At 39.9% G+C, this 72,089-nt stretch overlaps 1 protein-coding gene across 1 annotated transcript; it reads left to right on the top strand.

The window, feature by feature from the left end:
* The first annotated feature begins 36,969 nt into the window (after positions 1-36,969).
* LOC115336694 lies at positions 36,970-62,106 on the top strand. The gene is made up of 5 exons (XM_030004096.1): positions 36,970-37,098; positions 39,159-39,313; positions 42,321-42,431; positions 42,518-42,618; positions 61,268-62,106. The coding sequence occupies exons 1-5, from the start codon at positions 36,970-36,972 to the stop codon at positions 62,104-62,106; spliced, it is 1,335 nt and encodes a 444-aa protein (XP_029859956.1).
* The last annotated feature ends 9,983 nt before the right edge of the window (positions 62,107-72,089 follow it).

The following is a 72,089-nucleotide window of genomic DNA, read 5'->3' as shown; positions in this document are numbered from 1 at the left end:
AAGTGATATAAATGAAGCTGAAACTTTTGTCCATTTGTAGTTGACATCATTCAGTGTGTTCTTCAGGATGGTCCAGAAGCCTCCACAGGCACTAAGGTGTCTGTCAGGGTGGGGAGCTGTCAGGGCTGAGTGTACGGAACCATCACCCTTAGATCAAGGACTACAGGGAGCTGTGTTTTAATTGTGATCATCACCTTCATCAAGAAATGATTATTTATAAGTTTTTGCAGAATAAACAAAACAAGCCACTTAGTTCCCTTGTTAAGACATCTTCGTAGTAATGTGGCAAAAGGAAAACAGTTAATTGTTTCAAATATCAAAGAAATCCAGAAAGAGACCTTTTTCTAGTTTCCAACATATTATTTAGTAACCTCTGTCCTACAAAACCAGTAAAGCAGATCTAAACTTTCATTACAGAAATGTATGCCCTTCAAAATATTAATGGCAAAATATATTGAGCAGACATACAAACATCCATCTTCTTTCTCGCATTTGCCTTCTGTGAGGAAATACATAATTGCCATTGTTTTCATTCTTGTCCCAGCTCAATCTTCTTATTTTCATCATGCATACATACATAGATGCATATATACGCTTTTGAATAAAAACCACTTTTCCTGAGCATCCTCCCTTTCTCCTTCCATAAGCATCCATCCATGGTTTTCTCTCAGCTAATGAACAGGTTGTCTCTAGTTTTTCACCACTTTTTCACAGGAAGATATCTCTGTCTCAGAGCTGCTTTTTTTCAGTGAAAAAGCCAAGTCCTTTGCAGGACTTCAGGTCTCTGTGGCTCACCTGGAAAGGCCAGGAAGGTGTTTGTGTTAGCCACTGGGCAGGCACCTCAAGACAGTTGCAGCTTTGGTTTGCACAGCTGTATTCACAGGGGACATGGGCCCATGGATTTTTAACCCTAAGCCTTCACACCTTTCTCTCTGTGGTTGCCCTTCTGCAAGGCTGTGATCTTGTTAGGACCCTGCTGTGTGCTCAGCATTATTCTGCTAATCCCATCAAGGTGTTCTCCTGGGATGAGAAGAAAACAGCATGGACATAGCTACTCCTATAGCAGGGCCTCAGTGCCAATTTGAAGATCATTATCTACATACAAATGCATACAAATAAATTCTAAAGCGCGATGTAAAAATTTCTAGTAGAAGTCCCTCTTAGTGCTTTTAAGCCAGTGTAATCAATTTTCCTGTGCCCATTGTCTGTATGTTCTTTAACTCCAGGATGTTACGTTCTCATTATTTTGCATTTGCAACTATTATTCGCCATATAATTCATTCAGACTGATCTCAGCTGCCTTTAGGAAATCAGTTATATGGTCCTTTTTATTTATTTATTTTCATGAAAACGCACTGAAGGTCAGCACTCTTCTTGCTTAGCTGCCTGAGAACACAGACATTTTCTTCTTTAGCTATGAACATGGTGTCTCTTAAAAATATACATAGACCTAATTAAATTATATTTCCCTTAGGCTATTCAGACAATGCAAAATGAATATTAATCCCCCTTCTCCCTCTTCACCCATCCCCACAGTCTAATCAAACAATTATTTTGTTGTAACACTGGGTTTGTATTCTCTCAACAAGATACGTGTTCTGTTCTAATGCCCTGGGAGTCATTAAAGCTTCTTGCAAAATGCAAAAATGCGAAGCCTTCCTTCTAATGTTTTTTAATTATCTCATGTGCCATCTGATCTTGCCCAGCATTTAGCTCTGTCAAAGCTCCAAACCCAGATTAACCTGGGTGATCCTGCACCCCCTCACAATCTAGTCACAGGACGATTCTTGTCTCCCATTGACTTTGTATTTTAATTGGTATCTTATTATTAACAACTGAGAGTGCAATATGCTGAGAGGAATATACTGGATGGCTAATATTTATTCATGTAAGAAGGGAAAGGAAAATAACTTAATCCCCAGACTTTGTCTGGCATCCCTGTTATCTCACTTCCTAATGTTTCTTACTGAAAGAATTTAGGAATTAGCCTTTAAAAGGAGAATAGCTTTGGCTATCCAAATCTGTAAACTTCCCTTTCTTTGTTTTTATTTAGAAGGCTCTTTCTGAAGTAAAACTAGTAAAATTACTTTGAAGAGATATTCCAAAGAGGCTTGGGTTTTTGCAGATTGCATTTTCTTTAAGTTAAATACTTATTAGTAATCTTGCGGAAAAGGAAACCAATTTCTTTGTCTTACAAACTACCAAATGTTCCTATGTGCAGAATATAACCACCTGATCTCACCTCTCAACCTTTCACATTGAAAAAAATCTCCAGATGAATTTAGATCACATGCAGGCTCTGTTTTGACTTAGGAAACTGAAGAACAGCTGGACAAGGAAGAAAACTAGTCTTCTCTGGACATGTCCAAATAACGCAAATTATTACCACATTTGCAATACATTTCTGCAGATGTGGTATTCTCCACAGAAATATCATCAGTAATCATCAGTAACATTATTAATTAAGAGTTTTATAAATAGATGTATGTGTAAGTTCTTGATCCTATCTAGGCCTGAGGATTTTGTCGTGAACTAGAGTTACCTGTCACATTGAATTTCTGGCTGATTAGGTGTAAGCCATGCTGTGGGTGAGGGCATCCTCCTCAGTATTACTCCAAGAAAATAGTTGCATGACAGTGCACTGATTCATTTTGAATAGTCGTAGTGTTGCAGTAGTTTACTCTCAGGCAGTTATTTTATTTTGACACTTACTGAGCACTACAAAATACATTCAATTTAAAGTTGTTTGTCTTTTGTCTTATGCAAATACGTATAATGAGCTGTTTGTCCATCCTTTCCCCAGTAACTTTAGACTCATTAAGGAACTTTGAGTTGACAGACAGATACTGGTAACAAAGCAAATAAATTCCTTAAGAAAAAGAAAATAAGAAAATAAACCTCTTTAAGTGGAGTTTGCACTTAACAGCCCAACAACAATACAGAAATCCGCAGGATACAAAGTTCAGTCTAACTCTCAACTCATTAAGCTATTAGTAGGTTTGTAGAGGACTGATTCAAATTCAGAAAAGGTCATGTTTTGGCCCTCTGCACGGATGGCAGTCCGCCCTGCAAGGCTGAACCTGCGTATCTGTGTCTCTCTGCCTTCAGTGTTTTTCTCACCTTAGATCTCCCATTCTGCTCTGCAAATAAGAGCATGCGGTGCTCTCTTCTGCTTCATGTGATGAATCCAGCATACAAACAGAAATCTTGAGCTTCACAGCTGCCTTTGTAAGACCATGCATTAAAGGGCACACAAGAGACAGCCATGAAGTTACACCCTGCCAGAGGGAAAAAGCAGCAGTGGGGCAGTAGGGAAAGTCAGTGGCAGTTTCTGGAAGCTGTCTATGTTTAAGCAGAAGTGGTACTGGGAATCTTAAACATGTGTTTGAGAACGAGCGCATCTGCTGTGGGAACTGGAATGGTTCTCCCTGACTGGCTGTCAGGACAGAGGTTACAGGTCATTGTCAGAAAATTTGAGCTAATAAAAAGACTAGTGATATTTGAGATTTTTCTTGCTCTTCTGTTTAAACTTTTTGTTTCTTAGAGGTGTGTCTAGGAATAGGAATGGAAGTGAGCTTTTCTCTGTGTTTGTTGTATCTGTCTCTCCTTGCCCTTTTTTCTTCACAGCTTTTTCCCCCCTCTCTCTCTTCTTTCCCCCTATCCTGGATCTGTCTCCAACGTTGATGCTGCTTTTGAGAGGGCTAGCCCAGATGCCCTCTAGAGGTCTCTTCCCAACCACCTTGTTTGATGGCTCTGTTATGCAGTGTCTTTACGGTTCTGAGATGAGAAATAGGCTGGGAACACTGGGAAGAAACCTGGGTGAGGTGGAGATGGCCACCAAGCACCAACCAAATGCTTTCATGCCTGTGCAGCTGCAGGGGTGGTAAGAGCTTTTCATTTAGGCATGATGTGTTGGAGAGGGCTGTTTCCTGGCAGTGATGGGAAAGGAACATCATACCTGAAATGACATTTTTTTTCAGGTAGGGAATGTGCCTAGGAACCGTGTGCGAAGAGAGACCCAAAACATGAGCTGTATGGTGGTTAAACTCATGTGCATCCTGTGAGCTCTCAACAGACTAAGAAGGCCAGGCTGCAGTTAAACACAGTGGGAAATGGCCACCACGTTATTAATCAGATACTGGTAAATTCCCCTCATCACCTGGGCTTGCAATGTCACTGAGCTGTTTGTGAAAACAGCAGAGAAGACGACTTCTCACTCTGCAGGGAGTGGGATGGCTTCTGTTTCCATAAAAGCAAATTGGGGTTAAAGCAACTGAGAACAAGAGAGCAGTATTAAAAGTTAGCAACAGGAGGGATTGTCTCTAATCTGTCATATGAAATGACAGTAATGTGGGGGCCAGTCATCAAGAAATGGCCATCTTCTTACATGTTATTGGAAATTTGTCATAGGGATATCAGGGACTTGTAAAACAGCAAGACCTCACCCTTGCTAACACTAAACATGCACTAAAATCTATATAGCATGGAGTCCCTAGGAAAGCTCTTAATAATGGATTGCAAAACAGATTACAATAAAATCCCTGCCATGGACAAGGACTGCTAGTTACATTTTCATATTGAATGCTACCTTTCAAACAGCAACTATATGGTTCGGAAAACACAGAAACCTCTTTCATTGTATTTCATGTTCATTAGTAGCGTATTAATCTCAAGTTGCTGACTACATTCACTTCAAAGAACAGCTATGGAGTATTTCAGTAGGAACAACCCTGACATCTGTGGAAATTTCCCTGCTCCCCAGCACAATGATTTTCCCACCTAGTGGTTAATTCAATAGAGAAGTGCTACTGCACAGAAGGCTAATACTTTCTTCCTGATGTCATTGATAGATATAGGAAGGCTTTCTGAGGCACCAACAAGAATTTTATTTCAAAAACAATAATAAAAAGTTCCATCCCTAGATCTTGAGAAACTGCTACACTCTGTGAAATTTCACAGTTATTGTCCAGAACATCACAGGCAAAATTTCCCCATTCATTCCAGGTGTGTAAAGGGCTGGAAGACAGGATTTAATTTCTCTGATCCATAAATAACCCCATCAAGCCCTTGCAGCCCCAGCAGGAAGTATGAGGATGTCTAAAGTGCAAATAGATAGATCACTGCTATATTCTGGAGTATGAACAGGGACTGAGAAAGTGGGCAGAAGGATTATGAAAGGGAGAAAGAGTTGGGTGATGTACACTGGATTAGCTACCAGACTAGCTGGCACACTCCTGCAACTGATGCTATCATCAGCTGTTCTGCATCTCCTTGGCTGTGCCCAGAGGACACCAGTCATAGCTGAGACTGGGCTGTGAAGGTTAGGCACCCAAAATCTGCATGCAAACCTGATGTCTTCCTATATTATATCCTGGCAGGTGGTACTCTATAGATGCCAACCTTTATGCTTTCCCTTCACATCTTCCCATGAAGCAGCTTTCAATTCATGTTGATATGCTAGTGGGAGAGTGGAAAAAAGAAAAATACATCAACTTACTTAAAAAACCCAAGCACTTAAAAAATTACTCTGCATCTTTAGTCTGCAGCAAACTCATGGCACTGTAGTTGCAAGCAGTTTTGCCTGCTCACCCTTGAGACTGCAGAGTACACTCTATATAAGTAGGTGAACCTTCTCACACCAGGGCTCCTGTGGTGGAAGGGAGGGAGAAAGGAGCAGCAGTGGGGCGGTATAGATCTTGAAATGCTTAGCCTCTTGTATTTGAGGGGGAAAATGCAGCAGAGTTTATTTGCCCCTCTCCCTTTTTTGAGCATAGTATCAGCAAGAGATGCTTTGGATTATGAATATGAATCTTGGCTTACATTTTATATTCAAGGATCCCTATGTGACGTGGCAGGATCCCTGTCTTGAACACTAGCCTGATGTTCCCTGAAGCATTGGAAACAGTCTTCACAAAAGTCAGAGCCCTTGGAGGTGGGTGCAAACCACCCTGAAGCACGCAGTAGAGTCTGAGAACGAGCAAGCTTCTCTGCTTAGCAGTAGCAATAGTTTGTTGTTGCAGTATAATTTATGACCAGGCTGGTGAAAGTGGTTTGGAAGAGGACTGCTACTAAGTACTTCTGCTAATGCTCAAACCTGGTTGAACTGAGATAGGGAGTGATCATATGTGATGTTATGCTGTAGCTGTGAGGGGGCAATAGTCTGTGATGTGTAGGAGGGACAAGCAGCTGGGGAGAAACTTCTTTACTTGGACAAGCTCTGTGGGGAACAGCACATCTGACTGTGCCTAGTAATTCTTCCAGGGGTGGCTGGGAACATCTTAGGGAAATCATGTTACTCTGACAGTGGCTTGTGGTACATAAAAAGCTAGGACCTTCCTTTTTACCTTATCTGTTTAAACCCCCACTTCTTTTCTTTCATCTGTGTGTTCTCACCCGCCCCCTTCCCTCCCTGGGAGTACGTTTCCGTAACTGGGTGGATATGAGGAGAAATCTTTCGTATGGGCAAGAATGGCAACTGCTGAAATAAAGTCTTTCTGGAGGGACAGAATCTTATTTGTTGATTCCAAGTTTGTCTTTTCCAGCTACAAAATAAATCAATCTCATGCTGTGTAGCTGTTGAGGTGAGACATTTCAGTGTAATACATGAATGCAACTTTATGTATGAAAATGGCATACCTTGAAAATCAATTTCATGCCAAAATGGGGTGTTGATCATTTTTACTCATTATATTTATACTTAAGGCACTAAAGGGCAAACCACAGTATGTAATTTGGCAGATATCGGTCTACTGCATGTGCATATAGCCAGTTAATTATATACTGTATTTTACAATGCTAAATGTACAGTTCAGGTCACGTAAGTGCTGATAGCTTGTGTTACAGGCTGCAGGATGGCATTTGTATTACAAGATTAAGATTAATCCACAAAATTAAGACAGGTTCACAACTGTGGCAATTGGTTTTGAAATGATTTATGGAGAATGTATTATGTCATTTTCCTCGGTAATGATATTGTACCTCCTTCCTTTATACCGCATAAAACATTTCAGGACATGGGTGTATGAAGGGGTTTATACCATTACTGTGTAGTATATTTTAAACAAGAGTGAGAAAAGTATGCTGAGACTGATATGCTTGTGGTGGTCAGGCTGGGAAACCATCTTGCACACAAGAAGAAAAGTAGCCACATTCTTGGTATTCTTGCATAAGAGGACAGAACTGTGCATTTAACTCTTCATAGCCTTACCCTTATCAAAAGCATAATGAATGATTGTTGTATTTCAGATATGAATGAGGAAAAAACTGCTGGAAAATATACATTTACCTCAGTGCAAGGCAAACTCATCTTTAACTGTGTTGTTTTGGTTTCACAGCTGCAGTGAATAATTTGTTATTTGGATGAAGGCTTTATCTAAATGTGACGTAAATGATACCTGTATCTTGTTATGAACCTCGATCGCTATTTATGTGTGTATTTCACCTAACAAAAATGCAGGTATTGGACACAGTAATTAGTCTGAGAGTCTGAGAACAAGGAAAGACACTGTTTGCATAGACATACCCCAGTCAGCAATACAGTTTGCTTCTAATCTGCCAGAAGGTAAATAATTCTTCATATTTACTAAAAAGCCTGGTTTGTTTTTTACCTTATGCGCCTTTAACATCTTTTCTTAAGGGACACACTTCTTCTTTATATCCTTTACAGACACATCAGACCTAATCCTCTTTCTCTGATGACTTGCAAGTACAGTGCAAGTATTAACTCATAGACTCTTTAAATAGAAACCGTGCAAACTGAAGGGCAGCGGTGGCTCTGGTGCAGTGGAGACAAGAACAGATTGTCTGTTAGATCCCTCTGTCTGCTGGAAGAGGAGTGTGACTCAGTCTTGTGTTGCACAGGGCATTCACGGAATATTTGTCTCCTGTGGCTGCAGCCCAGACAGCTTGGTAAGACCATGGCTGTGGTCACTGGATTCCTACCTCCATGAAAACCTTCTATCCCATATAGTAGCCTTAGGTTTTTAACTCATTTAGTGCACTTTGGATTACTGCAGGAAGCAAAACCCATTCATGGTGCAACTTTATGAAGTCCTGGCAGATGATACCTGTTCATTGTCTCTCCAGCCTTAACTCTCTGCTCCTCAAAAGGACGTCAAAGTATATAATTTAGAGGTATATACCGTCCATCACTGCAGTGTCTTCTCTGTCTTGCCTGCAGGTATTCATCATTTCACAAAGCTTGAAGCCTCAAACTAATGACTTTTGAATATTAATGTAGGAAAACTCTAGAGACCTCCTTGGAATTAACTGAGTTTTCCAGGATGATCAGTCTGTGGGTTTCTATTTCCATCTGTTCTTATTCTTTCCAGTGAATTTTATTTGGCCGTGGTGACTTACCTTTGTATGATTATTGTTTGTACTTTTCCGAGCATGAGGTTGTTTAGGAAACCTAGCTGGGCTGCTAATTCCTGAAGGCATGGTGGTGTGCGACAGCAGCATACCTGGTTGCGTCTCTCACTCTGTTCCTCACCACTCTGACCTCCTTCCTACAGTGACTTTGTTCCTTTTAAGATTCAGGAAGTTGTTTTTGTGTCTCTTCCCTATTAGTAGAAAACTTGATGTTGGCCTGAGAGAATTCATGTGCATTTTTTCTGTGTAAATCAAAGCCAATACTGACTATGAAAGCCAGAGATCCCACAGAGCATGAAATCCTCCTTGTCCGTTGCTTCTTGAATGTCATCTGCCAGCCTAGTGCTGCATTTCACACAAAGAGCACTGCACTGGGGGAAGTTTTTGCTGGTTTTTTCATGCATATTAGGACAGAATATGCTTTAAGTGTAGACAAAGTTTGGATATACTTCACGATGAGTTTTACTGTAAAGTCATATATGTCTTCTTTCATGCATGGGCAAGATTGTAGCAGGTCTTCTTTCAGCCCGTGCAAATTTAATAACTTTATTTTACAGTCAGTCATCCTTGTGCCCCTTCTGATCCCTCCGAGTAGTTCGATAAATTCTCAGCATCAGACTCTCTTGTCTTGGAATCGTTATATGGGAGCACAAAAGACACACAGCTGGTTCACTGTTGCTACTCTACTGGTCATCACAAAGTCGTGTGCAACTGTGCCCTTCTCCTCTAGCCAAAAAAACCCATGGGGAGGTGCTAGCTCTGTCAGCTCCTGTTGTCACTTCAAACCAAAGTGGTTGATGCCTCCTTAAATGCTGCTGTGCCTTTTGCTTCAGAGGGTTACTCCTTGAAGCAGACATTGAAAATAAAGACTTATTGCTACAGAGTAGGTGACCTTGACACACCTAGAGGTAACACTTTTAAGTCAGGACTGAGGCACACTGGCAAGACCTGTAGTAAAGACAGCGTGGGCCTTGTAGCTATCAGCTGTGGCTACAGACATTTGGACATACATCTCCAACCTGTGAATTGACTGACAGCCTTCAGGAATATGAAATTCTCTTTTTAAGTGTTGGGATGCTATTGGCGTAGAGTGGTTTGGAGGCACAACCCATGTTTTCTTTTTTCTTGTCATGCTCACATCAGTAAGTAAACCTCCCCACAGTAGCCTCCCGCCTGCCCCTTGCCCTTTCTCTCACTCACTCTCCTGTTCCTGGTGGGACTACAGACTCCTCCTGTGGGCCTCTCTGAGCTCCTCTGGGGAGAAGCTTGTTAAAGTCAATCACAAGTGACACTCGCTGCCTGATTCATTCTGCTTCCTTGCACAGTTACTTGAACTGCGCTGTGTTAAAAGCTGAAAGGGAGCTGGACAGAAGCAGAGGGAAGTTGGAATTAAGAGGATTATGAAGTTCACTGACTTTCTGAAATGAAATTGGCAGGTTGGTATGTTTTCTGACATTATCGCAATACCATACTTATAAATTACACTCACAGCAGAATCCTGAGGCTTTCAGATGTTCCATATTAACCATTTGCTTAGGTTTAATTTTAACTGTCCAATCTATCATGCTCTGCATGCCTTTGGAAAGTGCAGCCATTGTAACAGTGACTGTGGTACTAGCATGATCTTGAGCAGTGACCCTGTGTGGGGTGCATTAGTGCAGTTCAGATCCTTAAGGATGGGGTAAATCTTCTGGAAGGCAGAGTATACATACAATACATGGATTACAAAAGGCACTGGGAGTACTTCATATCACTTTACAGACTTGTAGCCCTGCTTACTCCCTTCCTGAGCAGAAGGATACTTAGAGAATTATTGTAGGTCTGAGACATGCTATGAGTTCCGTCACTCAATCCTTGTTTGGCCCTGGGCAGGTCACACAGCTCATCACTGAGTTATGGGACATTTGCCTGTCCACAATAATTTCCTGGCCATGAATGTGTGTCAGTCTTAATGACATTGATTCTTCGCTAAGGGCTAGTTGAACCTGAAAGTCCTCCTGGTTTCCACATGGTAAAAGCAAACACTTGACTTGTCAATACCACAGAATAGCAGAAGCATGTTCAGGCATTTGAGTCCTTAATCTGTTTGCTAACCCAACAGTAAGAAAAGGATAATAACAGTCCTGCACCTTAGAAATGTGTTGCTACGTTGATGGGGAAGAAGGCAGTTACAGTTAATTTCATGTGCATAAATATGTAAGAATGCCATATGCAACCCACATAATAATTTATCTCCTATGCCCCATTTCATGTACTGGCTGCTACCAGGAGCTTTGGATTAATTTACCTGGAGGGGAATTTGCTTCCTAAATTTACAATGGTTTATGCTATTACTGAGTGAAAGCATTTAAATAGCAAAGCGGCCAAACTTGCTGATGAAAAGACTACTGCAGGTAGCTTGAGACAGTTGGGCAACATGATGGTAAATTACATTCATTGTTGATGGCTGCAAGGGAATACAAATCGGATGGAACAAATTAATCTCCTTATATACATCGATGGCTTCTGAATTAGTTGTCACCTCTCAGGGAAAAAAATAAACTATATGTTGCATTGTGGAAGCTCAATGAAGACGTCTGCTCAATTTGCAGCATCAGTCAGAAATTAATAAGCTGCTCAACAGCTTTAAACTGAGGCTAGGGAATACCACAGCAGCAATGTTCTACACTACATATTTTCTGAATGGGGCCCTGCTGCTTTGGTTACAGGACTATTTTAGACCCCTCCCATTGACACCCTAAAACCCAGAAAAAGTCAAACTCCTGAGCAGAAATCAAAGACAGATCCCTGGACAAGAAACAAAAATTGGCAAGATTGTTAGTTGCCATACAAGGAGAAGTTGTTTGGGGGCCATTTTTTCACAACCAGTGTAGGAAGGACCCATATAGCTTCAGTCTGTAGCCAGCTTTGTAGTGACATGACTTACCCTGTGACCAAGAATGGAAAACCAAACTCATGGCTGAAGCGGACAGGCATGCCCAAATTCAGTGCCATCAGCTATGAGAGACAAACTTCGTCTGGGGCATAATATCTGAAAAAAGAGGTGCCAAAGACAACTTTTTTTTTCCCCCCAATTAAATCCCTTTCTACTATCTCTTTCTAAAAAGCTTTTTATAGTGCTTGCTTTTATCTGTTTGCATTTATTTGTTTTATTATTCTTGTTTTATGGAAATGTGTGTTGACCATCAGTTAGGTGAGGAACTGGCTTGTTCCTCATAATAGTACGTATAATCACATATTTTGTGTAGTGTAATGTTTCTTTTCCTCTGAAGCAGCATTCTTTGGTTCTTACAGAATTTAGGATGCCAGTGAGAGCCATTTTGACAGTTCTTACGTTCATATGGTTCTATAAACTGCAATTTAATTACAGTCTTTCTGGGAAACCTATGGGCTTTGATACAGAATGTTTTCTTCCTGCTCTCAGTCTTCAGTTATTTTTTGGCTGTCAATTGAAAAGAATAGATTAATTTGATTTTTCTTTTCAGCTTCATTTTGTTCAAGCACAGAGAACATAAAGTATCAGGTAAGAAATAATAAGAAACCTAAAGGTTAAAGGTTGAAGTATTCCCACATTGGATTAAAGATTACAACATAATGCCAGTACAATGGCAGGCTAAGAAGGGGAAAAATTAATGGACTGTGAAATTAAATTACGCATTTAGAGAGTACTCAATCTATTACTGACAGCTATTGATTGCAGAAATAATTGTCCATTTTTAAAGGTGTTCCTTTGCTTCATGCTGAACTGATCAGCTCCCTGGAAGTGGTCATTTAAGGGCATCAGCACACGAGTCACTTTTCTACCTATAGAAGATTAGTGGTATAACAAGTTAAAATAGTTGTTTTTCATGGATTTTTAATTAACACTAGTTGGGTGAGAATGGCAGCTTTACTAGCAGGCATAGTTTGAGAAGGTTATGCTAAATAAACATTGAATTTCAGGTCTGATATCAAGAGGGCTGAATACTCTCAAATCCATGCGATTTTAGGATGCTCATTCAGCCCTCTTCAGGGAGAAGCTTGCAGTGTTTTTCATAAAATCATAGAAAAGGTGGTGGAAAGAGACCTCTGAAGCTCCACAGTATAGCCTCCTGCTCAAAGCAGGACTGCTGCCAGCATGATGTCTGTGTCTTTGTCTAGCCGAAGCCTTCAAAACCTCCAAGGACGAGATGCCACAGCATCTCTGTGTAACTTATTCTAGAACTGTACTGCTTTCTACTTTCCTTTTTTTTTTTGGAAGGACTGGACAAAATCAGTATGACCCATTTAAAAAGAGTGGACTTTGTCTGCAATTGAACTCTTCTTTTGCTTGTTTTGTATATATAAATTCACTTTTTCACCTTATATATCTACCAGTCCAGTTCATTTGCTTCTGTTTAGAATTGATTCCTTTTGGCTGAGCCTGCATTATTCTTACATGAGGCACCAGTATCTTTTAGCCAGACATTCACATTCATGGATAACACAGAAATTGGGCACCCAGTACTGGTGGTAGCTGGATTATGACCCTGGCATCTGTGTCTGTGTTTTGTAGAAAACGCAGGAATAAAAAACACAAAAGGCCTGCCCCATATAAAAATCCACAGTGATGTTGACTCATACTTAGCAGGCAGAAAGACCTGCAGTAAACTCACCTTTTCCTTTCACTGAATTTTCAAGTTCCTCTTGAGCAAGCCACAAAGATTTGCCCTCATGCTGTGAATTGCTCTGACCATTGGGAGAGCCCATGAAGATACCTGTGGTACATGGTGGCTCCTCCAGGAGCATTCCCCTGAGCTGGTCTCATTGGATAGGGTTTGCCCCTTCCAAAGTAGATTGCATTTCAGCAGCTCACAGGTCCCCTGACATTCAGGGACTTGCTGGAAGTCAGGGCCACCTGCATGCACTTGCTGCAGACACCAGTGGCACCAGCCACAAGCCTCCAGCTGATGCTGTGTTACTGGGACCATGCAGGTGCATCTTCTGTTGGTGCATTCATCACCACTGGTTCCCACTTGCTTGGGACAGATGGGGTAGCTGCTCCCGCCTTTCTGATTTAGTGGCTCACTCTCTGTCACAGTACATAAAGCCACTGTCCCTCTTATTTTCCTATTCTCTTTGCCCTCCGTGGCTGTTGGCAGAGCTACATACAGGTAAATAATCCTCTTCCCCTGCATTGCTGCTGTTAGCATTGTGAGCCAGAGGGAAGAAGCAGACCCATGCTGTGCAGAGCTGCAATGCTGCACATTCCTCCCTGCTCCTGGGAGGATGCATCTGGGCAGTGATAGTGGCCCAACCATCTTCTTGCTTTGCTTGTCCTGGTTTTCACACCAGACCAGACCTCTTACAAAAGTGCTTATATAGCCCCTCCAGCCAACCTGATGGATTTTTTCCTCCCACCTCCTCCATTGTAATGTTCCTTCCCGAGCATACAAAGGCCCTTGCTGTGACTGCATCGTTTAATTGGGACATTACCAGGGCCTTTTCAATGTACAAAACCAGATAATCGACATGAGGTGGAAACCAGCAATGCAGGTAATACACCAGCTCTTCTGAACCCTCCTCATCCGTGCCTGAGGAAAATAATCCCACAGCTGTGTCAGGCAAGGTGGAGGCAGATGAAGTACATTTGGGTGAGCCCCTGAAGGGACTCACTCCAGAAAGGTGGAGGGGGGTATGGCTGGGGTGGGGGGAAAGTGTGGCAGCTGTATTTACTCTAGCTTGTGTTTGGTATTAGTTTTATGACTTGAAATTACACGGCAATACTGCTGTGAGGAAGAGCCGCCTAAAAAGCAAAGTGGGGCTCTTTTAAAAAACAGCTAACAGCAGGGGATGTTCATTGCTCTGTGCCTCTGTGTGTTTGCTCTGAAGAGAAATTAGATATGCTGAACCTCTCAGACTGCGGGATGTGGTTGCATTTTTTAATAATAATAATTTTACACAGTCACACACACACACACATATTTAAAAAGGTATATCTATGCATATATATATATATATTAAAAAATGCATTTAAAGCTTTGCTTCTTCTCTCAAGAACATCCCCACATCAGAGTGACAGTGATGCAGAAAAGCATGTGAGGGCTGGAGGGCAAAATTCCCTGCAATTAAGCTCTACTAACAGTGCTGTCACCTCTCCTTTCCTCCAGCTCCCCCATTAGGTTTTTATAGCTTTTCTGCTTGGGAAGTCAACCATGGTTGTACCTCCTGGTGGGGAAAAACTCTGGACAGATCTGACAAGTTCAGCTGTCAGGGAGGAGACTGCAGGGCATCTCACAGGACCGAGATTTCTCCCCTCTGCAGGAAACCATACCTGGTATATTGTTATATTGGTACATTCCTACCATATTCTGTGCCTGGAGTGGCTGTGCCCTTGTTCCCCCTGGAAGCAGCGGTGCCCAGCCTTGCCTGTGTGTACCTATTCTGCAGTCTGCAGAATGGCTCAGGGTGCCTCTGCAATGTTTCACTGCCTGGTAGAATGTGCCCTTCTAAGGTACTTAGACTGCAAAATTGCATGGATTCAGGTTGGCAGAGACCAACTGGAAGAGGACAGCATTGCATCCACCACAGCCAACAACAGCTTTACATTGACTTCTCTTTGGGAAGACTGGGAGTGAAATGTGTGCAATGCAGAAAACAGGTCAGCAGACAGACTTCTTAGTAGGTTTCTAAATTTCCATGTTTAAAAACATGTATTTCAGAAGTTAAAAATGCAAAGCCCTTTCAAATATTTAAGGGGACATGGTGTTCAAAAAACCTGCTACAGTTTTTGCTTCACGTGATAAAATATTGTCCTTCTTAGCATTTTTGAATCTGTATTTGTGGAACAAAATGATAATTTCTTGAATAAATTTTCTTTCTGCATTTTCTCAGATGTTGTATAAGAAGGTAAGCCCCCAAATAAACCAGTCAGTTATTTAAATATTTCTCCAACATACTTTCAAAGATCCTATGGAGAACCATGCAGATTCAACTGTATGCTGCCGCCCTTATTACAAGCATCATTTCAAGACATATTAATATTGAAAACTATGGCAGAATTGGTATTGACTTCAGTGGCAAAGACCTGGACGAATACTGTCTCAGCCAACCAGCTCTTTTTTGAGATTTACTATATGACATTCTTTTCCATCAGGCAAAGCATCTAGTGGTTTCTGAAAACCCCTCTTCACTGGTTTCTGTCCTTGAATATCTGATAAATGGCACAAGTTTCAGAAATCACTTTAAAAATCAGGATCTTGTGAGATTAGGGACATGTCTTCATTCTTATTTTACAGACAGAAAGCTGAGACAGACCAGACAGGTGAACTGACCTCCCTAAAGCTACCTGGTAGGCAGTGGCAGGTTTGGGACTTGTCTCTCCCTTGTTGCCATACAACCTTTTATATTTTCATTCAAGCTTCCACAAGGAGGGCTGATGAAATCATTACCTGTGTTACTAAATCTTGGCCTCCCTCTGTTGGACAGAATTGTTCTCTGGAAAATAGTACGGAAGATGAAAGCTCAGTATGGGAACAGAGGAGAGGCAGTTACAAGAAACAGAAGCAAAAGAAAATCAAGAGTGTAAATAATTCTGAGCCAATGCTTGGATTGCAGGGAAGGAAGAGCTTAATGCAAAATTTAAGGAGAATTTTTTGTTTTCCTTGTTAATTTACCAAAAGAGAGTGGTTGTTACACAAAGAACAAATTCAGTGAATTTCGGTGGTTTGTTTTGGTATGTGTTGATTTGTTTGCTTTTAATTTTCTTGCAATTCAAGTTTTTTTTTTTTTTTTTTTTTTCCCAACAATGACTTGTCTTATATTGAGAGTTGGTAGAGTTGGCTGCAAAACCAGAGTTTTACAGCAGGGCACTGTCTCAACATGAGCCATCTCCTCATAGCAAAGTGCAAACTTAGCTCCCTAGGAATCTGGGCAGGACTAGGTAGGATGGTGTGCCTAAGACAAATGTGAACTGGAACAGCTTGCAACTTTCCATGGATTCCTCTTCTTATGAGAAGCAATTTCGTTCCGGAACAAAGAATGTCAAGAGGAAACTGAACACAAAAAATAGAAACACCGTCTCAAAGTTAAGCACTCAGTAATGTCAGTACTCTCAAACTGCAATGATCCTGATACTCTTCTAACTTGTTTTATGTCACTGAATTTTTACTGATTTTCATGTCATTAACTGTGATTTATAGCACTAGGGTAGGGACAGGGAATGGCGTTATCAGTTTGTAATATCAGGCTGCTCACTGCATTCTCACCTGTAATTATGTTTTTAGAAGCAAGTTAAAGTTTCCTATTATATCCACAGCAAGATCTATTTAAGAGATAGCAATTGCACTTCCCAACACAATTTATACCACTGAGGAGTGAATCAGCTTAGGAAAAAAGTTAGAGAAGATCTATATCTCTTTTCATCCCTCTCAACTCCCAGAGAGACTATTTTTCAGGTTCCAGCAATGCAGAGCTTGATTGTTTTTTTTTTTTTTCTTTCAACATACCAAAATTCCTTGCTTTTGTTCAGCAGCACGATGCTGAAATATGGTGCCCTGGAGCCTGACGTTCCACCTGCCTTGCAGAAACGCAGTGGACCTAATCTTACCTTTTTTCCAGGCAAAATCCTACTGGTTCCAGTAGAATTCAGGGTCAGAGTAGAAGCAGATGAAGCAGAAAGAAATGTGAATTTGTGCATGTGTGGACTAGCTATCACACAGCATGGAAGTTTGTTCTGTGATAGTTCATGCTGATAGAGGAAAAGGTGGAGAGGGTGCCCCAATTTCCCTTACATCATCTGATAAATCTACCTTGGAAAGGCTGCTCCCAATGAACCTGAAACTAAGCTGAGTTCCCCAAACCTCAAACCACAAAGTTATTGCTAGAAAAAGAAGCTTTTACTGCTACTCTTATGATTTTCTTCAGGTTACATTTTGCTGGAGAAACAAATTCAGAAAATTAATGTTATATGCTATTTTTCTCCCATTTCTTCTGTCATACTTCTTTCCTAAAATTGCCCATCACCGGCACCTTTTATTATCTAGGAAAATGTAAATGCTTAAAACTTTTGGGGAGTCTAGTCTTTAATGACATTTTAGTTTGCAAATATTTTATTGAAACAATCAGTGTAATTTCTACTTTATCTTGTAGAAGAAATTATTTTCAGCTTGTTTAATCTGGAAAAGAGAGAGAGTTGCTGTGTGTATTATAGCCAGTTCTGCACTAAGTCCAAATGCTGCTGAGCTGCATCAGCAATAATCTCAAAAAAATCAGTTCAATTTATCCCTAAAGGCAAAGGCACATGACGCAAGACAGTTCATAGATGCAGTTAGCTTTTCCAAACATTACAGGTACTGAAATGTCATTTCATAATGTCTATAGCTTAAGAGTCTGGCATTTTCCAGAGGAGAATTTCTTGTTCAGGTTTTCTGTCTAGTAGTGCAGTAACATTCTGTGTGTGACTTATGAGTCAAGGACAATTTTTATCTTATGTAAATCTGCAGAGATTAGGAGGTCCTAGGTAGAGCAATGTCTGGCAAAGGGATGTTCCTGCTGCTAGGAAAATTCAGCTGATGTGTTCTTCTGGGTTTCTCCTGATTTCTGTCCACCTACCAGGAAGGACAGTCCCTGCTTTGGTGACAAGGGTTGTCTAAACAGCGGGGCCCATCTCTGACCACCCCAGAGCATGCAGGGCTGGAAAACATCTGCGTGCACAGCCTGACTGTAGCCCACAGTCATGTCGGTGGCTGGAGGTGTCAGCGTGTCGGCAGCCCTGCACAAGCCTCCTTGGCTCCTGCAGATGCGACGTGGGTTTCAGTGTTATGCTGTGTGAGAGTTGGGTATTTGGCCTATGGCTGGATTATACTGTTTGTTCAGTATAAGCATCACAGGATCAGATAAGGCAGGCAGGCTTTTTCTCTTTCGCTGTCCTTAATATTCAAAAGAAAATGATGATTAGCCAATCCTTTTTTTGATGTTCATTTGTGGGACACATATCAGCTCACAACAGGGACCTTCCGCATGTGCTTTTATCCCTTGGCTGATGCTCCAGGGATTCTGATCTGAATCTGTCTATGTATAAAAGCAGGAAGGGAAGAGAGAGAGACGGAGAGTCCCTAGCTCCCATCACAGATGGCTGATAATTAGTGTACTGCTTCCATCTTCTTCAAAACACAGCAAAGATAGTTTTCTAGTGACAATGTGGTGACTTCAAGCTGTTTTACACCTCAGTAATGCTCTTGGAAGAACACAGAAAGACTCTCTACCTCTGAACCTTTGGAAGTTTATTTTCACTTGTTTACACTGGATCAAATATTACATGTCCTTCAAATTTATTAAACGGGAAATTTTGTCTGAGTGGGAACTACAGGCTTATGGGAATGGAGAAATATCAGGAATAGCTGCCAAAACCTCTCAGACATGAAAATCATAACAGATCTTGAAAGGAAATATACATACAATTAAAAGGCATAGATGACTGAAGCATGATGCCATTTCAGTTTCTGGTTTAAACCCCTGGTCTTAGGACAGGTCTCTGCTCTCAGTAGGGAATCATGTTCTGCCATAGCGTCTCCTCGTTCAGCTGGTTCAGCCCAGTGGCTCCAGATATGCATCGTCTGTCCAAGCACAGTCATCCCAAGTATAGCAGTACTACTCACAGGCAATGCAGGGTGTGCCATCTCCTAATGAATGACCTGTGTGGTTGCCAGTTGTCAAATCTCTTTTTTCCTTCTCCACCAACTCAAAACTTCCCAGACGAATGAAAATCCCCAAACACTCTATGGTTTACAAAATTTTGTTGATAACACTCCAAATTTTCCAAGGAGGCACGATATAGGACCCCATTCCATGGAGCTCTGTTTTCCTTTGCAACACCAATCTCGATCACTTCCTTCACCTACCTCTTCTTTACATGTCCCCCCATGTTAGAAATGACATGTCTTAATTATTTTTCTGCCTTACATTCTTAATTATGTTTCTGCTCAAGGGATATGGGGAGCTTCTATCACCACCAGCTCTGATGGACGACGAGGCTAAGGCTAGATCTTGTAGGGTGTCTATAGCAGTCTAGGACTTTTACCATTTCTTAAGCCAGCATCTCACTATTGGGAAATACTCCTTTTCCTCACTGGTTGCTACAGTTCAGTTGGAGAAGTTAAACAAAATAGTGCAACTATTAAATGCTGTTAACATGGCCTTCAGTATGCTCAAGAATTATCCAGACGTTACGTCAACTCTAAATAAAATCTGAAGTTTGCTGTGATAACTTAATTTTAGTTAAGTGCCCATGGGACAGATTCTTAATTTCTATTGGGATATCAACTAATGTCAAGGGAGATTAAAAGTTGGCATCCTGTCTGCCCTGAGCCAAGATGAGATAAAAAATAGTCAGACTATGCTTTTTCTGGGACCTATGCATGAGTCTTGCAACTTCAGTAATGCAGGTATAGACAGGTGCTGTATGCTGCATAGACAACACAAAACAAAGTCTGACCTTGCCTGGAGCAGCCCTGGATCGGACCTTGCTTCTGAAAGATCATGTGTGCCTTTGTCTTGTGTCTCTGAGTTTAATGCATTTCCTCAACAATCGTATGCCAAATCTGAATGAAGGCTCATGTTGAGGATCAAGCAACATGCTTTGACCATGTACATTCACTGAGTGGGACCAGGATGTGATCAGCTTTTCCAGATGAAAGTACTACTGCTATACCAATTTTCTGCCATTTATTTATGCAGTTTTCTTCTTTTCACCTTTTTATTGTTTATGACAAGTGCAATTAATGTAAATTCAAAGCCTCTTTTTTACAGACTTAATATTGTCCTAAAGTCCCTCTAACTCATTCTTGTCCCATTTTTTAGGCCTTGCATGAATGCAACATGTTAGTAACTGAGGAGTACAGTCAGTGTCATCACTTTTTAGAACTGAAAGTCTCTGTACAGTTCAGAGAGAAGTCAGTAGTTCCCCAGCCTCTACACATATTACGCCATCTGCTTCCATGAACTTATGCCAATTTACATCAAGCTAGTGAGCAGAAACAAGGTACAAATCCTTACTACTCTGGAAAAAGGTAGGAATGGATGTGAATAACGAAAAAAGGTTTCTCCCCCTACACTTATATAACAGCTTGTTGACAGTCTCAAAGAGTTTTTTCTCCTTCATTTATGCATCTAAAATCATACTGTTCTTATTTTGGTTTGCTAATGTGTCTGCCCACTTTTTTGGTAAATCATCATGTGCTGAAAATATGTATGGGTGAGAAAAACTATTTGCTAAGTTGAGCTGAATTCATTGGATGTTGCTAAAACATGAACAAAACAATAAAAGTAGTGCTTGGAAAAATTTTTGGGGGACAAATTTCTGAAGTTCCCAGGTTTTTGGCAATTGTAATGAGGCAGTGGGCTGAACTGAGAGAACTACTGGAGAAAGTGCTTTGTCAATTTGGGTGTGCATGGTTGTTGCTTTTCCAGATCAGTCGGTGTTTAGAAATCCACCTCCAGCTGGTAAAATGATCATGTAGCTCCAAGGCGGCACTATTCTTCTGGAAGCTTGAATGTGCTGGTTCAGATCATGCTCCATGAGTGCAGCAAACACTGAGCTTGTTGGATCTAAGAAGACTCTTCACTGGCTTTGAGCTCCTTGGGCTTTTGATTTAAGCACATGAAAAAGAGTGTCAGCCTGAAAGTTTTCAGTTTCTTTTATTTATTGTTTCAGTTAGTAATTTTGAATGGTTCTGGCAAATAAATGAAAGAAAATAATGATTTAACAACATTTTGAGCAAGGGTGATTACCAGATGGCAAGAACGTGAGGTTTGTTCAGTCAGTGCATTTTGGACACAGAAAAAGGGAGTGTTCACAAACATAGCCATTAAATACCCCAACTGTTTGCCTATGAAATCACATAAGGCACCTTCTGAGCATTTTTAGCATTGGCAACTTACACTTACTGCATTGGACAGGAGCTGAAGAAGTTGAAGAAAATCATGACATTAGAGTAAAGATAAGAAGCTCTCACAATGTCCATTTCCATCTCTCCCAGCTTATGAACCTGTCTGTTTCTGAGGACATCACATATGCTTTCTGCTTGAGCATCCTGAAGCTCCTCTTCTCTATACAGACTAGTGCAGATCATTTCAAGCTGGTCCAAATGCTTTTTGTTGTGCAGCTTTTCTGCTTAGGTACAACTTATGCTCACTGGTTTAATGCAGCTCTTGGAAGACAGCTGGCTCACATCCTGCCACGTCAGAGCCTCTGCAGAGCGAGCTCTCCATCAGCTGCATCGGGTGGACTTGGCATTGACCTGAACTGTTTTTGAGGTGACAGTGTAGGTTTTTGTCTTGTAGTGCCTGATAGGAGGGCTGCAATGCCTTCCCATTTCCCTGACATACTTGCTTCTCAAGGTCTATTCAGCCTCTGTGCCACTAGCGCATGAAGCCTGCAACTGAAGTGCAGTTTTGCTGTCAGACGTCTCAGGGGCATTGGCCCACCATTAAGACCACTGCGGTGTATTTAAATTTTTCTTCTGTAATGGAAAGAAAGGTAAGAGTCACCTTTAGCTGACTTGAAAGCAGTAGATGAAAACTGGCTTAGTTTTTCAAAAACTATAGTTGTGACATTCTGCATGGAAAGCTCCACTTGCAAAGATGAATGTTTCATTAATTTTTAAGGATGTGAAACTGCACTGGAACATTAACTAGAGCATTTGCTATCTAGCCAATGCACTAATACCACGCAACAGTCATATTATTTTATTCTGTTATAATAGTCATCAAAAAGCTAGCTAAACTTAAAATAGTGAAACATCAAAGTGGGGCTTTTATTCTTATGAGTGATTACTTTGAAGAAATTACTAGTTTTCTTACTGAAAAATTACTATGAACTCTCCCTCAAAAAACCTTGAATAATGTAAATCTCAATCTAAAATGCTGCCTGGGAGAGATGGGGTAAATTCTATTATTCATAAAGAGTGTGCTATCCCTGGAAATTAATTATGTCTAAACCTAATTTTTCTCTATTGTTACTCAATACCCTGTTAGCAGACAAACAGTGCCTGGTGGCTTTATCTGACCATTATATTAATGCAGTGACGTTCCCTCTCCTTCCTTAAAACAAGTTTTGCAGATAATACTGGAAATAACGAGACGAAAGAGGACTGATTGTCTTCTCCCTTACTTGAGGTCTTCTGTAGTCATTCATGTTAGTCCAAAAAAGGTATTAAATTGTCTGACCCAAGGGAAATGATTATATAAAGCAGGAAGCAGTGAAAAATGAACAGTGTTTTGTAACGTTGGCTGGGAGCTGATTGTCTTTCAAAGTTTGCAAGAATTTATAGGGAAAAGGAAATATTAAAAAGTAACCTCCTAATATTTTTTTTTTAATTATTAAAAAAAGCATGGGATATTTTTTAGCTTGTTCTGAGCATATCTGATTCCAGTAACAAAAATTTTCTTAAATTTTGCCTGCAAATTTCAGATTTTCATTCAGTGTGTATCCTCTTCTGCCCCAAGATAACCAGCTTGGGTGCATGCATCCAAACAAAATGTCCAGGTAAAACAGCTCCTTGCAAATGTTAAAAGTGATAAAAGAGGTCATTGCATGAGTCATTTACCTACCTGCTCTAAGGAAGAGGCTTTTCATGAAGGGGCAAATGCATGCTGTAAGAGAACAAAGACTTGTGTTTGGTTTAAAGTACAGAGGGAAAGGCAAAGGCTCTTGGCAAACAGATTAACCCCCAAAGGGTCTGGAATGCAGTCTACTGGTGATATATTCAGGCAAAAAGGTCACTGAAAAATCTTACGTCAGGCTTTGTACTTTTCACTTGGGAAAATTCTCTTTTAAAAAAAGGTTTGCATTTTTTTGATTTTGGTGTTCAGTTCTCTAAAGTCCTAAAAGGGAAGAAGTACATAATTTCCATAAGGATACTTAGAGGAGGGGGAAAAGAGCATGTCTAAAACATATATTTTGTATGCTGAATGCCAGTGCATAAAGCACTTTGGGTTCATGTTATATGCTTACATCTTGGGTGCTGCTGAGACCCAGTCAAGTGTTAACTCATTCTGTTAAGTGTAAAGATCCCAAGAATATTAATGTAAGCATTAAAAAAACCAAAAGCAACACAAAACAACTCAAAAGATGCTCCCATTCATCTCCAGGTTTGAAGAATCCAGGTGGGACACACTGCATGTTGTAATCACAGTGAGAAAGTTAAAAATATGTCTGGAGAAAGACCAGAGGAGAGTGTGGTTTATATGTGCCGAAGTTCAGCAGTGTAAGTGTTGTGTTGAAACTTACATTTGAGAATGTTTTCGGGGAGGATCACGGAAGTGACACCATCTATTCTGCCATCTGAGGGAATTTGTTTTCGAGCGATCTACAGTATCCTTAGCGCTGCGTAAAATATTTTGTGACAGATGCCATATTTCCTGAATACATTTAATTTGTTTAATTGTGCCATTATATGTTAGCCTCCTTTGCAGTTATTAGATGGTAGGAAACAAATAATTTTTATTAGACCTTCACCTAAAGCTAGAGGTTTAATTCTGTTTATCCTTTCTTCAAATACAGGGGACCAGCCTGTGTAGCAGCAGAGAGCACAGTTGCAGTGCAGGAAGAAATTGAATATACTTAAGAAAGGTATAATATTACTGCATCCAAATCTACCCATATTTTCCTGCCTTGCTATTACTTTCTCCATTTTAACTATACGTTATCCCTTTGTCAGTAGAACTTTCTGGTGGCAATCTGCAATCCTCTCTGACTGAAATAGAAGCCCCGTAAGAAATCTTTGTTGTTGAAACACATTTTCTGGTTGGCTTACGATATTATACATTTTTCTGACCTCTAGTATGAGCGTTGCAAATTCTCCAAAATAGATTCTGCCACTGAAAAGTTGCTAAGCAACTAATCCCATCTGATCTATTGTAGTTCAAATAAATGAAACAGGCAGATAAAAGAGAGTTTATAAACCTAATAGGTTGTAAAAAACAAACAAACACAAACCCATAAACAAATAGACTTATAATGTATTTTATGTCAAAATAAATAATTCTGCAGAAAAAAAGCCCACAAGAATTATTTGAAGGGACTTTAAGCAAAACCAAAAAAGGTCAGTGTTGCCCCTTTACTGGTCCAGGCTGGCTGTCACCTCAGTCTACTCTTTGGCAAACTTAATGGTGATTTACATGTCCTTTTTGCTGGGTATTTTTCCTTGCATGATACAATATGTGATACTTACGTAGTCAAAAAGAAAGTACTACTCATCTTTCAGAAGAGCTGTCATGATTTTTTAATTTTTATTTTTTAAATTTAGCTCTGGATTCAGGGGAGAGCTGCTCTGTACTTCCACATACTGCTTCCCACTATAACTCACATTGTCCTGTTGTTGCAGTCTGGTCTTCAGAGGTGGCCAGTTAAAACCAGAAGAAGGAGGAGCTGGAGGCTCTTGTTGAGATTCAGAGGAGCTGAAGTGGCCTGGGCTGACCCTGCAGACAACCATCTTCTTTACAGCCAGATAGCTTTTTCTGTCCGAGGCAAAATATGCATGGCTCTTGTCCACATGTGTGACTGCGAGGGTTTATTTTTCCATCTTCTTTTGTCTCCCACAGGTTCATATTATCGGAAGGAAAAGGCTTTTGTCTTTTATTTCTAGGCCAGGGCCTTGACAGCTTCAGCTGCTGCCATGAGTTGCTCCCCTGATCGCCTGTACCTGGGATTTTGAGGCTTGAGTATCTGTGATTTATAGTAACCACTGTAAGGTTGTCCTTATCACAATAGTTCCTTGGATGCTTTCACCTCTACAAGATGCTGTGCATTCTTTCCTTCCATGATCAGGACTTCAGCGTAAAATTAGCGTAACAAAATTTAGTGCATGTTCTTAAGGAAGAGGAAGCTGATTTTGTTATACAAAATCTTTAAGCAGTTTGATTTTAGCCTTTCAGGCTTTCACACTCATGAGTGCCAAATTGTATGTTCAGATATGTTCTGTGTTCAGGTAATCTGGCTAGGGTACTTGTGTGAAGCAAGACGATGAGGGATGCTGCCTGTATCTTTTCAGTACCTTTTGGCTGGTAACCACAAAGCAGTTTTTGGACAGATCTTTTATATCCCATAGGAAATATCCACTGCAATGAGGTAATCCTTTGCCTCAGTTCGTGCTTACTTTGCCTTTCATAAATCTTGGGTCAGGTTGCTGTCCATTGGCTTTTCTCCCTTGTTTGAAATATATATGTAATTAAGACATGTCTGTAGCCTTTTCCTGTTAGTCTAACAGAAAAAAAAGAGGTATAAGTGGTATATCACAGCCTTCTAGCCATCCTGCTGGTGTGAGGGTTGCAGGGTCTTCTGCTGATGGACTGTCTGGCCTGTGGGGACATCAAGAGTGCCTGACTGGCAGAAACAGCATTCATAGCAACTCCAATACTACATATCGTTACTAATTTCTGCACTGATTTATGAGCAGAGTCACAGCTCTTTACTGACACCCTGTAAGCCTGAGAGGTGTCTTTGAGGTGAAATGCTGGTAATTTGAAAACAGAAAATAAATCTTCTCAGTTACACTGCCTGGTTGCAAATTTATATGCTGCAAATGCTATACTGAGGTCTTTAAAGTCATTACTAGAAGGACAGAAGAAAACTTTGAAGTGAAAATTGTGATTATAAGAGAGGTTAACGAGATGGAAAAATAGCAGCAGCCTCTTTTCACCATTTCCTATAAGAATATAGTCCTTTTAAGGCCTGAGTCAAAGCTAGAACTTTTCTACTGACTTGTTTGGGCCAAGCCTCTGTTTTATTATTACCAATTTTATTATTATTTATTATTTTTATTTAGTGTAAAAGCTACTTGATCTAAAGCAAAGGCCAATACATAGCTCAGAATTAAATAGGCACCTCAAATTACATTCTTTTCTCATTATTATTCACTTGAGGAACAAATTCTGGTCCAGTCTTGTTAAGCTGTTGACAGAGAAATCAGTCACTCCTCAGAAATAAAGGAATGGAAATGAGTTATTTCTATTTTCTCCTGGTGTTTATGCAAGCTTCCCCTTAAGCACTTACCAGAATGAAAGCTTTTCATCTAACACTTTAATTCTGTACACCTTTTCCCTGGGACTGAGAAAATAAAATAATAGTGACAGTTAATGAAAGGAAAAAAGGAATCACTGGAGAGGAAACACTCCAGGAGCAGGTAACACTCACAACTTATTGAATACAGTCAGCATAATGATTAGACCTTTTTAATGACTGTCATTGTATGTGAATGCTAGTCATGGAAAATTCCAGGTGCTCATCTGGAAAGAAGATTGTCTCATAAAATAGGGAGTAGAAATAGGGATTTGAAAAGCTAGCTCTTCCCCTGGTATTTTTGCAAACCGGTTTTCTCTCAGCATGCCAGATTTTGTCCCACTCTGTCATTTTAAGAAGTTGGGAGTGAAGAACTTGACTGAGACTCAGATTTGTATGAAATTCTTATGTTTTGCAGATATTCTGCAACATCTTAAAGAAACCTTTTAGTCTGTCTGCTATTCCACTTAGCAAATAGGTATCACATTCTGAGCTCTCCTCCGTTGCTGACCTCTCTGAGCTATTCAGTTTGCCCCCTCTTCGGGAAAGGACATGCCACTTCTCATTATCCCAGAAAAAATCCTTATCATGGCTGACACCTCCAGATTCGGTCTTATGTAGTGTCGTTCAAGGACCAGAGAGAGGAAACAGTCCCTGCTGGGGAGGCATCTGGGCAAGGCTCTGTAGGGAGCAGAAACACATGGTAGGGTTGGTATGGGGGATTCTCACAGCCTTCCTCATGCTATGTCTGCAAAACCGTGTCACCCTGCTCCTTACCAACAGTGCCTGTGAGGATTGTTCCTCCTGCACGGGAGAGATCATAGGCTATTTGAAAAGTGATCTGTGGAAAACAAATGAGCTGCAGAGGTACACTGACATCCCTTTGCTTTTTTCTCCCCTTGCCTAGCTCTTGCTTCCTCTCATTTCATGATATCCGATGCATAGGCATTAATTATTTTCTTGGTACCTTTTAGAGCTATTTACCTTCAACTAGTAGAAGGTGCTTGGTCTGCCCCTGCAGTAAACAAACACAATATACTTTCTGCCAACTTTCACATTAATAAACTTCCCCCTTTCAGAAATCAGTTGCCTTGTAGGTTTGTACTTCCTGAGGCCTTGCACGGCACATGACAAACTGGAAAGACTTGTTTGAAGAGGATTTAGGAAGACTATCAAATTTTTGCAGAGTCCTGATTCATGATCCTGTGGCAAATGGAAGATATGACTGATGAACTTTTGTACTGATAGTCCAGCACTACTGAGTAGCTATGGACTCTCACTTAGAGACCTTAGCTCTCACTAAGAGACCTGTACTGGGTTTCTCACCACTGGGCAGCAAAAGTGCTCAACACTCACCTTTTGCTTGGAAAGCTGAATATTAGAAATAACCCAAATAATGGGTAAAAAGCATCTTCTTTCTTTTGTTGCATGCACTGTATGTGGACTGTTACTGTGTGATGTTTTTTTGGCTTACAAAGCTGAATTTAGTCTGGAGGAAAAGTGTGTTTTGAATTTTCATTTCTCCTGTCAGGACAAAACTTCTCTTAGGAAATGTGAACGTCTTTCAATGCAAATAGTTTGAGCAATCTTGTCTTGGCAGTAGAGTGTACTCTTGCATACTCAGATGTGATTTTTTTCTTGTGCAAAAACCCATTCCTGCTTCCTATTAAGAGGACACGTGCAGTAGATGTTGTGAGACAGTGGAGCAGCAGTAGACTTTGGTTAAGCCTGCTACAGCAATTTCAGCATCAGTCCCTGTGTAAACCAGTTATTTCCTACCTGCCATTTCCCTCACATGACCTGTGTCTATGTCTGCCCAGAGCCCTTGCCATGGTGTGCTATAGGGGTGTAGCAGAACTTGTTTTATGCCTTTTACAACTTGACGGCCCACATGGGAAAGAGGGTAAAAAGGATGTAGCCCACAATAAGTAGCAGATTGGAGATAATCAGGAACTTCTCAAGGGCTCTGACTTGAATGTATGAAACGGACATTTTCTAAGTGATGCTGACATTCAGACCTTGAATTTTTCTGGAGATAAAACAAATCCATCCATCCATCTACCCATCTACCACAGTGCAGCTGGATGTCAGGACTGTGCCCGTGTGTGAACTCAGTGCTCCTGAGTCGTTAATTCGGGGATGACCCAGGAATTCCCCAGCTAGCTGTCATCAGAAGGGAGAAAGTGGACTGGCTGAAAATGATGGAGTCACTTGGAAACAGGTAATTGACTAAACTCCTGGCTGCCTTCACAATTAGGTATTTAACTGTATGGTACAGGAACCCTCCTGGTGGTAACTTTGGTGTTGTCCAGTTCATATGCTTAAAAGTACCACTCAATATCCTGGTTGGACAATCTGATCCTTCCTTCCAAAGACTACCCTAGGTGGTCCTGGCTGCAGAACTGATCAAATAGTACGTAGTTAAAACATTTGTAAATAGGCATTTTAAGCTATTCATGCAGAAGGGGTCATGCAATACAGTCTTTTGTACATTGGTAAGATATTTAAGTCATTTTGTATCTGGTTAATATAATACATAGACATGTATTATACATGTGCTTGAGTGGTCACATAGGACTATAGCCAGCTGGGCTATAAGGACTAAGAAGGGCAGAAGTACGAGGAGTCTCACCCCATCCAGCTCGAGATGCTACTGCAAAAACTCTTGCAGCAAAGACACCCGTCACCATCCAAATAGCAAGCTACCACCCTATTCGAAAGATTTGATTCCAGACATGAGCATCACCCCATGCCAAGATCCCAACAAATTTGTTTTCCTTCTCAGCAGACTGTCTGTGAGTATCTGTGCAACAGCCCTTAGGTCTGAGTCTGAGTCTTCCATTTTTTCACCTTAACCTAGTACTGATACTTTCAGACATCATGGCTCTCCTGACACAATGATGTGTACAAAGCTGATGTAGTTCATAAAAGAAATTACAAGGCTCTAGAAGGAGTGGCTTCCTCCACCCTCCCTGCTCCCGCTCCTTAACTTCATAACTAAGATCTTTCTGTAAATTGTGTGTTAGAGAAGGCAAAGCCAAAAGTTTTCCCAATGATGGTAATTTTATAAGAAATGAGGGAGAGAAAAAGAGTCATGTTAAATTCTGCAGCCCTTTTACTGTTGTTATAGTTAGCCACCCTCCAAGAAAATGAGCCACTACTCTTACAAGGACCCATGCTGTTGATAAAAACAGCCAGACAACAAAAAAACCCCCCATCCACTATCTCTCCAAACCAGCATCCCGCTCTGCAGAGGGGCTGAGCCCTCCCAGCTGAGATGGGCACCAACTTCTTTCAGCTGACAGTGGGAGCAATGGTGATGCAGGTGGCTGAAGGATAGTCTGTGCAGAGTTTGGTCATGCAGCCAGGACAACGATGGATGGTGACTGGGGGATGCATTGGTGTCAGCTGTCTCAGTAGCAATTCTGAAAGTTTCTGTAAAACCCTCTCTTATCCTGCCTGGGGGCAGGGACTGACCTGAGCTCAAGTGAAATATCAATAGCCTTGCCTTGCATGTAGCATCTTCAAAGGGTGTATTTCACTTCTGGATACTGAAAATGTTGCTTGGTGCTTCCAAAAAAGCTGAAAGAGGGAAAGGAGGACAGAGCTTTAAAAAGAGAGCTGAATGTCTTTCATCATATGCTAATATGTCTTAACCTAAACTGTATCTCAGAAACAGACAAGTTCAGCTTTTTACAGAGTATAGCCAGTTGCTTGCCAGTTTTCTAATATTTTGTTCAAAAATATGACGCTGCACATGAGACATAGTGGTTCTGAGAGAATCCTGGTGCAGGCAGAAATCTCCATTTATTCACAAAAGACACACAAACAGCTCAACAGAGCAGCAGAAACATTTATGTTTTCTTACCAAATCTCACCTGTTGAGCTGGGGTGAGGTGATTTTGTGTTTAAACAACCTGGTGTTATTATGAAGTGTTTTGAGATTATCTGTGAGGCACCTGAAGAACTTCATGAACATTTCCTGAGAGTAAAGTGGTTTTATATCTAATCAGTGACAAACAGTAGCCTTATTTTGAATAGTGACCTTCTGTTGATTTGAAAAATGAACTCATTCCACCCTTGGTGATAAAAGAACATGATTAGAGGGTTCCAAAGCCAAGCACTTAAACAGTACAGAGTGCTGGAATTATGTCTCCAATCTCATTTGAGCTGCCACTTTATATCTTCTGATACTGGAATTGCGTGCACACTTGTTTTTCTCTAAAGTGACCCATGCCTGTTTGGTGCTTGGTTATATGAGCAGTTATATGACATTTATTTTATCTTCCTTCTTTATCGTACACACTTCAAACCCTACTGTGAAGACAGAATAATTAATTTCTTCACAGGCTTTCTAAAGATGTTTGTCACTGTCCTGTCTGAGTGCCTTAAACACAAAACTTCATATATTTCTGTGAATTAAAAGGAGTATTTGTACCTGTTTCACTGATAGAAGGATGATTTTAAGAGCAACTGGAAAAATATATCTGTTAAAATGTTTGATGATACAAAGTGGTTCACTGTCATATGCCACATGAAGATGTCAAAGACCAGTTCTTGTTGCCTTCAGCTGCAGCTCTGAGGGCTCAGCTCTTCTACATTCCCCCTTGCCCAGTGGCATTTGAAACAATGTGTCATACACTTAGTGATCTGTAACTCCTGTCACGCACAAACTCTGACGTAGATACCAGAGCTGGAATCCAACTCTTCAGGGCAGTGTTTAACAGTATAAATGAAGAAACACCCCTGTTATACCTATGGTCATCTGTCTTGTTACACAGTCCTCGTCTGTCAGCCAAACAGCTTTACACACCGAGGGACCCAACTAAATCTTTGCAGCTGACCTGATTCTGACTCTGATTTCTGTACACCTGTTTTTTCAATCTTAAGTTGCCTTTCCTGTAGTTCTCTATTTCACCCCTTCTTCCCCATTCCCAGACACTGTCCAAATTATGTCCTGAAAGAAATAATTCAAATAGAAGTAAAAAATATGACTTGATTGTGACCAAATTCCTTGAGAAAAGTGGACTCCTTTACACCAGGTTGGTAACAGCAAAGCAGCCTACATAGCACTCACTTGTAAATGATACCAATTTATTTTCTGAATCACATTACATATTAACATTGCAGCAAACATATGAACACACGTTGAGTTAAAATAAATTAGTTTATATAGATTTAAAGTTCATCTTTCTTCAGCTGAACACAAGGTCTTGGTCTTAGTCTTCCTGGAATGAGTTCATTTCTCAAGACCACATGCTGAATATTTGTTGTGAGGTAATTTATATTTTTATGATGAGATGCATTTTCTTTCACTCCTTTTTTCCTTTTGTTTTGAGAACACTAATTTAACCATCTAGACATATTGTTGTTCGGGATTTTTTTCTTTAAAATAATAATAAATACATTAGGGAAATTGGTGTCACAGAAAACTGCTTTGTGTCGTAGCATTAATACATGTATAAACTTTTTCAGTTTGCTATTGGACCTGCTGTGCTGTGATCATGCTCTGCAGCATATTTCTGTCTTAACAAAGCATAAAATGCACCTGTTTAATTATATTTCAAAACATGTTTCTATCATGCTCCATCAACATTAGATACTTAAGAGGAAACTGGAAGCTGTTTGAGTTCTCAGAGCTGAGTGGCATTGGTAGATTATGCTGAATTTAACTCAAAGATGCGTCACTTGTAAGCAATATATTTTTAAATGGACTTCGTTAATCCCACTGAATGTGAGAGTTAATAGCATCAGGTAGGGCTCCTCAAGGACTAGCTCCAGCTAGGATTGCACATTTTGAGGCATCATGCCTCAGTATGACAGGGGAAAGGTGTATCTTACTCCTGGGTGATCCACCATTGTAAATAATAGAATCATAGAATTGTTTAGGTTGGAAAAGACCCTTAAGATCATTGAGTCCAACCGTTAACCTAACACTACCAAGTCCCCCACTAAACCATGTCCCTAAGCACCACGTCTACACGTCTTTTAAATACCTTCCAGGGGTACCTCAACTTTTTCCCTGGGCAGCCTCTTCCAGTGCTTGATAAGAACCCTTTTGGTGAAGAAATTTTTTCTAATATCTAATCTAAACCACATGCCTTGATTTTTTTACTCTTTACCTTGGGGGTCTGTTTCTGGCCTGTGTTGGACATGTGACACTGAACTAGATGGACGTTTGGTCTAGGCTAGTAAGGCAATCCTTGCATCTTAGGTTTACAGTCTTATACTGAAGTATTTACTATCTAGGCAAACAATTTGTGCTTCTCTCTTTGTTTCATCTGGTGCAAATAGAGATGCTGTTTAAATATGAAGTCTTCTTTCTATTAGCAAGACATCACTAGCTTCTAGTTAAATCTGGTGAACAAGTCCCATTTCTTATGATTCATTCTGCTAACTATGCCATATGGTTATTTATCTCTTGGTGAACTCTAACAGCTAAGAAATATTTCTCTTTCTTGACAAAAGAATTAATGCATGTGTCTAATTGCATTTCATAATGTATTTCCATGATACTTCTCTGATGCAGGAAGAAACTACTTGTCATGGCTGATAGATTAGATGTGTTCTTTGGTTAGTTATTAAAGTTACTGGTACTTACTCTGCTTCATTTGCACTATTTTCAGCATCTAACTCCTGACAAAAATTTATGTTGTTCCTGAATTTCTCATTAAATACAATGTTTGAAAAGAGCAGCAAAAGATGTACGTACATCTGGTCAGAAATATTACCATGTAAAAATACCAAAAGTTGTCCGGACAGAGTAGTAATCCTTTAGGAAGTCAATACTGGCAGTAATATTTATCAACAATTTTTATGGTGATAATAATAGTGAAAAGTAGTAATACTAGTGATAACAATAGTAACAGCCAGTATGACAGGTTTCGTTTTGCCTAGGACAGCAGACAGGCAGACTGGAGTCTCGGTTTTGGTTCTTTCCTCTGTTACGTGATCTATGGGATCTTCAACTTAGGGCTAAAGACTGATCTGATTGTGGTTAACAAGGATTTTGCCATTGTCTTAGGTGGAGGCAGAGATTCCCTCTTGATCTTTTTAGGCAAAATTTTCCAATGTGTTTATGTGCTATACAAGGCTGAGACCCTATGTCAAAGCTGGGATAGGAGCTCAGGTCCCCTTCAAAGCTTGAAAAGGTGTCAGAATTCCTAGGTTATTTCTGGGCTGGCTTAGGTTATGGATTATTCAGGGTAAAAATAAAATAAAGTAATTATTAATTCAGAGGGGTGTGTCAGTTATTTGTTCATGAGATATATGCGAAGGCACATTTTTCTTCCACTACTTACCAGAATGTTCATTTGTAGTTTGCAGCTATCTGTAAGACTGCTGTGATGAGAGCTAAGCTCTGTGCTCTCAGAAGCATTCAAAGCAATTGCTTCCCTACAGCATCAAAGCACTGGAAATCAACATGGTAGTAACTAATGTGTTGAGGAGTTGCACAGTTTCTAGTATCTTCAGTGTGGTTTTTTCATAGGGCCCCAGATACTAAGACAGTTGGATATAATTTTATCCTTGCCTTGCTTCAGCATAAGTTAATTAGGAAGCTCATTATTTATTTGGCACAAATTTAGCATAACAAATCAATTTAACAGGGCACAAGAGAGAAAGTAATTTAAAATGAAAGTCAGAATCAAGATGAAATGGCAAGATGGAATCTTTTAATTTGTAATAGCGTGCTTACATCCTAACGGCTCGGTGGGCCTCGGTGGCATTTCCAACAGAGACGGGTCAGCACAAACCTCCCAGGGAAGGGCACGGTTTGCCAATTAATGTCTTGTGTTTTCTTTTCCAGGTGGCACCACTATCCCTCCAGTCTTTCCCATGCAATACCAAAATACAAGGTCCACTACTGTAAACCAGATGGATAATCTGAAAGAGAAAACATGTCTGAAATGTGACAAAACTGTATCAAATAGCTAAAAATATGACTAATGAAAATTTTGGGGTCAGTTACCTGATGACAGGTGTTCCAGTGATCCCTATTCAAATTGGGTTGGGAACAGATTTGTTGGGCTGGTGTGGAGCCCTGGTAATCCAGAAAACGACTCTAGGATTAGTTTTTCCATGATCATGAACATTTTGGTTTAAACTTAGAAAGATTGTGATGAGATCTTGTTTTTTATTCTGTATTGATTTATATAACTTAAAAAAAAATATTACCAAGATTAGTGTAGGGCAAAATGCTTAGCTAGAGTAAATAACTTTAAAGTCAACATAATTATATAAATTTTCACTGGGGGGAACTAAGTTCCATCTGCCTATTTTGAAGTTTCACATAGATTCTGTCCACCATGAAACCTAACTGTTACCATGTGGTTTATGAGATCTGGGGACAACAGTAGCAAGTATTTTCCAACCAGCATGAAAACTGGAGGGTCTCCTTGTGTGTTAGTATGTAGGAGTTGTAAACATTTACAGTTTCCAGTATCGTCCTGCTCGCTTTTCCAACTGCTTTGATTTGTATTAGAAAAGAGTTACTGAGACTTGTTAAAATGACATTGCACTTGAAGGACGTGACAAATACTTAGTCTGTGCTGAAATCCTGCACAATTACAGATGTTTTCCTTGAAGCTGGCTGAACAGCTGAAGATTGTTGTGTTCTGTGAAGATAAAATTATCTGATGCTTTTTTCTCCCACTTCCCTGATCAAGTCCCAACACCGATCCCTGGGCCAGACACAGAGCTGGTGCAAAAGCAGAGCAGAAGATCTACATGGATTTACACCATGGTCACAGTGACAAACCTCAATCTGGGGAGAGGTAAAATAGTAGAAAGGGATATCACAAATGCTTTCTCCTCAGTGCTGTAGTGTGGTGGTGGTCTTTTTGCACTGTCCATCTCCATAGATGGAGACATATCCATTCCTGAGGATTTTATGTGCTTAAGCCAATGATGAAGTGTGCAGAGACATGCTCGCCTCCCTTAAAAAGTGAGAGAAGTGAGAGAAGGAAGTAAAAGTGGTGTTTCTTCAGGATTCATCCACCAAAAATATAAGTGGATTTGAATAAGCAAATAACCTTTTGGTGTATGAAGACCCTTCTCAGTGACTTAAATCAGAAACAAACATCATTGATCTAGATAATGTAAGGCCACACAGAAACATAAACCGCCAGAGACAATTTTCAGTTTTCTGCTGTTTGAATTTTGTGGCAAAATTGCCAGTGGCTTTTGTGGGAAGAGAGTTTTTTCTAAAACCCTTTACTAGCAGCTAAGCTTTTAACCATCAGTAAACTTTAGGAGATTCTCAGGGTCCCATTTAAGATATGTATGAGTTTGAACTGCCAAATCAGCACCTTATTTAGGCTATGTAGAAGTTTGTCTGAATTGCCAAATCAGCACCTAGATAATGATATACAAGAACCATAACCGAAACAACAAGAACTGACGCACTTTCATATACTTTTTGGGGCAGAGAAACAGACTGATCAAACTGCTAAATATTTCAGCTCCCTTCCAGTAAAAATTCTTGGCAAACCACGACATCAGATTTCTGTGCAGATGTTCATCGGGTAAACAAACACAGAGCTGTACTCCCTATCCAGTCTTTAGCAAACTGACTGGAATAGTAGCCCTCCTGCAATATAAGACCATCACTCTTAATTACACAGATGCCTTGATGTTCTTTCCTTTTCTGAATCCACTAGGATGCTGCCAGGCTATCCAAGTTAGTATCTATGCTAACAAATGAGGCAGTGGGTCCACCATTAAAAAGCTACCAGCAGTTATGACATTTATGAACAGAAGTGCTTCGAATATCATAGTGTTAATAATATTGAGCTGAGACAACTATCCATGAACAAAATGTCACTGTAATTTTAGGCTCAAGCTTTAAGTGCTTGAACACATGATCAAAACCTTCCAGGAAGATTTGTTCTTCCTTTGGCTCCCCAAGGAAAGAGAAAACTAAGCACTAGTCTTGTACGCATTACAATCCTTGGCAGGTATGAAATGTGTGTCCACCAGATTTGTCTACTGCATGTAGGCATAAAACAAGACACAGTCTTCCTCTCCATAAATAGATTTCTAGTTTTTGTTATTCTCTTGACAGGCAATGAATATATCCAAATTGATCTCTTGTCTAGCTGTCATTACTCCCAATTGTGATGTCTTAATTTTTCTTCCCCCTGTCTTATAATTCTCTGATAACCTAGACATAATTTGACGAACTTTTGACAGTACTGAATATTGGCATGTACTCTCTGGACTCAGCAATATATGACTGATTGTCTCACCAGGAACTGCTACTCACTGTGGACAGGAAGGAAGGCTGGTCCTTACATACCTTTTAGTGGAACACCGTACTTCACCAAATTCATTATCCAAACTTAAGTTTAACTCTCTTCTCTGTGGTAAGATAATAAAAGATAATATAAAGGTATATATATAAGGTAATATATAAAAATATATATATGGTAATATATAGGTAATGATATAAGGTAATATAACAACTAATAAAGCTCTCTCATTTAAAGATTTTTGTCAGTATAACCTTTATTTGCATGGCAAAACAACAGACCAACATAAAGACTCCCTGAAGGGTTGTGCATTTTTATCTGTACTATACAGACATGGATACAAATCTTAGCAATGGTGGCAGAGCTTCTATAATGGTGGTTTGGGCTTCTAGAAAGAAAAACTCACAATTTTTCATTGAAAAATCTTCTAAACTTGCAGTAACCTCACCAAAATGTGCCCAGGTAACAACCTGCAAAACATTTCATTCAAAACCAAACAAAAAATAAAAGCCTTCAATCAGGTGATACTAGTATTACCGAACAGTTGCAGAGCTGGATTTTTCTGGGAGATTGTCTTCTATATGTCCTATGACTTGTCTACACAAGGTGGTGCACAGTACCATCTCCATAGCACACTGATGGTCTCTGTAGCAGAAATTGGAATAAGAGATAATTTGCAATACCCCCAAAGAAAAAGAGTCTGCATTTTCTTCCTTCTTGCCTTGACCTGCCTTTCTAAAACAGTGTTAATGAAGTGGAAAACAAGCTTTCTTGCAAACTTCTGTTGAATTTCAGACAATCAAATTCCTACCCCTGATGTTGATGTCAGGGGAGCATGAAAGAATTCAGCACCTTGAGTTCATGAAGCTTAAGGGTCAGTTATGCAAAAAGGGTGGGACACATTTCACAACTCAATGAGACGCTGACAGGCTGTAGCTCAAAATTTAGGACATCAGTACCTTATTCTTCTGCTTCCTGAAGTCCTAAGATCTTTATGTTAAATTCCTCCAGAACTTAAATTATTGTTTCTGGGAATGTCTTGGTGAGCTGAAGTCTTGTCAGTGCCAAAACCCCAGATGGTGTCTCTATTGGGATACCCACACAAGTGTTCCTCTAACCAGCTTGACTGATAAAGATTAAAGAAAACAACCACCCTCCCCAAACCCCAATCATTATAAGAATGTATGGAAATAATTCCCAGGAGAAAAGGCTGCAGAGGGAAAAGTGTTAAGTGTGGGTTTGGAGGGCTGGAACAATGTAAGAGTTGAGTAGGTGTTGCGGATGGAGTGACGCACTTCACTTGTAAGAGAGAAGTAGCAATATGTTTATTGACATAAAACAGTGATTTAACAAAGCTTGATAGTAAATGCAACAAAATTTGATGGCAAGGTTCACTTGATATTTGCTGCATAGAGGACAGCGTCAGACAAAACTGTCAGGGAGACCCTCCCGTTGAGTCAGGGGGTTCAAAATGGACAGCCTTGTGTTCTAAACTCCTTCTTGGAGAGGAGTCTAAGTGCAGCTGGATCCACTCCTTGTCCCACATTTGGTCAAAGATTTATGTCTAAATGATTATATATGCACAATCAATCCTTTATATCACTTAGCTAAGACTTCAAAGTTTAACATGCTGTTAATGACTTACCAAGAATCTGTTGTGGCAAGGACTCTCTCAACCTCAAGGAGTAACCTTGAGGGGGAGATCCTGGCATGCAGCCCGCTGCCGGCGGGAGAACTCAATGGGCCCTGGGCTGTCCACTATTGAGTAAGAGAATTAACTCATAGTCATATTTACATGCCGACTACAGGTGTTAGCTTCTTCCAGATTTGGCTTGAGTTGGACATTGACCAGGACTGTGGTTAGGTGGGCGCATTGTTCAAATTAGCCTTTGGCTATTGTGTTGTTATCTGTCTCCCCCAAATCCACTTTGAACCAGATGCAGCCATCACAACCGGAACACCACCAGTGATCACTTGAGCAGGATTACAGGAAATACAGGTCGGGGAGCCAGGAGGTGGGGGGGAGGGTGCAGGAAAGCACACTGCCTCAGTAGGGAAGGCCACTGGGGAGCATGGCAGAGGGCACCCAGGACCAGGGAGGTGGTGGTGCCTCAGTGGCCCTGGTGGTCTGCTGCAAGGCTGGCCTCCCAGTTATTGCAAAGGCTTGGTAGCTGTGAATGATTTACATGAGAATGGTTACCTATCTCTATGTGGGTGATTGCATATGTAGGCAACTTGTTAGAAAAGGTGGGTTTGGTTTTTGTTTTAAAAACCTTAGAAAGAATGAATGGAGGTGTGAATGGAGAAACACTTAGCAGAAGGAAATAGGAAAGGGTGAATTTGTGTTTGTTTTTTATGCACTGATAGACCAAATAGAAGAGTGTTCTTTAACTCTTGGCCCTGGCTCATGTCTCCCTATAAGGTACGACAATATTTTAATTTTTATAAAATTCTACTGGAGACCAGAGGGCAGGGGGGTATAAAACAGACTAGGTTTTTTTTTTTTTTTCCCTTCTGTGAAGGAATCTTTTGGAATTTTGGAAGTCCTGTCAGACTTGCAAAAAGACTCTGTAATTTATGTAATTGGTTGTGAATATTATTACGCACAATGTTTAAGAGTAGAACAAAGTGAAACAGGCTGGATAAAGGGAAGAAAGAAAATGGGAATGTTAAAAAGGTAAGTGGTTATGCTGTAGGAAACAAATTCGGTTTTAGGCACTTCCCTGTGGAAGAAAAGTGTTCCTCCAGTTCATAGATGTTCTCAGATTGTTGTAGGCGTTATGAAGTGAAACCTAAGGATGGATGTCCCTTATTATTGGGATTATTGTGGGAGGCTGCTAAAATATTTTGTGCTGATTGTGCTGAACATGAGAAAAATCAGTGGCTGAAATCAGAAAATAATGGATTAAGGAAGGACCTTAAAACTGGTCTAGTTATGAGAAAAGCAAAGTCACTTAGAAGCCCAGAAAGAAATTTCAGAGAAGCAGCATGACACTGAAAAAGGTGGCAACTAGAAAGGAAAAGGACATATTATGAGAACAAGTGAAGGAATTTAAATGTAAAATTCAGCAGGAATTCAAAGGAACAATGGCAGACCTAAACAGATCAGTAGCAAATATGAAGTAAAGATGAAGCTCCTGAATAAGCTGATCATTATGCAAAAATTAAAAGTAGGTACTCTATCTGCAGGAATAAATGAAGTGTTACATTGGGAACCATTGGAGGAAGCTGCCTTTTTGGATGATACATATGAACAAAGAAAGAGACAGGAGTGGGAACTTGAACGGCTACCCCAGGGGAAGGCAGTGCTGAAAACTACCTTTGCCACTCAGTAAAAGAAACATCCCCAGCGGATGTGAAACAAACCGCTGCAAATCTCTGGCATTTAAAAGAGAGCATATCTGGGGATTAGAGTGTTGTGCTGCACAATGAAAGCACCAGCCAGTAGGCTCTGAAAGTGCAGCTGGGCTTGACCCTTGGTGCTCTGCTCAAAAGACAAGATCAGCAACCATCCTTCAAGCCATGTGGTGTGGTGATGGCAGCATCAGACATGGGTTTCTTCCCTGGGCTTCTCATCTGGGCTAAGCAAGAGCTGGGTAAATTTTCTTCACTACTGGACAAGATTCAGGCTTGTCTCCTTCCTTCTGGAGCATGCCCTCATGCCCAGGTTTGATGAGAGAGAGAAGACTTGCAGGACTGAGATAGCTCTTTCCTCCAGCTTGTTCAAGTTGTTCAGTCAGGTTTGAAATAAACAGTGGTTCATTGAATCAGAAGAAAAGTGTGTGACTTTTTTATTTGTGTTGTGAGTGTTCATCTGAAGGCAATCATAGCCACTTTTACCATCAAGGACTGGTTGGTGTGCGGTGGGAGCCTATAGTCCTACAGCTTTCTTGTCCCCCTGTACAATAAAACGTGCAGTGAAACCAGTGCTGAACCACAATGAAACTGAAAGAGCTTTATGGAAAAAACTGTGTTTCCTAGGGACAAGAACCAGAAGTTCTGGCAACTGACACTGGCTTCAAAGTTAGAAAATATTAGCAGCCATTATGTAATTAGTGCTACCACATGTCTGGGTGAGATTTCTGGTGGTCCAAAACCCCACAGAAACCCCTGTGTAGTACTTCTTTGCCTTGCCTCTCACTGTGTGACTGTCCGTCTGGAAGCTTAACATGTCTCTACAGCGTGTGCTTAGATCAGCCATCTCCTTCACACATGGTACGTCTGGTACTTCTTGGAAGAGTTAGACTTACTGAATGGGTGCACTTCAGCTGAAATGCACCTGCAAAGCAAATCTGTTATGGTCCAGAAGCATCCTATACTTCAGATTTGCTGAGTGTTTATATATGAGGGAAACCTTGGACAGAAGTGGGACTTAATTACACTGTTAGTGTTACAATGGTGAAGAACCCTGATATAAAATTTTTTGATGTGGAACCCTTTTGCTAGTGTTGTCTGTGTAAGTTCTCCAAATAAAATCAGTCATCCAGGCCTTTCTGCTTGCTACAGATCAATCTATATATATTTTTCTTCTCTTACTGTCTTGTTTACATCTGTCAGAGTAAGATTTCCTAATTTAGGTTTTAACTGAGTTAGTATAAATGCAATATTTTATAATTATCTCCATGCAAAATATTATAAAGTTAATATATATCAGCATTTCCTGTTGATTAGCTGATTTTTTAAAAAGTTTTTAATGTTGGGATTCTGTGAGGAAAGTTGCCTTGACAAGCAGGTTTTGACTGAGGCTGATTCATAGAAGAAATTTCATTTAGCTAAATACGGGAATTCAAATTGCAAAAACCCCAAAGAATTGGAGGTAATAATGCAACTTCCCCCTTAGACTAGTTATTTCTCTTGAGAAAGTCTGTGCATCATAACCCAGACTCTTGAGCTGGGGGAGTGAATGAGTCCATAAATGAACTGAGCTTTTCAGTATCAGCTGCAGCTGTGATCGGCAGTTTTCATGGCAGGAGGCTATTGAGTTCAACTGCAACAACCCATCACAGATTATCACTAAATAATTAGAGAAAGACATTTCCTTTGCCTTTTATTATCCTAATCTCCAGAGATGACATCAGAATAGTTCACATTTTCTACAAGCTAATCATATCTGCTTCAGATGCCATTGGTCTCAAAGCAGAAATGCCCCCCCCTCTGTTGCTGCATTTCCTTCCTGGTTTCTCTACTGTGATCCCACTGAAGCCAGTGAGGGCCCAGTGAAAGCCAGGCTGGTGTAAAAGTGATGAAGAGGAGGTCAGAAACTAGTCAAAAGGCTTTGGATAAGTTGATTTTATTTCCTTTATGATGGTGAGCTTTACAAGTGCTCAGAAGAATATAATAATTTTTTTCATAGAAAGTGGATATGGCATACACCACGTGGCAACTTCCAAAAGCTGCTGGTTGAAAACAAAATCAGGAAGGATTGTAACACAGCTATCCCTCTGCTTTTTCTGCTACTCACTCTGCCTATTTGATGAAACACCAGTAGGTTTAGAAATCAGCAGTCAGAGGGATGGTCTTGACAATTAGCAGGTTTTAACATCTTCCTCAAAGACACTACCTACCTTGCAGGAACTTCGAAGAAGGATTTTCTTACTGTGGGCAAATGCTGAAACAAAACAGACTTGGAGAAAGTCCACCAAATTTTCATAGCTCTTCTTTATGTGTTTCTGTATTACTTTCAGGTTTACTTGTTTAAATGTTACTTCTGGTCCAACTGCTGCTTTGCCATACAGTAAATCACAGGCTGATGTACCAGTTGAAATTGTCCCACTGCCCATGGGCTCCGGATTCAGGTGACAATCCTGTCTTTATGACCTCACTTGCATCTCCTTCTTGGCTTTCTGAAACTCCTTTCACTTTTTCTTTCACTCTTTTTAAGTCTTTCCTTCATGGGCTTTTGTGAGATTTTATACATGTCTAGAGAGGTGCAAGTTGAGACCAACTGTGCAAGCCCCAGCAGCGGAAGAACTGGAACTAGCGGTAAAGAAAGAAGTTTGCTAGATATAAGGCACTAGTGAATGTCTGGAACTGGAGCTCAAAAATGGTAGTTCCAGAATGAATATAAGCTCCTAAACATTGATGAAAAGAGAAACTGTAATGATGTGTACTGAAATCACATGGGAGCAGCTGTTTTTCTTTTCTGTGAGTTCATGTGACACTGTGCCTTATCAGAAATGCTTTTGTTCAAGCTAGGTCAGAGAGATCAGTCATGCCTGTGAAACACAGCAAGCTTTGTTTGTTGATGTGTGACCAACAGAGGAGCCTTGGAACAGTGGCTTTGTCTGTGATCGTGTTTTTCACCTGAGAAACAGAGAATTACTGGAGTGAATTGTTTAAAACCAATTTTTAGGTAATAGGCAATCTTTAGGGTCTCTACTGTGTTAAATACTATATGCACATGTAGCAAGAAGTGATCACAGGTTCCAAAACCATAACAATTTAAGCACAGGAGGCCACTGAAAAGACCCTTCTTTTTAATAACAGAGTTGCAATAACAGACAACAGGGTTGAAGTATCTTGCTTAAGTACTTGCCACTCTAGGGATAAACTTGTCTATCTCGCATGCGGGAACCTTATCAACACACAAACCACCGTGAAAAGGGTGTTGTCTCTGTGAAGAAATCCAGGGAAGAGAATTACAGCACTGCTATCCTTGCCTGATTTGGAGGAGGAGGACTTTCTTTTCCTGAAAAACTAATCCATAAAAATCCATAAGAATGATACAGCATTTTTTTTTGCTCATTTTTCTGTAATGAATATTCAACAATATTAGTCGGGGAAAAAAACCTCAAACCCTAGACCTCTCATCTATCAATACACAAGCTGGCTTGAGAACTAGTGAGAGCAGATTTGCAATGAGCTGGTCTTTGATCTGTTCAGATTAACATCCCTCTGCTAATGACTGGGGGTTTATTTGCATGAATAACATCCAGAAACGTTATTTGTAAATGAGCGTATAAAGACTTTTGGTTTTTATTTTAGTTATTTTTTATACACGGAAGATGGCAAAGGCACAGATATCAGAAATTGTCTGTGTCCATACTGGCAAATAATGAGACCTTCCCGTGTGATAAAAGAACATAATGACACTGGAGTATCACAGGGAAAGAAATGCTCAGTTCAAAACACTAACTCAGGATTGCAGTGATTTATTGACATATTAATGGGACATAATTAACCAGCAACTCAGTGAACTATACATTCAGAAGCAATATCAGAAATGCAACAAACTACAATAATAAACACTTATAAAACATTAGGAAACACCTACAAACTTGTAAAGGCCCTTCTATAGCAAAACCCAAGGAGGTCTAATCCCACCCCCACCCCTACACGTATGCACGCACAGTTGCACGCACATACAGATGCAAGCATACCCCCTCCCTGCACAGACTGTGGGTGTCACAAACTGCTCCCAAGTTGTGTGGGTCCCCTGAGGTGCTCACCAAGGGTGGCCTGTGGGAGGACCCCTACCCTGGGTGTATGCAAGTTTGGTCTATAACTTCAATGTAGACCTCCAGGAATACTTTTTGGAGGGATCGACTCCGGGTACATAGGATTAAAACAACAATTAAGGTGCTCCCACTCCCATTGTATGCAATACTGAGCATGTGAGACTTTGTTTTTAAAAACTAGAGACCTTGTTTTTAAAAGCTGGACTGTCACAAGTCTTTTACTTGTGGATGGCCCCTTCAGGTGTTTCTGCTCTGTGTATTGTACAGTGGGGACAGATTAGATTAGATCCTTGAAGCTGTGCAGTTTGGTACCAATATCACCGAGGCAAGCAAGGCTGGGAGGTCTCTACATTTGCTGTCCCCTTTCTTTGCAAAGATGTATCTCCCGCTGCAAAGTCTGGGGTGAGATTACTTAACATCAGTGCTCACTTCAGGTTTTGCAACCCATGAATTCCTGCTCTATGCTTTTACTGAACTTTGCAAGAATGAAAAATAGAGAAACAAACACAAACAAACAAACAAACGAAAAAGGACTTTGGTTTTCTCAATTTTCCTCATTGCTTTTTCATTTCAGGAGTAGAATTGCTTTGTCAAGGAATTACTGGAGTATAATCATCCTAATTCTTCCTCTTTATTTAGTAAAGCAGAATGGCAGTGTGATTAGAGTGAGGAATGAGACTGTAACCTACCTGGGTTAATAACAAGTGATTCCTCTCCAATCTCTTGGTCTCCTTTCTGCTCTTTCCATGGAGTCCGGTCCTTTACCTGTTTCACTTCTTCACCCGCTTTGATTAGCTGCCAAGAAAATCCTAAGCGTCAACTCGGCTGTCAGGCCAGCAACTTTAAGAGGGTGCTTGAGGCTGTCTTTTTAACATACTGTGCAAGTATCATGTATTATATTTCTAAGGCACCATTCTACGTTGTTAATGTGAACTGAACCTTGATTTGTGGAATACACCTCCGGCCCACTACTTGCTTCAATTGTGAGGAATTATTTCTTGGTTTAGTGTAAAATTTCATTGTACAATTTATATGGTTAATCTGCACAGTAAATTCACACACTGAATCCCCTTTCGTGAAAGGGTAAAAGGATCTTAAGAAAATAAAACTAGAAAACAAAATGGGAGAAAAAAACACACTTCACAGAAGAATATTATTTTTCCTCCAAAAGAAGTTTTCGAAAACCTATACACAATTTCTGGAAAGGAGTGATAGCATATTTTTATATTAATACTGCATTAATATTATATAAGTACATTTTAGTGTATGTAAGTAGAGTTAAATATGAAATACAGTACATCTGCTTTTGTCCTGCCTGTGAATCACTATTCTGTTTTGCAAGGTGACATCAATAACAAATGATGTACAAACAATAACACATTAATTTGAAAATGCGAATTCAGGCAGATGCTCCCAGCATAAGGCAAATGAATGTGAAGCGCTCCACCATTTGTGGTACAGGCTTTATTCATCATTTGATACTGACATCAGTGAACAGTGTAGTGAGCAGACCACCATCAGGTTTGCTTCAGAGAGAAAATCTGGGGTGTCTTTTGGTACAAAATATAATGTTTCACCAAAGCTTTCAATTGAAAAAATTCAGACAGTTAAAGGGAGAAAATATCACGGCTTGACAGAAGTAAAAGATACTCACAAATCAATGTACTCTAAGTATCAATCAGATTAAATTATGACTAAGCAAAATCTGCTTAAGGTCTGTGTTTGTACCTCTTTTGTCATTTTGTGAGTGAAAGAAGCTGTGTTTCCATTGAGCATTGTAGACAGATGAAATCAGAGAACTTCGTTCTGTGGTTCATCTGTCACATAGCATATAAGCAGACGTAGCAATGCCTAGATAAAGTGCAGGTCACAATCATGTTGAAAACTATTCAATTTTAATGTTTTCCCCAAGGAATCTGAGACACACGTCATGATTTAAGCAAAAATCTCCAGAAGACTTGCAAAGGTGCAAAACCACTTTGATACATCACAGTTGAATCTGAAAGTCTAACAAATATTGCTTAAATAGGAAATTTTTGACATTTCTACATAGCATTTATCCAGTTTGCTGAGGTCTAGTGACCACAGTTTAATTTTGGAAGCAGCAGATCAAATTTTGAGGAGACTATTAAATTCTTTGTAAGACTCAAAATGATACTGTCCTTGACCGAAATTATGACAGTATTTTGAACAGAAATGCATGAAGCACTTGATAGTAACAATTCATTCTGCATTGGTTGTACACAAAATGCACCAGCATGTGCCTCTGGTGTTATGAGATATTCTAGTGTGACACACTGTCAGACACCAGTCTGATAGAAGTAGGGAAATGGATTTAAACTCTGTTTTTCATTGCCAAACTCCTCCAGTAATGACAACCGACTGCCTCTTGGCTGCAGATTCACTCTCTGAGCTGCATGCACTGCTCCCTGCTTAGCTCACATTAAGAATTTGTGGCCTCGTTTGCATTAAAGATCCATTCTTTAATAGCTTTTTGAGGAGGCAATGAATGAGTAAAAAGTGTTGTAAATAAAGTTGGTCAATTTATTGTGCTGTGGTTGAAATATTTTTCCAGGTCCACTTGTAAATGCTGCAGCTTCAGAGGTCCCTACTGCAGCTCCTGGGCAAATATATGTCCATTAATTAATATTTGCATGCTGTATCTCAGGTTACCTGTGAGGACTGAACAATAGGAAGAAAACAAAGTCATGTCTGATCGGACTTAATGGCTAGTACAGCCTAGTTACATGGCAGTTACATCATACAAAGCATTATTCTGTTTTATGTTATGTGAAATTGCCATTAATTTATATATATTCATTATAAATCTGAGAATAACAGCACAGCTCAGCTGTTCTCTAATACTGTATGTCTTCAGACCACAGACAAATTCTGTAAGTTAATCAGTTTTGGTATGTGGTTCCTGATATTTTGTGTGTTCTGAACTCAGAGAGATAAGGTATTGACACTGGTCAGTACATTGTCATTAGAGGGGTTTTGGTACAGTGCCTAGCTAATTATTCTTCAGAATATTTCTGGGGATGTTCCCATGCACAGCCTGCAGGACTGAGGGGTGGTTGTGGGTGAAAGCTGGAGATGTGAAGTTGGGAATGATCTCAGATACACTGACTGGGTCAGTCTCAAGTTTCTCCCTTCACAAGATAAAGTTGGAGATATCTCTTCCCTCTCTAGTGGGAAATTTAACTTCACTTACATAATTAAATAAGGCTAAGCTTGCCAGGTCTGGGGTTGGAAGCACTGGTGGTTTCATTTTTTCCTGTACTGGGGCAGCACCCAGACAGGCGGGTGGTCTGAGGGGGGCACAGAGCTCAGGTTATTGCTCCTAGAGCTGTGCTCCAGTGCCCTAATTTGACCAGCCTGTCAAGTGTGCAGGAGGCTGGTAAGAGGCAGCGAAGACAAAGTATTGTTGCTCAAATGGCTTGAGGAAAAGGTGGATGACTTAGAAGCAGTAACTGAGCACAGTCATGCAGAAGAGAAGAGTTAAACCATTCCCTATTTTAGCACTGTGATTTCTGTTTGCATCTCTGAAATGTCCCTGCTGGTCTCAGTGATATACCTGATTTTTCATTATATTTTATCCTTGTGCTTTCTCAATTTGCTTTTCATTAAAGTCCCTAACCTGAAAGGTAAAAATAATCTCAGATTTATAGGTAGTTGAGCATCGTCTTTAAAATGCTTTCATTACTCAAAGTGACCTGAATTTATAGCTTGCTCAAACCCTAATGCCACTTTTCCTGAGATTTTCTGTTTTTTAAGTCCTTCATCTTGGATTTAATTTGGAGAGGCAATCTGTATGACAGAAGAATATTGGCTGTTCCTCCTCATGAAGGAGTGTGGTGGGAGGTGTGTGACTGGCCCAATTCTCCCAGAGGGAACTGGAGGGAGTCTGTGGGATCTGTGGACAGGGTAAATGTGGTGGTGGTAATTCAGAGAGATTTAGTGTTAGACTCTTGAAGTAAAATTTGCCTCTTGCTTGCAGGGTACCAATGCTTTCCTACAGCAGTTATGGCTAATGATAATGCCTGCAAAGCTCCTGCTCATGACACAGTTAGAAGAGCGAAGGACATACTCCACAGAAAATAACACTTCTCCCTTCTGCCTTCAAAAGCCAGATGTGGCTGGTGAAGGCAATGCAGAGTTCCTAGTGAGAATGAATTGAGGGTCCCAAAAAACTATATAGGAAACATACAAAAGAGCATGAGAACAAGGATCTCTGGCTCTCCATTGGTGCGGGCTATGAAACTAACAGATGTGAAGATGTAGGTAGCTGTCTTTCATCTTAGACATATGAGTGGCTTTTCTAAAAAAAAGGCCATTAGATGTTGCGATATCCAGAAAGACATAAATCAAATCAGGAAAAAATACCATGGCATAATTTAAAGAAAATCTAGTTCATAAAATATGAAACTACCACATACTCTTGCAAGTGATGGCCAAGTGTAATTTGGGATAAAATCTCTTCTGAAAGTGGCCTGTTCTTATGACTGGCTTTAGCTACAAATATTCAACAACTATGGGTTTCTTTTATTACTTGTGCAGCCATTTCCCAGACAAATGTCTATGGGTTTACAAAAAGCTACCTCTGGACAAAGAGGATGTGACTCAGCCTAAATCCTGCACACAATCACAACCCTCTTGGTGTGAGGCCTGGCATGTAAAGGATGTAAGCTCCTTGAAAAAAACTCTGGTTATTTGTATTTAGTTACATAGCAATATTTGTTCACTTGTGTCTCAGCAGGACCAAAATCCCAAGGGATTGTGCCTTTGCTGATGCTCTTTGTAGCCATTACATTTGTTATCCAAACTAAGCTTACTGGTGAGGACAGCAGAGCCACTGTTACTCCTGTATTTACGCTTCCTTTGAAGGGGAATCAGAGCATTTGTGCAGACACATACCTGATGTCCAGGACTCTGATGTTGACCTGAGAAGTCAAGTGAGAGAAAACCCCATTGAGCACTGTGCCATGCAACTGGAGAAGAAATACCTGGCATGAAAATATACAGTTAAAAGGCATACAAATAAAGTTTGGAAGGGGAATATTGCCAAAGATGGTAAGAGACCAGCCTTTTTTTGTTTGCCTGCCTTCATCTACATGACATCATCAACAGAGTGACCTAGTTCTTACCATTAGTGTTTATGAAAATCTCAGAGCAGCTCAAATGACACCAAGGGGTCTTGCTTGTAGTTTGTCATTCCTGAAGTTTTGTGCTTACACTCAAGTTTTGCAGATAATCTTCCCTTAATATGTACTTGCATTTCTTCAGCATCCATTCTCTTATTTGGGTTACGGAGCTCCAATCCACTTTCCCATTTCATATTACCCTGCAAGACATTACAAGGAGTGACATATTTGACTCTCATTTACACATTCTGCTTGATCAACAGATCGCCTTGTGCCAGTACTTTCCTGGGATTAGTTATCGAAAGAATTAGGTACATGTTTAAAAAAATATCTTTAACTTAATACCAGTCACTCTCTGTTTAAAAGTATTTGATTTATTATGTGACAGGTCCTGATGTATTTAGTAAATATTTAAAAGGTCAGAGAACAACAAAACTTCCTTTCTTTTTCTTTTTCTCTCACTTTGATAACACTGTGCTTGGAGTAGACTGTGTGGTATCATTTCCTGTTTCCTTTATATGCATCTTTTCCTTTTTCTGTCATCCAAAAATAATTTCAAAAAATTCTAGAGAAGGTGACCACAAATTTAGGAAGACTGCTAAGGCTGGATACTCTGGATTGCCTATTGTTACTTGATTCCATATTGTTATTTTTATTGGTAATACTGATATTATACTGGTTTTAGTGTATGCTTGGTGATCTACAGATAATGGAAAAGAAAATAGAAAAAAAACCCCAAAAGATGATTCCTAGCCAAAGACCATGCAATCTAAGCTAATGTACTGGCCAGAATTATTTTTAATTTATGTATTTTTAAAATGGTTAAATTTCAAGTTAATGGTTCCTTTAATTTACAACCACCCATATTACAAAGCAAATCTTACTAAAGATGTCAATATTTGCAGCTATTCAAATTCAAGTAAAATCCAGTCTAAGTAGTCTGCATAGATATGAGTTTATTCTTTCATTTGAGAAAGAGTGAAAATTAAATACAAAAGCAGGACCTATCTACACCTGTTAATCTAGTCACAAAAATATTATCCACTACATGAATATTCATTTCTTACATCCCTGCTGATAAATTAATGTTCAGGCTTTTAGCCTCTTTCATGCATTTTCCAGCTCTGTCAGTGTGGGTCATTTAGTAGGTTAATATCTAAAATGGCAATACATATATATTAAAATTACAGATTTTAAATTTACCTGATGTGAGGTGATTTAAATAAACATGTGCAAGGCAGGTCTTGTTTTGATCTCATAGGATTTTATCCAACTCCAGCAATTAAATGGTGTTTCTTGTTACTTCACTTTTTATTTATAACCAAGATCAGAACCAGCTCTTTTGTATTATATAGCAAGGCTCTGGAAAGCTCCTTCCCCTTTCCTTCAGGCTTTATGGTGGAGTTATGCAGTCAACTGCATTGATAAATGAGATTTAGGATTTTCTCTTTCTTGCATAGAAGACCACTGGGAAGAGACCTCCTTTAATACTGGTTCGCACTGCAGGATTATTGGGCATGAAAAGTAAATTCTAACTCATTAATGTGGGTAACAGCTAGTTCTTTCATGCACATAGTTTGCAAGGAATGTTTATGAATTTGTTTGTACACATCTGTTTAATATACATGTTTCTGTCTACAGAGAGATCAGAGAGCATTCAAAACTTTCAGATGCACTTCCCTTAAAAATAAGGGCAATTCAGTCAAGTGCTGGAACCAGCATTCCATTCTTAAAGCATGTAGGAAGTTTTGCAGAAGTTGAGGCAGGATGTGATCTGTGTCAGAAGAGGGAAACTTGCATAGAAATCTCAATTTTCCCCTTAAAATTATGGAGATTTTACTGTCTTTTTTTCAGTAACAGTGTACTCTCTGTTCTGATTTTTGGAAAATCTGATTTCATTTTGGTTCAGTAAAAAAAAAATTAATCAAGATACCTTGAAATTCTCCATGGAGACACTGTTGCAGAAAAGTGTTCAGGTCCTTTAAACATGTTATTCTGAATTATATCATGATACATAAAGCACTTTAAAAATATCCTTGAAATCAAAGGCCATTCCTAAATGAAAGTCTGTCAGTAAAATAAGTTCAAAATAAACTTTTTAGATATCTCTGGAGTTTCCCTGAAATGTTTAAAAAATTCTGGCGAAAAAAAGATATGATAAAACATTTTGATTTTTTTCTGAAATCTGACAATTCCAGATTTTGATTTCTAGTCATAGTTTAAACTCACGAAAATATTTACTTGCTAGGATAGGAAAATTCTTTATATTCATTATGTTTATTAAGTGATGGTTTTCAAATCTTATTTTTCAAACAGAAGTTCTTCTATAGGGCTAGGGATCTTAACATGGACCCTTCTCTGCTGAATCTGAAATATCTGGTAGGATTCCAGTTTACTTTGACTTTTCACCTTCATGTTTTTCTGCAATCTGCTTTCCCCGAAGCACTTGTCAGTATGAGGACACGACTGAAAAAAAGAGTAAGTCTGCTTTAATGCGCTGGTTTTGGCTGCTTGTTTATCTCCGTGTTGTGAGGTGCTTGTTCGTGTTTCTCTCTGGGTGCAGGTTTTTTCATTTATCAAAGCTCATTTTATTGCCTTCTGTTCCTGCTGCTTTCATCACTATGGCAGCTGAATGTTTTGTTCAATTGAGTTCTACTCTTTACTGCTACCTGCAAATTTGTCCGGAGGAGCACCGTGAAACAAAGGCATGGATTACAATATCTGGGATCTACTTGTTTGTAAGAACAGTATATTTTTATAAACAGTTTAACTACTAGCCACTAGCAAACATTTCAGCGTTACTTCATTAAAGAAGAATATTGAAACACAATGACTCTAAACCCACAATTGCTACGGTTGTGGAAGATGACTTGTACAATATTGAAAATATTTTTAATTAAACAGAATGCACTGCTGCCTGGGAAATTGTGTAAGTATTTATTACAAATACAGCAAGTTAATTAGCTGAAGGGAACCAATGCAAACATAGACAGTGTGTGTGTTTAGTAGGATTTACATTTATTCCAGGGTTTATAAATGTAAGGAAACACTGTGGCTTTCAGCAGCGTTTGTTACTGTGCCAGTCAGGGCGATGGGCTGTCATCATTCTAGCGTGATTTTTCAGTATTTTTAAGTCTTTTCAAAAGCATTTGTCAAAGTAGCATTTATTGATACAGACAAGTTGAGCAATGCTACATTTTTATGTTAAAATGAATGGGGCTGCCACTTGGCAAAACCCATGCAAACAGCCAGAGCAGAGAAAGCCTTGAATATTTGAATGGGAGGAGCTTTGTTCCTATTAGGGCTGCAATGGACACAAAGGACTTCAGTTCCCATTTCCCTCACAGTATGTCCTGTTTTCCTCCTGGCATTTTGCACAACCTTTGTCTGTGCACAGGGAAAGGGAAGATGCTGAGAGTGCAGTCTGTGCCAAAGTAAATCCAGGAAGGTCTGCGGTCTAAGCTGTCGCCCCTTCCCTCCTCCACGTTGCAGAAATTCCTTGGCTGCAGAAGCTGCTTGTCAGTCAGCTCCACTCCCTTTGAATCCCATTTTTTCTGGAAACTGGAGCTTTTATCAGGTGTCTGCAATAGCTTTCTTCTGTATTCCATTCGGTGACAGGCCTGTAAACATAAATTTGTTTCTAAAGTGAACATAGTGCTGGAGAAATATGTCAGCATGACACGTGAAGAAACTGAAGCTGCCCTGGTCACCTCCACTGTCGGTGTAGCCCTGATGGCATGGTTGGGGCATTTGTCTTGCTCCAGATGTCCTGCCTCTCTCCACGCCTCTGTGGACTGCTGTTAAATGGGGAGCAACTTCTTGACTGTTTGCATTTGTGTGTGGCGAGGCCCACCTGGCTTCCAGCAATGTAAAATTGCAGTGGCCACATCATTTTGAATGCCCTGACCCACGCATTCGGGATTTCAGACCAGAGCAGACACCTGGGGAAGGTTCTCTGCCTCAAATTTCACATTAATGCTGAAATTCACACAATGGGAATACATGGGAAAGATTTTTTTGCCTAACTATCTATTTTGCCTGACCAACTATCTAAAATGGCTATTCAATTCCCCAAAGTAATGGATTTCTGCTTCTATTGCTTCTTATGCCTGTGCCACTCCAAGATTTCTCCAATGCCCCATCTGTGAATGTATATTGGGGGAGAAGTGTGTACAGGCAGTTGCAAGGTTACCCCACTATCGGCATGAAATATGGGTCCCCCTCCTTGTCTGATTCACATGGGCACTGCATCACACTGAGTTCAGTGAGTGGGTGGTGGCGGGGAATGAGAGTTTAGGTAAAACCTAATTGCTTTATTTGTGATGAAAGCTCATGGTAGCCCTGAATAATCTGGCATTTTGTTCTCTGCAAAAGCAAGACCAAAATTACCTCTGAGATTATGGAGCTATTTTCTGTTCAGTCCTGAGTGGTTGTTCTCACAGTGTTAATGAGGAAAACAGAAATTATTCTTTTGCTACAGACAGCCATCAAACAAATTTTGGAAGTAGATTAAAGAAGAAAATGTTGGATAATGCTTTTTTTTTTTTTTTTGAGTATTTTTGGTAGGGTTTATCCTGATTCAGCAACTATGCTCTTCATCCCTGTCAGTTTCAGTGGTAGCAAAATTTGATGGAATTTGTGTAAACCTACTCGCTTTGGTTTTCCTCCAAATCCTTTTCTCCCTGTTGATCCCTCAGCTCCACACTGAGTCTCCAATTTTTATCTGACTGCTGAAAATGGGAATGCTCATGTTCCTCTATATATTGGCATAGATCCTCATGCTGGAGCCTGCAGTCGGTCAGGACCATAATCTGTACTGAGCAAAAGGTGCCCCAAATTGTGCTGTGGGCAAGAAAGCAGCATCTCCCAGCTCATCTACTTCTAACAGTGCCTCTTGGGCTTTCTCATGCTGTGCATATCACAGAGCCCAGTTCTGCTGGAAGGTGCTGAACAAGGCACTTACTTACTTAGGTTACAATAACCACACATGTCAAGGTGCTGTGGGAGAAAGTAAAATGCTTCTGGAGTGCTGGGATATTTTTGGTAGTCCTAGCTAGACTTCAACATTATGGGAACCTCACTGCGGCTTCTGAAAAGGCCTCTGATGCCCAGCAGCTGGGCTTGAAAATTGAGTTTTGGTGAGTACACTAAACTGAAATAAAAGAAAGCGACTCCTACCAAGGCAAAGCCAGGTTGTGTTACTTGTCATTGAGTCTGGAAGCTAGCAGAGACACCTTTCCTGGTAGTGGAATGCATTCACGTTTTCTCCCTTAAATGTGTTGTTACATTCCATGTTACGATACATTTTCATTTGTTTGCTTTTGTTTTACATTTAGATGCTTCTATGAGTTTAAACCTAATAGACTCTTTCCATGTCAGTGACCGTATCTATATTTAAAAGCAAAATACCTCTTGAAAGCAATTGTTTGATGAAGAGACTGTAGATAGAAATAGAGTACAGAAATAAATTGCAAATATCTTTTTTTTACTCTTTTTTTTCCCCTTTTTTCTCTAAAAAGCTGCATTTCATCTGAATGGAAATGCATAAAAATCCTATTAAAATTGGTTCCACTTTTTTGAAATGTGCTGTAAGACTAATTCTGACAAAGTTGATATTTTATATGCTCCTATCATGACTTAAGAAAGATAATAAAAATATATTTTCTACTATAGTTGCTATAAAACCTCGTATGAGATGAACATTACATTTGATATACATATACTTAGTACTATGCCAGTAAAAAGAGAAAAGGACTCTGTCAAATACTCCTTTTACTTCCACTTGGCTAAATTTTCAGCTGCCTTGTAGGCTGACAACATTCTTTGCTAATATCTTTCCTGGTGGAAAAGCTGAACTTTTAATCATTTGTCAGATTAACCCAAAATGAATGTTTTCATTGATTTTTTTTCCCAGTCAATGAGCTGAAAAAGGAATCAGTTATTCACCAGAAGAACCTACACCCTGCCAGCCGTCATCTTTGCAGATGAGTTCATGAAGCACGAGCTGTACAAACCTCATTCTTTCAGGTGAGCTCGCACTACAGGTCTGAAGATGTCTCTGGTCAGACCAAATATTTCACTCATCACATCATTACTGCTACAATGTCTTTTTTTTTTTTACCTCCTAAATCGGTGCTCAAGTGAACCTTTAATGAAGAATTTTTTGCTTGCGATCATGCTGGATATCTCCCCTTCAGCTTAGTTTTGAGTAGCTAGTTACAGGAAACCATAACACTCGGAACAAATACATCTCTGCTGCAGTGGCCTCAAGAGCAAACTGACATTGATTTACATTGTAAGATCAACAGTGGGATGCAGGTTTCCATATTGTAATAAATCCTGATGACTTAAGGCTGAAGTTTATGGAGCTCGAAGACCATTAAAAGGCCTACATCCTCTGGGAAACAAAGTAGCCAAAGGCAGCACTTGCAAAAGCACCTCAGTTATTTAGGACCCTGAGATTGACTGATTTTAGGATTTATCACAAAATTAATTTGAAAGATTTGTCCTGGATGCTATATATAGATTTTATATTCTCAATATGAAACAAAGATTTCAAAATTTTTATTCACAAATGGCTGCTTTATGGCTGTACAACTAGATTCACTTATATTGTTGGGCAAAAGGATCACAAGTAGAAAGCTCATGCATATCACCTACTGCATTGCTGTGGCGTGCCTGAGGTTTCACAGGTGATGCTGTGCAGAATGCTGGCCCAGCAGGGGTCCAGCCCAATTTTGCATAAAAGGCTTTTCTTGAGGAAAAAGCATCCTACAAGGATTCCTTTTTCTGAGGAGATGCAGCAGAAAAGAAACTTTATTCATGGGAAGTTCTGACAAGTGTAAGCTTCCGGTCAGGTCTTTACACAGTTTACTAACTTCCAGGTAATGTATTCAGACACTTCTGACTTCCTCCCTAAAGAGAAATCTGTTAGTTATTTTCATTTGTTAATGATTAAAGGGCCTCTATTTCATATTAAAAGTCTTTCTATAACTTCACAAAGTGCCCAATAGTCTTGCATATGGTTTGAAACACAAATGAGAACACTGCATTCACATGAAAAATACTGCAGCTAGTGATGGTTGAAAACAATGAAAAAGAAAGTCACAAAATACTTTAAATGTCAAGGTGACTTGAATTTCACAGTGTTCTGTCCTTTCTTCATTTTTTGAAGTTTTTACAAAGCACCTTTTCCTCCAACCTGTTTTTATTACCAACTGCAATAAAACGAAGGCTATCAAAAGAACAGAAGTTTCCTTTTCATTTTAATTTCTTTTTTCTTTTGCCATTCTGTGTCTTCTAAAATCTTCTCCAACTTCTGAAATTCCAAAGTGATGGAAATACAGGAAGTGCTTTTTTTTTTTTTTTTTTTTTTTCCTCTGATAGTCTGTATTCAACTCAGTCCCAAAATATTTTAGATCAATTCCAGACTGGCAAATAAAAATAGGAGGCAAAAAATAAAATTTAACAACAACAGAAGTTTTGGTCTTTTTCTTGTGTTCAATTCATAAAAGGAAAGAAAGAGGGAAATACATGAAAACACCAAACTTTTGACATTTATTTTTCAATATGTTCAATACCAATGAAAACCTAGAACATTAAAACCAAAACTGAATGAAAGATTTGGTGTGGTTCTTCAATTACACAAAAGGCCACTTTTGGTCAGGTAAACAGAGCCAGGGCTAAACATCTGACTGGCTTTAGTTGAAACACCTGCACAATGGTAAATCAGTTCCTGTGGAGAGTACACTTTCTCCATGAATAGGAGGTGGCAATCATATCTCTGCTGCTTGCTTCAAGCTTTCCATGAGAGGTATTAGTCTCATCCAAGGCAACAGCATCTGACCTTGGTTACTACAGCAACCAGTTGTGCATGGCAGCAACTGTAGGATCTGGGTCCAACCAGGCTTGTTCATCCTTTTTGCATTTGGGCTGTCAGAGTGCTCTTCCAATATGACATGTCTCGTAAGACAATGTTTTCCATTCCAAAAGAGCCAATATACTTAGCAGCTTTCAGTTTTTTTAAAAATAGCTTTCCGCTTGGTACCCAGTCCTTCTGCTGTGTGGTGTTTTGACTACCCATCATAGCTTGAATGATCCGATTGAGAAGAATAAAAATTCTCCCCCCCCCCCCCCCCCCCGCCCAAATATTACTATTTGCTGTCACTTTACAGGCAGCCAGGGCTTTTCTTGGAAACTGGAAAAATTTTGTATGAAGTCCTTTCAGCTTGGGAAAGGTATACTGCCAGGGCCAACAGACAGGATCAGAATGAGTGAAGGGAGGAGTGATACCAATGATACCCATTTACCAGTTTTTCTGGATCTGCCAGCCCTGCTGGGTCGCACACCAGTTTCTACCTGCTGAAGGGGTCAGGAGGGTCGGGGGAAGCTTAATGTAAAAGCTGGGGTAGATGAAGTTGATAAAAACCTGTGTTTTAGTAAGGTTTTAAAGTCATATCCTATGCTATGTGTGTGCTTTAGTCTAACAAGACCTTTAAAAAATGTTCTAAGCTCTCAAGCCAAACCACTTCTAGAGTGCTTTAACTTCACCTACAAGGTCCAGCTACAGTAGATTCATGTGTGGATGGGTTACAGGGTAAATGCCTGCTGTGCTTCTGAGGCAGCTTTAGGGCTCTTCTGTGCCACTGTGATAATGAATGCAGTGGTTGCAGGTCTGGCTTTGAGATCTTGTCCCATTTTAAGTGAGGTTTGTATTAAACTTAGAGGATGGGCTGTTTAACTGTGCCCTGATCCCATGGTCATCTTTTCATTCCTTCTTGTTCACACAAGCCTGAATGGACTAGCTGGCCATCTTGATTTGAATTGTTGTCCATTACAGCAAGAGCTCAGATGCACTCCCTGATCAATCTGTATGATGGCCCATGTCACTTAAAATGAGTCTAGTCATCTGCCTATGTTGTGTTTGCACAACTGCAGCATTGACTTGATGGGTCTCCAGTCCCACTTCTGGACCCATGTGGAATGAACCTCTTTGACCTTCCTGGCACATCAAAGCCCTTCAGTGCCAGTCATGGCATGCTAGAACAATGTATGCAAAAAATACACATTTGGCATTTTAGTAACTTGAAGGATTATACTTTCAGTAACATTCCTGAAAGTAGTTTATCTAAGATGTTACACCCACATTTGAATTTCAGTACTCATGAGTTCATAAGCAGAAACAACTCTAGAGAAAGCAGGTATAGCATTTATCATGTTATGCTGTTTACCACTGGAAAGAAAACAGAGGAGCATTCCTATTCTGCCTTACCTAGACTCTCTTTGTCACACCACAGTCTTTTGATGGATATCTCCACTCATTGCTTCTTTCAATCTTTTGGCCACACATGCTGGTGAAATTACTTAGCACAAAGACAGTGCTACTGAGGGTGCCAGTTAGGTCTTTTGGGTACTTCAGGGATCAGTTCTATGTTTTTCTTGTCCTTCTTTGTCTTGCCTGTCTTACCAGACAGCAAACATTTTGAGCAGAGGATCTCTTTTCCTGAGTGCATATGCATTACCTAGCACAAAGTGGGTGAGGTGTTTTAGACAGCCCTGCCAATATTAATCCCCACTGCAGCAATTTCCTCTTGCATGGTGCTGAGTATGCTCCATCCCCCCAGATGGCATTGGGCAATGAGAGCTCTTACCTGGGAACTGGCTCCCAGTCAACATTTAGTGTTGGTGTTTCTGATTTCCATGACAGATAGCCATGCATGCGGGTTCTCCTGTCCACTTGTACGGCCACAAAAGTCCTGACTTCAGGAGGAGGCTGTGTGCAGATGGCTCCCTGCTCCTGTGGGCTGGCTCACAGCTTTCTGTGCGGGGCTAAGCCAGCAAGAAGGCACCAGTGGAATGGTTAGAGCCTGTTGCAGCACAAACCCCTCCACTCACAAAAGCATCTTCACCCCCATCTCCCCACTTTGTCTCTCACAGCCATATGAAAGAAATAAAAAACCCCTCTCAGTGGTTCAAAGAGTCAGATTTAAGTAAGTTGAAAGTTATTATATTTGGGGAATATTTAGAAAGATAAGAGCCCCTAGGCTTCAATAACCATTGAAATTCTCTCCTCTGTATTCAGGGAGGGGATGGCAGTTACCCTGGCTGAAATGAGCAAGAGGTGCAGTGAAATTCTCCTCTAGGCAGTTTGAGCCTTTCTAATATATTTCAGAGACTGCAGAACAAGCTAAAAGTAAATAGTATTGTAAGTAATTTCTTAATATCTCATTAAGCTCTATAAGCATGTGTGAAGGCAGAAAGCAAAAGAGGCAGGTTCATGTGCTTTTTTCACAAAGCTTGCAAACTAGCAATAAGCAGCCATTACTCCTCACAGTATTTTCTGACACGTTTCTGATACATTTCCTCGCACTTTTCTGGTACGTTTCTTCTGCATTGTGGAAACATTAATTCAGTGTAGTTTGCCTGTGTGTATAGATGTGAGGGAGAAATCCTTTCTGTTCCCCCCTCCTTGTCCCTCTCCCTGATGCAGAACATAGAAACCAGAGAAAAAGGCATTCAAGAGAATAAGTGAATGGCAGCAAAACCCGCACAGCTGGAGGACTGGGCGTAGCAGCAAGCTGAATGAGAGAGAGGGCAGACAGATATTCAGAGAACAGTTGCAGGAAAACACACATCCTAGAACAGCTTTGAAAGAAACATGGGTTAAGTTTTAACAAGTTAATCACTGCAAGTTAATTACCGTTAATGGCAAGATTAAAAATAATAAAAGCAATTTATCTCATTCCAAAATAATTAGCCTTAATGACATGTTTGTACTGCACATAGAAAGACATTTTGATGGGAATCAGCCCAGCAGCTGTGTGTGCATACCATACATAGCAGCAATAGCTCCTTGTAAAATGTTTGACAAATGTGGGATCATTGGCTTTGCTGAGACTTTTCCAGGGTTCCACAGATCTGAGCACTGACTCACTCTGATTTTCTACAGGGTCTGCAAGTGTTCATGTTTCTGAAAATGAGGATCATTTCTTTGTATTCTCCCTCATGTATGCCTGTTGTATTAGCCCTGCTCTGCATCTTGAGAAACAAGAGAGATGTTATGGGACTTCATTAGGATGGCCTTGGGATCTGCCTTCCTGATGCCTGTGGCAAGTTTTATGCAGGTGTCCCATCCTGTCTTGCTCTTCTGTATCACATATTTGAGTAATAATGCTCTTGTGCTGGCTGATAAGTGGCATTAATTCCATTTGAGGTTGTTGTGGAGTCATTTAACTGGTGTATAATTCAGTTTCTTTACACACAAGGAAAAGTTAATACAGATCTTACTGTTGTTTGTATTCAGTCATTACAGCACTCAGTCAAATCACTGGTGATGCAAACTGAGGGGTAAAAGTGTGAAATGGCAGGGAATTCTCATCCAGGTGTCCTGAGTAACTGAAGCTATCTACACAGAAATCTTGCTGAGTTAAAAAGGGCAAAATATTATTAACATCATTATGCCCCTCATAAAATCTAATGAGCGATAAACGTACTGGGAAGGATAATGATTCTAGGTGAGTGTTACCTATGGAGATCCCTGATATAGCTCTGCTTAAACTATTCCTTTGTTAATGACTATGACTTGTGCATTTGTTGCCATCTTGGCTACTGAGGTAAGATTGACAGTTGGATTACCTCTTTCACTTGGGCAGTCTAAGTGATCTGAACTAGAGCTGCTGGCTACCACCTCGACTATTTCTCTCCATTTAGCTCTTCAACACATGAATGTAGTAAAGCAAGGGATCCAGCCTTTTTTCAGTTGCCCCCTCCTTCAAAGGCAAATGTCTCAATGACAGCAGAGTAAATGACCTCTCAACAGCAAGCTTGGCATGTACCCTCCTGGTGTCTGCAGGCTACACTGAACAAGCAACAGCTTGTGGTTAGCTGATGCAGGGCCTAGTCTTTGTGCTGAGTGAGTCTCATCAGTGCTGCTCCCTTGCAAGTTGTTTTGGGTGGAGATGCCATCTGCTGCACCTGGATAAGTGGGGTGGAGGCCTCTTAAATAGTGGCAGTGAGGGTTTGGGTTGCTAGGAGTGGCCAGAATGAAGAAAGTTAGAGGTGTGGTAGTGCTGGTGATGTTGCTATCCTCTTTGTGGTACTCTGAGGACTCCTGGCTCAGGCTCTTTGCTCGATTTCTGCTGAAGTTCCTAGGTTTCGTCTTCTGGGGCACTGCTGCAGCTCTGGCCTTTGGTGGAGTTTGGTGGATCCTCATTTGCAAGGACTATGGATATTTATTTCAGGAATTTTTCTTGTCTCTGCCTGGCTGTCTGGCTGTTGCGGCTGCAATTATCCTGCTACCTACTGGAGTTTTGGCTATCTCTGTTTCTGCTAAGTGTTCCCGCTATAAGCAAGGGGCTCTCATGTACTTGCTGCTGGTCCTTCTTTACCTAGAAATGTCTTTGGCAGTTCTGGCACAGATCTACTCTATTTGGATGGCTTCTGAGCTGAAAAGCTCTATAGGTTACCTTGTCTATCACTACAATGGGACACGCTCCCAGGCTCCTGGCAACAGCACTATGGATGTGATACAGAGGAAGCTGCAGTGTTGTGGGGCCCAAAACTACACAGACTGGCTAAAGGAAACAGCTGCTTCTTGGCATCTTCCAGCTGAAAAAGCTTATGTACCTGAAAGCTGCTGTAAGGAGGAGTATTCTCACTGCAGGGGTGACTTAGGCCATCTGGAGCAGTTTTTTCAGGAAGGCTGTCTAAAGAAGCTGGAAGACCAGTTGCATTTTGTCATGGTCTACATGTTTTGGTGCTGTATCGTTGTAAGTGTCTTGGAGCTGTTGGCTGGTGTCAGCAATGGCATCCTCATGAAACATCAGCCTTTCCACAACCTCCGATTTCTGGAGTCATCTAACTTCTTGTAGACCTGCAGACACTGTCAGCATTGCTGGACCTACTGCATATTTTCTTGGTTTTGTAACACTCTGCAGCTGCACTGGAAGAAAACTTTTTTTTTTTGATATTTGCATGTAAATCAAACATTGTTCATTGCTGGATTTTTTTTCATTAGTGTTACAATATTAGATCAGTTTTCCCCCAGTTCTTGTTTGATAAGCATCCTGTATCTTAAAAACTTCATTGCTGGAAGTCACAGCAGGGCGGGGAAGGTCTTCAGCATGTGTAAACATGAAACTACTGTATATGAATGTGGGGGAAGCAGAGGTAGAGGTATGTCTTGGTCAGGGGAGCATGTTGCAAGGTCATTATCTGAGCTTTTGGAATAAATCTTAACTGTGCTAGAATCTTGAAGAGTAGTTAAAGAGCAGATTCCTTCACCTTCAAACTTGTATTTAATGCTTTAGTATTTCTAAAAGAAAACCCTTTGCATAAAGTTTAATACTTTTTTCTTTTACTCTTTCAAACACTGGTTTAAAACCTAACACTTTCCAGAGAAAATAAATGTCAATTTTTGATGTGGCATGAAGGTTCAATCTAAATGGAGAAGATACATTTAACAGCAGCAGTGTAACTAATAAGATGACATACAGTAGGAGGTATAGTTATATCATGAGTTGGACAGGAGCAAATCCCAAACTAAAGAATAAGAAGGAAGTCTGTCTATTTATTCATTTATTTCATGTCAAAGCAAGGAATGAGTCAATTTTCCTTTCCTCAAAAGTTATGCGGGGTCATACACATGTTTCAATGACAACAACAATATGTTGCTTTTTCTTAAGGTACATCTGCCTTACTCTTATGAAATCCCCTTATCCATTTCCTGTGGGTCTCACTCTAGTCTGTATGTGCTGAAAGGGACTAAGTCAGTGTATGGGCTATCCATATTCTTGTTTATGTCAGTGCTGTTGGTGTTTAGGGAGGTGCTGGTAAAGGCTCTGCTCTACCTGTGTTGGACTGTGCAGTGTATGGTTGTGCATGCTTGTACACATGTGTCTTGGAAATGCTCTCAGCCTCACTACTGACCTGTGAGTGGGGACTGCAGCAGCTGCATCTTTTAGTAAGTGTATGTAGGGAATCTCCAGGGCCTGTAAGTGAAGTGCATGATGTTACAGTTTACTGGACTGGGAACAAGGAAACTGTTTGGGTCACAAAAACCACTGGACTGGGCAACTCCCCTAGCACTTGAAGAAATCATCAGCTCAATCATTATTGCTTTAAATTTTCTACCAAATGTCAGGTACTTTATGACAATTTTCAGACCCCAAATCACCAGATTTTCATGGGGGAAAAAAAAACCCATCAGAGGACATAATAAGCCTGCAAGAGCTGACCTAATAACTATGTGGAAACCTAACATGAAATATACTGCAGGGCTGCTTCATAAAAAAAATAAAGACCTTGATTTAGATAAAGGAAAAGAACTAATTCATTAGGAGTGGGTAATCCTTCCAAAAAAGGAAAGTTCCAAAGCAAAAAAGGAAAATAGCTGTGCCTTTGAGTAAAATAATAGAAGGAAATATTTCTTTCAGTTTGCTTGACACGGGATGCATGTGGCAGTGAATAAAATTCATCTAGTTAAGTACCACACTTTGGTCTTCATGGCTTTGTGGTGCCCTCGCACATAAGTGTTTTGTGATGCAAAGTTATTGTTATGACATTACAAAGATGCAATGAAACTGAAGTGACATCAACTGGCCCAGGAAGAAATTGAATTTGTTGAAGAAAGAAAGGTGGAAGAGTGGAGTGGATGTAAAGCCTTTTTACCACCTGCCTTTCTTAAGGGGGATATTTATCTTAAATCAATTCTTATCCCTTACAACTTCCTTCACAGGTTCTGAGCCAGAATCTCTTAAAAAAAGGGAATGCCCATATCTTTCACTACTAAGTGGAAAGAAGTAATTTCAAGGTAGTTAAAGAGGACAATTACTAATGCGGATGTCCTCATTTACTCTCCAGCCTGCTAAAAGTCCAGGTCATGCATGGCTCTGTCTACTTTTACTGTACTAAGAAATTTATAAGATAAATATGAAAGAAAACCCCCAAATATCTTGGAGTTAACTGTAAGAAATTACTTTTAGGAATTATTCCCCACCCCCCCCCCCCCCCCCCCGCATACTAGACTCTGGAAGATCAGATCTTAAACCTGGTAAAAACAAAGGGGGGAGTGTGAGGATGCGTGAGACAGACTTACTACAGATATAAATGGTTGTTAGTAGACAGTCACTAGACAAAACCATAGATTTATTACCCCTTTCTTCTTGTGTTGACTTGGGTAGTTTGATTCTGAACAGTTACTTCTGGACAGGAGTAACTTCTTTTGAAATAAAAATGTTGTTATTTTTAAGTAACTGCAATGTATTTCTATGTTATAAGACACATAAATCCTTGGGTACTATTGCAATCTATACATTGCATGCTTCATTCTGAAAGGATCTCCAGGTGTTTTTCATAATCTGTAAAAATGAAAAGTTCTGTAGCCAGGCAGCAGATGACTTGCAGTCAACATTTCTGAAAATTGTGGTGTTTTGGGTTTGAAGGGGAGAAACTGATGTCCAGTGCAAAGCTAGAAATATATTCTGTGATTACTCTTTTGCAAAGTACACTGAAACCCATATATTCCATATGTGAACTGGTGATTTCACATCTTCTTGGATGATAACAGTCAGAAAGGCAAAACTAATGCTCAAAGGCAAAAGTCATCATTGCAGCCCTTTAACAACCTGTTTCTGGCACACCTCTCTTGGACTGAACCACCAAACTTGGCAGAGAGCACTTGCTGCAACTTTACGACAACGCCATTTTGAAATTGATTGCTGCTTTCTGACTCCTTCACATTTCCAGATGGTGAACATGTTGAAATTATACTGTTTCTTTCTTTTTCTGTGTGACTGTTTGTGTTTCTATCTGTCTTTTTCTCTCTTTCCTCCTTTCTGTCTTCTTTTTTCCTAGAAAGATTCTTGCTTTCCCCTCCGCTTTCCCGTCTGCTTTCCCCTCCGCTTTCCCCTCCCTTTTTTCCCCCCTTATTGTGAATGATGGCTTGTTTTAACTCTGAGCAGAACATAATCCAGATTCTGGAATTATGAGTTGTCCTTCATCAAGTCTATTTTTTTTCCAGTTTAAACTCTGTATCACAAAAACAAAGTAGAAAGATCTGGGGTATGCTAGAAGGTGGTTGAAGACTCAGTTCCTGCCTATGTCCCATAGAAACCATTAAATTACTTAAAGTTACTCTTTAATTGAAATTATGGCAGGAGGTTGTATTGTTATGCTGTGTGTTTTTTCTTAGAAATTGAGTTGGGTGACATCCACCAGCTAGAAAAGATTATGTGGAGCAGCTAAGCCTTTTTTTCTTGCTAAACAGGTATTTTCTTTAGAGCAACACCAACAGTAAGGCCTTTGCCAGTATCTGGCATCTGTTACTTCAAACATGGGAAGAAATCCCATTGCGTGTGATTGTCTCTTGAGCCAAATGGCTCTTTCAAAGCAATGAAATATTTTCTGAGCGCATTTCTGAGAGCCAGAGAGTTGCCAAGTTGACATTTAGTTGGTCTGAAGCATTGAAGATGAAAGATTTCCTGTCATCTGTTGTTAATATTTTTAGGTGTCAGAAATCAGTTTTTATCCTGAGGGCTCCCTTTTACTTTTTTTTTTTTTTTTTTTTTTTTTAAGAAAATAACTGCATCTTCAAGAAGATAAGCATTCTGTTATTGCCTGCTATATACTGCAAATCACTGTGGGAACATAACCTGGTTTTCCATATCTAGATGTAGTTTTACTGAAGAATTCAGATAGTTGCTACAGTGAGTTTAATTGCCTTGATGTTGCTCTGATATACCATGAAAGTTTGTTTTGTAAAGAAGAGTGATGTCATCCATCTTCTCCAGTAGAGGGAAAGATAAATATTTCATGTACTGACTTAATACCTAAGGGGATCAGCTCTAAAAGCAGCTGTGCATGTGAATAACTTGATTTTGTCAGGAAAGGACACAGAAGTAAAGCTATCCAGGAGCACACATTTAGTTTCACACCTTAAAACTGGAGGCAGATGGCTGTACTTAACTGGCACAGATTTTGTATGAACCCATAGTTAAATCCATGTGGGGATACTGGAAGAGAAGGTTGCACAAACTGAACAAGTCAACACAAGGTACATCCATATTGTTGCTAAAGCTAAGTGAACAGTAGGTTTTTTTGAAAAATTATACTGCTCATTTGAGAAAGAAAGATTAATCTTGTGCTTAAGGCATGAAAGATGGAAGCAGGAGGCTGTAGCTCTGGAGAGAACCTAGGAGCAATAATAAATCCTTAAATCAGCCCACTCATGTATTCCTTTCAATTTTGGCTCTCTTCTATATGTATTCCTAGAGAGAATACCTTTGAAAACCACCTATGTGTGTTTCAGAGAGAGAATGTTTGAATATAAAGTATGTAATTTATGTGTATAGGTTGCATATTTACATGGAGACTGAAAATGGATATTATAGAGCCTTCTATAACAGTAAGTCAAAAGATCACTATTCAGCTTGTAGCTATAGGTGATTAATTGTAAGAAATATATTTCTGAGTGCTTTTGTGCCCTGTAGAGACTTGGATTGGATCAAAAAGCTGAAACTAGTCATGGCATGTGAGTTACAATTTCTTTCCAAAAAACTCCTTTCTAATTAATGAAGCTTTGAATGGTGGCTGTAAACCATTGGAAATGTCCAAGAAATTTGCATATAGGAAACCCCTCTTGTGTCTCTTCATCCTTTAAGTCATGTCAACTAACATCTCTTCTGAAAATTCAACAGATGCAGTCAGTATGCTTCTTTTTATTAGACCTCAAACTGTTAATTTCTCACCATGATTTATGTGTTACTTCCTAAGAAAATTCACCAGAATTCAGCTTTGTGAGTAAAGGTATGATGTTTGTATCTAAATTAATGAAAAAAGTTTTGAAGCTTTGTTGGATTATAGGTTAAAAAAAAAAAAAAAAAGAGAAAAGTAATCACAGTCTGAGAAAATCCCTTTCAAAAAGTGAGGAACTCGCTCAACCATTTAAACAATGCAATATTTAAGCCAACCCTCCGGGCTTTTTCCTCTGTTGTTGTCTTTAAAAAGCCATTTCAGGCATATTAACAGGTACCAGGGGCTTATACTTCAATTGGAGGAGTATGAAATTACTATTTACTAGATCCACAGGCACACCATAACTAATTTCTGCCTAGTGGGAGTGAGTTTAAGATTTATGTACATCGGGAGGGGATGCTGGGAAAAGCAGCAGCTCTTCTCAAACATTTCTGGTTTGGAAGATATTGCCATACAGCTCCTTTGGACTAAGCGCATCCCCATGGAAAGCTGTTTTAGGACAGCTAAGAAGGAGTTTCTGCACACAGCACCTCCAGGTAGAGAAGACCTTCACCTTCTCTGGTACTGGAAGACCCGAAGCAGTTTATACTAGGTAAGACCTGGCCTCAAGTCTTCACACAGCCTGCAGTACGGAGAAAAACAAGATTTTCTTGCTAACATGCACCCACATATAACATATTTAATTTACAACAGAGTAATGTCGTTAGGCTGATAGTCTGGGACAGCTTCATCCCTCCGTCCTCACAGCATCCTGTGTGATCAAGAGCCAGTCACTAAAAAGCGTGGTGGTATGGGCGTGGTGGCCTTTGGGACCTCATTTGTAGGAGTCCTGCACTGAATTCCAGGTATATTCATAAATCCTGAGAGCCTACCTGCCTACAAAAAAGCCCAGGGCTCTGTTGTGCTGCAGAGAGGCTTTCAATGTTTGTTAGGCTCAAGGTGGTCTGAGGGCTGTGGTATATTTCCAGAGGAACTGTAGTAGCATGGTCACATTGATTTTGGCAAGCGTGCAGGAAGTGGAAGGAGGTGCAGTTTTCTGCCTTTCTGTGCTCAAAGGACATGTCTGAGCATTTCCCTACCCACTTTGGAGAGAAGATAGGGAAAGTCATTGTGTCGTATGGACTCACTGACTTCACAGAAAACTGAAGAGTGTCTAGAATTTCTGGGTTTTAGATCCCTAGCTTTAAGTAATTATTTTGAAAAATTCAGCTTGCAGGGTGGGGCTAGGTTCTTTCCTACAGACTGGGATTACAATGGGTAATAAAGAAGCTGAGAGGAGAAATGAAACCCAACTCTTAAATCTCACGATATTGGACTGGAAGATGACAAAAAAGCAGCCTATTTGGTGATCTAAGAAGTACAGAGAATGAGCTGAACTACTTATTCAATTATGTCAAATGATCAGCATTCATTTATTAAATGATGTAAAGTGAAATTAAATTAGAGCAAGTAAGTGATTACATTATGTAAAGCAATTTTTAAAACTGGGTAATGTGATCACCCTTCATTTATTACATTAAGTTCAGAATATTGGATATTGGTGCTATTATTAAATTCATGGAAATGCTTATAATGATGGACTAGTTAAAACATAGTGCAAGTGAAGGCACTCTTTTTCATATTTCTTTTCCACTATTGGCTGTTGGTACAATGCTGCTATTTCTTTCGAAGTGAAAGATGAGATTTCACTTTAACTTTCCAGCTATTATTTGTTCTTATATGTAAAGTCTTGTAAACATTATTTGTAAACATCAGTTGTAAGGTGTCAAACACGGGGAGAAAAGGACCAACAACTAACGAGCTTGGCGGGGGGTGGAGGGAAGGGGTGGGGAGGGAAGGGGAAGAAATGGGCACTAAAATTGCAAGCTTATAGGAAACTTACTAACACATTTGAAAATAAAATACTGTCATAACCTTTCTACATGACTGGATTTTCTATTTTGCAAACGGATGGGATGAAACCATCACATTTGATCATTATATTGAGACTTTTTTGGAGTGGGAAAGGGAGAATAAAAAAATATGATCCTGTTGTCTACACACACAGGTTGAAATTGCATACTACTCTGCTGGCCTGTTTTCTCATGATTATACTGGATTAAAAAAAAAAAAGTTTTTTTCTTTGTATCTCTTTAAATTTCCCCTCCTGCTACTCAACCATTCATGTTGTGGAATTGGGTTGGAGGTAATGAAAAATATTAGAAATAGGATCCATTATTAAATCAGCTTATTGCCTCACAGTACTTAGTGAGAGAATATTTCCCTGAGGACTCAAATATCAATTTCTTACTGAAATTCAGGTATCCTTGTTGCCAGAACTTTTTAATGTCTTAAAGAATGTGTTCTTACTTGGTGAACCAGGTGCAAAATCCTTAGGAGTCTACAGAGTTTTCTAATGAATCTAATTTTGAAACTTAAGCCTAAAAAAAATCAAATGTGAGATGCTGATTCTTTGCAGAGCTGTGTGGGAGAAAACAGCACTTCAAACTGTAGGTAAGAGGTACTGTGCAAATGGCACAAAACATTATGCATATAGAAAAGGTAGCAGATTTAAGCATGTCTGGAAGAGTTATTTGAAGTACTTGGAGTCTACTCACTGATACTTACAGAACTAAGAAACTGATTTCCCCCCTGCCCCCCAGGATTTTGATGCAGGAGTAAGCTGGCATGTCTGTGTGAGAGCCTCTGTCACTTCACTTAAAGAAGAGTTCATTTTCTTTCCAGGGTGGTTTGATCCAGATGAAAACCAGTCCAAGTGTTTGTTAGAGATGGAGACACTATGCAAAGACAAAACAGGAAATTAAATAGGGTTATGGGAGAGCCAGTGACTGTTGGGCTCTAACTGAGGAGAAAATAGTGAGACAAGTATGAAATGTAATAGACTACAACAGTGTCAAATACGCAAAGTAAAAAAAAAAAAAAAAGGAAAACGGGAGAAATATTTTTATCTCTGTGCCTTGGTAATTATGGTCTTGTAGTGCTGTTAACTCAAGGTTAAAAAACGTCACCAAAAAGAAATTTTGAGAATGTAGAATGCTTTCTTTAACCCACTGCTGTAGCAACTGCTGAAATATGTAGCCACAGGCTGCCTCTCTGATTTAGCATGGTCTGAGTTTATTATCTTCCCTAGAAAATTTTATTTTAAGGCTTTAAAATTATGAGCTTCAACATTCCCATAAGAAAAAAAAAAATGTAAATCTTTTATATATGGCAAGCTGTATTTTTCTTATCTTGTAGTTTGGAAAATGCATCAACATATGGAAGGTAATGTGTAAATTAAAGTGTAAAGACTTTGTAAGCACCTTGTTTAGCTTTGTATTAGTCCAGAGAAATAAAAAAATAGAACAAAGTACACTAGGCAGGAAGAAATACTGAAAAGAAAACTAGGTTTATGCAGTGTATGTGAACAATGACAATGAAATATGATGGTTATTAAAGAAATATATTTTAACAGTTTCAATTGTTAGCTGCCTCGTTTTCATGCAAATTTATAGCCATTATTATGTCCTGGCCTAACCAGAGGATCAGAATAGACTCAGCGATTGATGACCCTAAATTAATACTATGCAGTCATTTCTATAAATTAATTTCATACAGCATATTTGCACTGCCTTGTATATACAGGGGAAAACCAGGGTAATAAAAGCACCACCCCCCTCTGAGTTAATAAAGTCTTCAGTGGTAGCACATTCTTCTGAGTGAAGGACTCCTTTATCAGTCGCAGCAAAGGGATGAAAAGAAAAAGAAAATGGGAGGAGAAAAAGCCCAGAGAACCACTCCAGCAGCAGTGGAAAAGCTTTTAAGGTGGGAGTGGGTCAAAACGATTCTCATGCTCTGCTGTGTAATGAGGGCCAGGGAAGTCCAGGCCTTGCTGACACTGCTTCTCCTGCCTAATTTTTCACTTTTTGGCATGTGACAGCAGCTGGCGTGTGTTCTCTGTGAATTGTGTGTGGGTATGACAGCCTCTGGTACAAGTAATGCCCCTTCCTTGCTGGTGGCACACAGTTCTGACTCCTCAGGGCTTTCTATCCTTCCCTGTATTAAAAGCTTTTGTGGTTGCTATTTAGATGAAAATTAATGGTTTAGGCATCTAGGAGGACTGCTTGGATGTACAATAGCTTCAAAATGAACAGGGACTATGCAGCTAGGTTTAGGTAGTAAAAAACCCAGTCTCATTAATAAGAATAAATTCTTTAAAACTTTTCTGACTAGGCAACACTAGAAGGCTTTTATTTTACCTAGATGTCTCAAATACCTGAAGAAAATGTCTATGGGCAAAATACTCTCAGGCTGATAAAAGACAATGCTGAAAAAGTGTGCTTTCACATGGTACCCATTTGGTACTATGTTACTCTGTCCTTTAATCGTATTATTAACACAAAATTGGTTTTAACTCTGGATCCAGATATCAGGGCACAGCGTCTAGCTGTGACTTGCTGACAGTGCTGTGCCTCTCTTCAGACCAGCTGCTAGCTTCAGTAAACAGTTGCATAAACACGACTCCTGATGCCATGCAATCCATGACTAGTTGATTAGACAGCAGCAAAACGAAGGATTCTGTTCTACTTTGCTATGTGCTTTACTCTGGGACGAGAAGAAAGGAATTTTGTATGTTTCTTCATTAAAACAGACTTTTCATCCTGCATTAGGCAAAACTCCAGGGAAACAACCTTTCCCTACCCTTAATTAATCCAGAGAGTGAACATGAGGATGATTAGACAGATGGGACATAATTTGAGTACGGAAAAATTGTCATCATCCCTCTTTAATTAGTGTTATAGGATGGCTCTCTTCAGATATAAGTAGATATGACAAAGATGTGTTTCACATATTCAAGAGGGTAATTAAACTGCCACATGCTCAAACCAATATACATACAGATCTGATTAAAAAGCTGACTCTCTGAAAACAATGATGGATGAGGTTTTATTGCGCATGGGTATTAGAAAAGCAGTGAGAAGGGATTGCTGTGAAATGAATTGTTTCAGTTCTTGGCTGTGAAGGCAAAAAAAGGGGAAAATTTATTAAATTTAAAAGAGGGAAAAGCTATAAGGAGGAACTGAGGGCACAGGAGGATGAATTCATGCTATATATTTTAAAA

The sequence above is a fragment of the Aquila chrysaetos genome, chromosome Z (assembly GCF_900496995.4).
Source record: "Aquila chrysaetos chrysaetos chromosome Z, bAquChr1.4, whole genome shotgun sequence".
Taxonomy (NCBI): Eukaryota; Metazoa; Chordata; class Aves; order Accipitriformes; family Accipitridae; genus Aquila; species Aquila chrysaetos.
This window is presented reverse-complemented; position numbering and strand designations above follow the sequence as displayed.

Coding starts and splice junctions, on each gene's coding strand:
- LOC115336694 (XM_030004096.1), top strand. CDS start 36,970: ATGGATACAAATCTTAGCAATGGTGGCAGAGCTTCTATAATGGTGGTT. Junction 37,099..39,158: donor CCTCACCAAAATGTGCCCAG/GTAACAACCTGC, acceptor CCTTCTGTGAAG/GAATCTTTTGGAATTTTGGA. Junction 39,314..42,320: donor AAAATGGGAATGTTAAAAAG/GTAAGTGGTTAT, acceptor TATTACTTTCAG/GTTTACTTGTTTAAATGTTA.